Source organism: Pelophylax lessonae, assembly GCF_965119305.1.
Source record: "Pelophylax lessonae genome assembly, chromosome: 10".
In the NCBI taxonomy this organism is placed as follows: domain Eukaryota; kingdom Metazoa; phylum Chordata; class Amphibia; order Anura; family Ranidae; genus Pelophylax; species Pelophylax lessonae.
This window is the reverse complement of record NC_138777.1, coordinates 34,284,656-34,356,744: the sequence shown is the minus strand read 5'-3', so window position 1 is coordinate 34,356,744 and position 72,089 is coordinate 34,284,656. Positions and strand designations below refer to the sequence as shown.

At 46.3% G+C, this 72,089-nt stretch overlaps 1 protein-coding gene across 1 annotated transcript; it reads right to left on the bottom strand.

The window, feature by feature from the left end:
* Positions 1-15,864: 15,864 nt before the first annotated feature.
* Positions 15,865-63,261, bottom strand: LOC309565590 (embryonic protein UVS.2-like; the record flags this gene model as incomplete). Its single annotated transcript, XM_082270543.1, has 14 exons — positions 15,865-15,970; positions 31,965-32,025; positions 43,032-43,257; positions 45,885-46,009; positions 48,206-48,431; positions 49,181-49,296; positions 50,566-50,693; positions 52,030-52,111; positions 55,219-55,397; positions 56,377-56,494; positions 59,380-59,520; positions 61,460-61,525; positions 63,073-63,138; positions 63,249-63,261. 14 exons carry the CDS (start codon positions 63,259-63,261, stop codon positions 15,865-15,867), a joined length of 1,653 nt encoding a protein of 550 aa, XP_082126669.1.
* Between the last annotated feature and the right edge of the window lie 8,828 nt (positions 63,262-72,089).

Sequence of the window (72,089 nt, the reverse complement as noted above, 5' to 3'; positions counted from 1 at the left end):
TGGTAAGAAAAATTGCAATAAGCGTATGTTGATTGGTTTGCGCAAAAGTTATTGCGTTTATTAACTAAGGGAAAGATTTCTGTCATTTTTGGTGTTTTTTTTTAACGAGTAATGGTGGCGATCTGTGATTTTTTTGCAGGACTGGGGCATTGCGGTGGACAGATCGGACCCTTGACTGACATTTTTGACACTTTTACTACAGTAATCAGTGCTATACATATGCACTGTTACTGTAAAAATTACACTGGCAGGGAAGGGGTTAACTTTATTGAAGAGGCAGGGGTTAAATGTGTCCCTAGGGGCGTGTTTCTTACTGTAAAGGGGCGTGGCTTTTGATGTAACCACAGAGACATACAATCCTAAATAGCAGCATCATATGATCTCTGCAGTTACACCAGGGAGAATGACAGGCGGCTTAGTTTACATTAGCCGACTGCCTTTCTCCCTCTGTAACGGACGATCGCAAGTGACCGGCGGACATCTGAGCCGCCGGTCACTCGCGCTGGAGTGTCCGAGAACGAGCGGGGGCAGGAGCGCGCCTCCGGCGGCGCTTGCTTGCCCCCTATTGGCTCGCGGGCGAGTGACGTATATATATATGTCACTTTCCCCAGGAGGGGCTGACCGCCGCTGTATATAGTCGTGCAGCGGTCTGCAAGAGGTTAATTTCATTAACACCAAAGCAGCTGAAACTGATTAACAACCCCATCTGCCACTTAACTGACCAGATCAATATTCCAGGAGTTTAATTGACTTGATGCTATACTCTGATTAAATTACAACTACTGAGAGAACACCAAATACAGAATATTAGAAATATTTTCAAAATACAATAAGCAGAATGATGGAATTGATATAAGTGAAAATGGTGCAAAGAGGAGAATAGAATAATCAAAAGCAACTACTTGTCATAATGCAAATACGATAAAAAATAATAATTGGATTTGTAAAAATAACCTAAAAGCCCATAAGAGTCTGTAATAGTCCATATACTTTAGTGGCAGCTCCTCAGTGGGACTGAAGTCATCTCTGTAGGGAACATAAAGGAACAGCAGGGGTCTGCAAATGGGATTGCATTGAGAGGGAGGACAGTAAAGCCTGTTGGCCGGTTTTTATTGAAGCAGCCGATGTCTCCTATGTGTACTGGGCATAGGAATTTTTTCACACCATACATGCGCGGTGGTGTGCAGAAAAACACAGCTCAATGGATATGGTGTGAAGAAGCCCTAGAGTACAAGAGCTACTTAGCAGAAAGCACAGTATGTAATGAGCCCAGTATGGCTTCCTCTTTGTAGCTGATCTGTGGTCGTTGGCACTAAGATCTCAGTGTGGTCAGATATCACATTAGGATTCCTATGTTTTGAGGCCTGAAAATTTAGGTATGGTTACTCAGCATTTAATATCTGTTAGGGATATGGACTTATAAAAGCCATGTACCGAGACTAGATACCCAGGGCTGAAGAACTACCATATTGTTCAATTTTTCTTTTTTATTATATAGTAACAAAAAAAAAAAAAAAACAGTGGATAATAAACACCACCAAAATAAGATTCTATTCATCAAAAAAGGAAAAAGATAGGAAATCCATTAGTGTACAGTATTACATAACCGATTGGCATTCACACTATCACAGTGCTGAAATCTGAACAATGTCCTTATAATGAGGGAATATTACAGACTGGCACTCAAAGGGTTAAATACTATATGGCCAACATTTTGTATTTCCATCACCAGGCTAAGATCACATGACCAGTAATTTCAGTTGGGAGCCAGCAGATCTGAACATGACTGTTACAGGGATAAAAATACAACCTTGTCCTAATGTTATAGCTTTGTGAATTGTGTCCATAGACAGAAATAAAATGATTTTATTATGTGCCGGATACAGAAAAAAATATATAATTCAGATGTAAGCTGAGCAAGGATGTTCCATATTTCTTTTAGATAAAAAAAAATTTGCCAAAGAAATCTGACATATAAACACCAGATAGGATAAACAATGTTTTTCCCCTATATAGTCATGTCTCTGGTAAAAAAAAAAAAAAAGGTCATGTGACCTTGTTTTCTTAACTGTCATCACATGGCTCCGCCATGTGATCAGCTGCTGCCTATAAATAGAGCTCGCAGAGCATCCCTGAGCCATTCCATCGTTGTACTCTGCTAGAGGTGGTTGTGTTCTCTTTCTCTCTGAGGCTTTGCTTTGTGATTTGTAATCATGAACTGGCTGACTGTGAGAAAGAGAGGATATGATGCGATGGATCTCCTGAAAACCAACAAGGAGGAGTCTGTAATATTACTACGAGCGGGACTCTTAACAGAGGACCACAGACCAACCCCACAGCCCCATGAGTCTGCCCCTAAAAGGGATAGACTTAGGGCAAATGGGAAGAGAATTTGGAAATTTCTGGGTAGATTTTGCCCCTTTCTTCACACAAAGTTGGAAGACACAGATAGTAAGTATTAGAATAATGAGATATAATGCACAGCACACAATACAACATTTATCACCCAAATACATACATATATATTGGGGACACTATATATATATATATATATATATATATATATATATATATATATATACATAGGAGGTCACTAGACAGAGTAGGGAAGAGTTAGAACCTCTGTCTGGTTTTTAACACTTTCTATGTCCTGTTACAGAGATTCTCCCTCTATATTTGTTCTGATCACCAATGTCACCAGGATAGAAAGTGATGGAAAAGCCAACATTGTGGGCTGCCATCAGGACAGGAATAGAGGGGAAATCTTCCCATGGAGAATACGGATGGGGGATGAGTTTTTATGAATCTGTTGTAAAGTCTCCTCCCTGGAGGTCCAGCCAGTAATAGCACTTGTGATTACATTTGTCAGCCTGCCGTTATGTGAAGTCAGGTGACAGTTGGGCTGCAGGTGACAGTTGGGCTGCAGGGGACAGGTGTGCAGGAGACATACATGGACTATGAATGAATACAAAGTCAGTGTGAGAGCCTCCCCAGTGACAGGCTGTGTATACAATCAATAGGAATGAGGCCCGCTACAATGTATGCAAATATATATATACACACACATATTTATATATATATATTATGTATATATACTCTGATTAAATTACAACTATTGAGAGAACACCAAATACAGAATATTAGAAATATATTAAAAATACAATAAGCAGAATGATGGAATTGATATAAGTGAAAATGAAGCAAAGAGGAGTATAGAATAATCAAAAGCAACTACTTGTCATAATGCAAATACGATAAAAAATAATAATTGGATTTGTAAAAATAACCTAAAAGCCCATAAGAGTCTGTAATAGTCCATATACTTTAGTGGCAGCTCCTCAGTGGGACTGAATTAATCTCTGTAGGGAACATAAAGGAACAGCCGGGGTCTGCAAATGGGATTGCATTGAGAGGGAGGACAGTAAAGCCTGTTGGCCGGTTTTTATTGAAGCAGCCGATGTCTCCTATGTGTACTGGGCATAGGAATTTGTTCACACCATACATGCGCGGTGGTGTGCAGAAAAACAAAGCTCAATGGATATGGTGTGAAGAAGCCCTAGAGTACAAGAGCTACTTAGCAGAAAGCACAGTATGTAATGAGCCCAGTATGGCTTCCTCTTTGTAGCTGATCTGTGGTCGTTGGCACTAAGATCTCAGTGTGGTCAGATATCACATTAGGATTCCTATGTTTTGAGGCCTGAAAATTTAAGTATGGTTAAGCCCCGTACACACGTACCGATTGTCGGCCGTAAATATTCGGCCGACGACCGATCGGCCGATTGTAGGCTTGTTAGTATGATGCTTCCGACAGCGCACTTTCGGCCGAAAAGAATCTGTTGTGTAGGCATTAAAATTTTTGTTGGCCAACACCAGAACGGCCGATTGTTCGTCAGTCAGTACAGAATTCGGCCGACAATCAGCAGATTTGCAAGACTGGGCATGCTCAGAAAAGAAAAAACACACGGAAAGTTAACCATCACATGACATCACTTCTGCAGTCGGTTGCTGTTGGCCGACAAAATTTGTGTGCAGTCTTTTGCAGTTTTCAACAGACACGACAGCCCTGGACAAAAGACGGCCGATCGTTCGGCTGATGATCGGTACATGTGTACGGGGCTTTACTCAGCATTTAATATCTGTTAGGGATGTGGACTTATAAAAGCCATGTACCAAGACTAGATACCCAGGGCTGAAGAACTACCATATTGCTAAATTTTTCTTTTTTATTATATAGTAAAAAAAAAAAAAAAGTGGATAATAAATGCCACCAAAATAAGGTTCTATTTATCAAAAAAGAAAAAAGATATGAAATCCATTAGTGTACAGTATTACATAACTGATTGGCATTCACACTATCACAGTGCTGAAATCTGAATAATGTCCTTATAATGAGGGAATATTACAGACTGGCACTCAAAGGGTTAAATACTATATGGCCAACATTTTGTATTTCCATCACCAGGCTAAGATCACATGACCAGTAATTTCAGTTTGGAGCCAGCAGATCTGAACATGACTGTTACAGGGATAAAAATACAACCTTGTCCTAATGTTATAGCTTTGTGAATTGTTTCCATAGACAGAAATAAAATGATTTTATTATGTGCCGGATACAGAAAAAATATATAATTCAGATGTAAGCTGAGCAAAGATGTTCCATATTTCTTTTAGTTAAAAAAAATTGCCAAAAATTCTGACATATAAACACCAGATAGGATAAAAAAATGTTTTTCCCCTATATAGTCATGTCTCTGGTTAAAAAAAAAAAAAAGGTCATGTGACCTTGTTTTTTTAACTGTCATCACCTGGCTCCGCCCCCCTCAGCTGCTGCCTATAAATAGAGCTCGCAGAGCATCCTTGAGCCATTCCATCGTTGTACTCTGCTAGAGGTGGTTGTGTTCTCTTTCTCTCTGAGGCTTTGCTTTGTGATTTGTAATCATGAACTGGCTGACTGTGAGAAAGAGAGGATATGATGCGATGGATCTCCTGAAAACCAACAAGGAGGATTCTGTAATATTACTACGAGCGGGACTCTTAACAGAGGACCACAGACCAACCCCACAGCCCCATGAGTCTGCCCCTAAAAGGGATAGACTTAGGGCAAATGGGAAGAGAATTTGGAAATTTCTGGGTAGATTTTGCCCCTTTCTTCACACAAAGTTGGAAGACACAGATAGTAAGTAGAATAATGAGATATAATGCAAAGCACACAATACAACATTTATCACCCAAATACATACATATATATTGGATACACTAATATATATATATATATATATATATTCATAGGAGGTCACTAGACAGAGTAGGGAAGAGTTAGAACCTCTGTCCGGTTTTTAACACTTTCTATGTCCTGCTACAGAGATTCTCCCTCTATATTTCTTCTGATCACCAATGTCACCAGGATAGAAAGTGATGGAAAAGCCAACATTGTGGGCTGCCATCAGGACAGGAATAGAGGGGAAATCTTTCCATGGAGAATACGGATGGGGGATGAGTTTTTATGAATCTGTTGTAAAGTCTCCTCCCTGGAGGTCCAGCCAGTAATAGCACTTGTGATTACATTTGTCAGCCTGCCGTTATGTGAATTCAGGTGACAGTTGGGCTGCAGGTGACAGTTGGGCTGCAGGGGTCAGGTGTGCAGGAGACATACATTGTCAATGAATGAATACAAAGTCAGTGTGAGTGCCTCCCCAGTGACAGGCTGTGTATACAGGGACCATCAATAGGAATGAGGCCCGCCACTGTCCTCCCCCCTCAATGACATTCCCATTTACCAGGATTATTCATATGGACAGTTGTGTTCCAGCATATGTATGACCAGGCAGACGGGGGGCTGCAGGAGCAGAAGATTATTCATTCTGCTTTGTCATATAGTGCCTGGACCATACCTGCCTAAAGGACTCATCCCCCCTGCTCCTGCATTGTTCAATTAAGTCATTTTAGGGATTTGATTGGCAAGATTTACTAAAAGTATGTTTTGATGAAAGATATGATAGAGAACAGGTCAGCTGCCATTTTCTTCTGGGTGAAACCCTCTGGCAAAAAAAAACAAAAAACTGATGCTATACCAGTGGTTGGGGGGTGGTTGTAAAAACACGTCTCAACTAAAGGAGTTTTACAACCCCCCCCCCCCCCAAACTGCAAAGGTTAACAAGCCCTTACTGTCCTGAGCCCCTTATAAAGGTTGCTTTCACAATGATGCACTGCAGTTTACCAGTACCACAGGTGCAGTGCAGCGCTTTCACAAAGCGCAACAACCCTGCAGGATATAATAGAAGTTGATTGGCTCAGTGCAGCTAATCCTCTTAGTGCTTGCTTCATCCGATGCTGGCGCTATGCACTCTGATGCTCTGGGATGGTGGTTTGGCAACCTGTGATCTGGGCTTACTGACAGACCATTCCAGAGCATGAGGCCACGGGCCACATCAAATGTTGTGGGTGGGGAGTAGTGGGCGGCTGTTACCAAGGCGCCGGACTGCTTCAATCTGACAGCAGGAAGTCGGCTTGTCAAATATGCAAGTCCATGCGTTCTATGGATCTGACATTGAGGGGTTTACACCCACCCCCTCTTGTCAAGCCTGTATGATGTATGGACCTGGCAGTGAAAGGGTTAAGTATGGTTACTCAGTGTTTAATAGCTTTTAGTGATGTCATGGGGGCTTATAAATGCCATGTACTGAGAACAGATATCCAGGGCTGAGAATCACCATATTGTCCATGTATGTATAAAACTGCCATAAAAGAGAAATGTGTGACACAATATTAGTGTCACAACACAGAGTCACTTACATGACACAATTAAATGACTGTATATTATTTTTCATATAAATGATGTTCAAGTAGAAGTAATACTTTTTTTTCTCTCTCTCCAGGCAAAAATGTTATCTCATCCAACCGAGACACAAAGCCAATTCCACCGGCTACATCCATGGAGGACAAGAAACCTCCCATAACTTCAGTTTCCAGTGAGAGCGAGGAGGCTTTAATGGCCACATCCAATGAGGGCAAAAAATCAGCCAACAGTGAGGATGAGAAGACTTCACTGGCTACAACTAACAAGGACAACAAGCAAGTCACCAGTGAAAACGAGGAGACTTCACTGTCAAAATCCAAGGAGGACAACAAACCAGTCACCAGTGCGGGCGAGGAGGCTCCACTGGCCAAATCCAACAAAGACAAAAAATCAGCCAATAGTGAGGATGAGAAGACTTCACTGGCTGCAAGTAACAAGGACAACAAACAAGTCACCAGTGAGAACATAAAGGCTTCACTGACCAAATCCAATAAGGACAACAAAACGGACAACAGTGAAGGCGGCGATACTTCACCTACCTACGAGTCTGACAAACTTACCATGGAAAGTTTCACCTTTCATAGAATGCTTGGACAGGGGTCCTATGGAAAAGTGTTTTTGGCCTCTTATCCCTTCATTGACAAAAAGCTGGCAGTGAAAATTGTTAAAAAAAAAAAACTACTTGCTGAAGATCCTAGCTGTGCCCTTGAAGAGCGCTACATAATGGAAACATGCAGCAACTCCCCATTGATTGCGCATCTCTACTGCTCCTTTCAAACAAAGGCTCATCTGGTTTTTGCTATGGAGTTCCTGGGTGGAGGGGATCTCAGTGCATTCATAAAGTCTTCAGCTCCATTTGATGAAGAGACCTTAAAACATCTTACTGCCCAAATTCTGTGTGGACTGCAATACCTTCATTCTCTTCAGATTCTTCACAGGGATCTAAAACCAGAGAACATTCTTCTGGATAATGAAGGTTTTGCCAAAATTGCCGATTTTGGTTTGGCGGCAACTTGTGTCACGGAGTCCAACAGAGTCAGAGAGCGTGTGGGGACACCAAGTTACATGGCCCCTGAAGTCTATGCTTATAAGCCATACTATTACCCAGCAGACTATTTTTCATTTGGGATAATAGTATATGAGATGGCCGTAGGGTACCATCCTTTTTATACTGGAGTGGAGAATCGACAGCAGTTGGCTGACAACATTCACACCATGTCAACCAGTTTCCCATTCGACATGGACTTTTCCCTGTATGAACTCATACACAGACTTTTTTGGCATGACCAAGAGGAACGTGCATACCTAGTGCGCAATCTCAGATCACACCCTTTCTTCAAGGGGATTGACTGGGCAGAAATAGAAAGAGGACCATCTATTTCAGAGCCAATTTTTGAGGAACCACTGGAAGAAATCATTGAAGTGAATACATTTCTGTCCAAGGACCTGGAGATACCAATTTGCTCAATTGAGCAGGAGTTTTTCAAAGACTTTACATACATGAGTGAGGGAATGAAGGCGAAAACAGTCTGATCCCCACCAGCATCAGAGGGCCATCCTTGCATGGATGGTTAAAAAAAAAAAAAAAAAAAAAAAAAAAAACCCCAAACCCCCCCCCCCAAAAAAAAAAAACCAAAAAAACAAAAAAAACAAAAAAAAAACAAAAAAAAAACCAAAAAAAAAAAAAAAAAAATTAGTTAGGATAAGATAGGATATATAGATAAGATAGGATATATATAGATAAGTTAGGATATATACTGCTTTTACACGTTAACTGACCCTGGCCTGCTTACCGACGATGCCTTTGCCTGACGTTTTAAACCAGGTTTTTGACTTTCAAGTGTACCGACCTTGGCCTGCTAATCGACCATGTTTTTTGCCTGATCTATTGCCCTTCTATTTTAGTACACAGGGGTCTCACATATGTGAGGGGTTTCAGAATAGTCTTTGGAGTATAGAAAAACTGTTTTTGGTTTTCTGTGTTCCCAGTACAGGGTCTGGAATCCGGAGGCTTCAAAGAGATTTGGGTGGGAGAAGCCTCTACCCCTGTCCCCATTCCTTTCTGACAGAGGCCTTAATAATAATAATAGACTATACATTGTGGTGTATGCTTTTCAAAATGGGGTCATTTTATGGGCGTTTCCTTTGTACTGGTGCTCCAGTGCCTTCAAAGTATGATAGGTCGTCATGAAATTAGATGTGTGTGAAATTAGAGTGCGGTCTAAGGTGAATTTCCCTCACAAACTTGGTCCCTCGAGCCAGAACCCAAGATCCTGTGACGGGACCAGATCACGGGTGACCGTTACCGTACGGGGAGTCTCAACACATGGGATTCTTTTACTGCAGAAGTCCTCTGTCTGAATTGACGTCAACAGAGACCGGTCTACCAACTGGTCCCTATTAGGTGACGGGTTCCCAAGAATTGGCAGAATAAAAGATCCATTCTGGTTCCAGGTAAGAGTGACTTATAATTTGTTTTAATTTGGATAGAGAGTCTGTGTATGTGGAAGTGTCTGTGTGAGAAGATCTTTATAAGAATACCAATATTTTTTAGTAGAACACAGAAATCTTAGAGAATCTGTGTATGTCTGCGAGTTAACAAAAATATTGTGTATAAGTGTAAGAATATCAATATTTTTTAGTAGAACACAGAACTAGGAGGGTTGAAGAAGTGCAGTAAACCGCTCAGAGAGTCTGTGTATGTCTGCGAGTTAACAAAAGTATTGTGTATAAGTGTCTGTGTGAGAAGACCTTAACTAACTCCGTGCGCACGTTAATATGGGCCAGAGATGTGTGAAACAAGAAAAAAAAAATGAGAATACCAAATATATGTTATCTGAATTTAAATAGAATAGGTTTATTGTGGTGTCTGCATCTTTAAGCGATAAACTTCTGAACTAAAAAAAAAAAAAGTATCGGCAGTGTCTGCCAGTGCATGGCAGCCTTCTAGTAAAGAATAGACACTGAAACCATAATATTTAGTGCTTTGCTTAACTGTTGTTCCGTTTAAGATGGGTAAAGTCCCTGGTAAGGGACCTCTGCCCAATGTACCTAAGCCCACAGTAGTCAAGATAGCAGAAAGAGTACCCTGGATCCACCTCTCACATTGTAAAAAGGCAAAGAATCTAGGGCCAGACCAGGGAACGCCCACAGAGTCTTCAGTGAAAGTCCGGCTACAAAGGGGGGTGACTCCAATAGGGACCACCCGTCTCAAACCCGGTGAAGAAACATGGCACAATATAGGCTCATAGGGGCGGTAAAACAGCTTAGGGAAAGACAACTGTTAGAACCAGGGTGCTTTATCAAAACATGGCAGCCTTCTAGTAAAGAATAGACACTGAAACCATAATATTTAGTGCTTTGCTTAACTGTTGTTCCGTTTAAGATGGGTAAAGTCCCTGGTAAGGGACCTCTGCCCAATGTACCTAAGCCCACAGCAGTCAAGATAGCAGAAAGAGTACCCTGGATCCACCTCTCACATTGTAAAGAGGCAAAGAATCTAGGGCCAGACCAGGGAATGCCCACAGAGTCTTCAGGGAAAGTCCGGCTACAAAAGGGGGTGACTCCAACAGGGACCCGGTGAAGAAACATGGCACAATATAGGCTCATAGGGGCGGTAAAACAGCTTAGGGAAAGACAACTGTTAGAACCAGGGTGCTTTATCAAAACATGGATGGGCGGATTCCTAATAGGGATAATGATAGTGGGAAGTATTATAGCATTAGCACTAATATTTTTGGATCTAAACTCTAGGACCCAAAAACAGGATAAAGGGTTACACAAGAGAGAACTGCCATAAATGCCCAATGGTGATCTAACCATCACCAGAAGTAAAGGATCTATTATAGCAGTCAAATTTGTTGTCTGTCAGGTAATAGAATGCTCACGCAACTGGATATTTAGATATAGCAATTACGAAAAATATATGTGTGGAACTGCCACCTGTTTTTCATGGTCTGAAGTATGGTGGATTACAGATTTAGATGGTTACCTAACCTCTTCAGCCCAGACTCCCCAACAAAAAAGTTTAGTGCAGCGTTTAAGTTTGCATAAACTGCCACCACAGGGGAATAGCTATAACCAACTGTTATTGGTTTTGAAAAATGCAACAAAGGAGGATTCAGGAACCTATAAGTTAGGTATATATATATATATATATATATATATATATATATATACACCCCTTGGAAGAGATACAGTGGGAACAATACAAATTCAAGTACTTGGGAAAGGACAAGTTGCACTTTCAGTTTTTAGCATGCTATTAATAAGGTTTTGTCCAGACTTGTTTAAAACAAATTTTATTTACAAAGAACAGTTAAGTATAGAAACAGGGTTTGGGGATAAAAATGAGTGGGTAGAATGGGTCAGATGGACAACCAAAACCAAAGGGCTGGGAAATTGTATCTCATGTGCCAACTCAAGGCCCCAGCTAGTGACTGTTCCTTTCCTAACAGATGAAACAAACCTGATATGTATAATAATATGATATGATATGTATAATAATATGATATGATATGTATAATAATATGATATGATATGTATAATAAGAAAGTTCAAGGAAAAACTCACAAACACTGAGTGTAGAGAAGAGCAAAAATTGTATTCAGTCACCAAGATGCCCCCCTCTGTTAGGGCAGTCTTAGGAAATTTTATCTGATTTGTCAGCACCAAGAGTGAAATGTAGGAGACTTACACCCCGACTTACTGCTTATAAAATATATTAACCAGTAACCCACCTTACCAGCAGATTGGTTTCAGAACGAAAAGAAACAATTAGCTGATGTTTGGTGGCTGTGTGGGGATATGAAACTTAGAAACAAACTCCCTCCCAAATGGAAAGGGATACCTGTCGGTGATGAGATGAAGATGCCGCAGTTGAAGAAACAACACTTTCGAATAAAGAAAGACGCACTACAAGGATCATTTGACAATCGAATCGAGTCTACACTGATTTTATCGGAGTACCATGAGGAGTCCCTGATGAATTCAAAGCACAGGACAAGATATCAGCCGGATTCACCTCCATCTTTTTGGGGGTTCAACCTAACAAGAATGTCGATTGGATAAACGACATCTATTATAATCAGCAAATGTTTGTGAACTACACCAGAGATGCCATTCTAGGAGTGGCCAGCCAAATGGATGCAACCTTATTGACAGCCTGGCAGAATCGTATTGCTCTTGATATGCTGTTAGCAGAGAAGGAAGGTGTGTGCAAGATGTTCAAGGCCTTTTGTTGCACCTTCTTTCCTAACAATACAGCCCCCTATGGTAGCATAACGAAGGCCCTGCAAGGACTGCAGATGCTGTCTGAAGCACTGGCAGAAAAATTCTGGCGTGGAAAACCCCCTGACTGGACTCTTTGAGACATGGTTCGGTAAGTGGGGTGAGCTGATAAGGAATATATGTTGATTTTATCGGAGTACCATGAGGAGTCCCTGATGAATTCAAAGCACAGGACAAGATATCAGCCGGATTCACCTCCATCTTCTTGGAGGTTCAACCTAACAAGAATGTCGATTGGATAAACGACATCTATTATAATCAGCAAATGTTTGTGAACTACACCAGAGATGCCATTCTAGGAGTGGCCAGCCAAATAGATGCAACCTTATTGACAGCCTGGCAGAATCATATTGCTCTTGATATGCTGTTAGCAGAGAAGGAAGGTGTGTGCAAGATGTTCAAGGCCTTTTGTTGCACCTTCTTTCCTAACAATACAGCCCCCGATGGTAGCATAACGAAGGCCCTGCAAGGACTGCAGATGCTGTCTGAAGTACTGGCAGAAAAATTCTGGCGTGGAAAACCCCCTGACTGGACTCTTTGAGACATGGTTCGGTAAGTGGGGTGAGCTGATAAGGAATATATGTTGATTTTATCGGAGTACCATGAGGAGTCCCTGATGAATTCAAAGCACAGGACAAGATATCAGCCGGATTCACCTCCATCTTCTTGGGGGTTCAACCTAACAAGAATGTCGATTGGATAAACGACGTCTATTATAATCAGCAAATGTTTGTGAACTACACCAGAGATGCCATTCTAGGAGTGGCCAGCCAAATGGATGCAACCTTATTGACAGCCTGGCAGAATCGTATTGCTCTTGATATGCTGTTAGCAGAGAAGGAAGGTGTGTGCAAGATGTTCAAGGCCTTTTGTTGCACCTTCTTTCCTAACAATACAGCCCCCGATGGTAGCATAACGAAGGCCCTGCAAGGACTGCAGATGCTGTCTGAAGCACTGGCAGAAAAATTCTGGCATGGAAAACCCCCTGACTGGACTCTTTGAGACATGGTTCGGTAAGTGGGGTGAGCTGATAAGGAATATATGTTGATCTCGATAGTAATGGCCGCCACTGTGCTAACCCTGTGTGGTTGCTGTTGCATTCCCTGTGTCCGAGGACTCCTTCAGTGATTCATTGATTCATCTTTGACAAAAACTATGTTTCTCCAAAAGGATTTAAATGAACTTTATTTGGGACTTCACTCTGAACTAGATGAGGACGAGTACAAGAATCATACCCCAGACTCTCATGAATGAACTATATGATGGACCTTGGTGAACTCCTAAAAGCTGAGGTGCTGACAGAACTGTCATAAATGAGTATAAACAGGGGGGAAATGTTGTAGAAATTGGATGCTTAGTATATATGAGGAAGAGAGCGTGCCTCCCGAAACATATTATATATACGAATACTATAAGGTTTTTTTTTTAAAACACATCTCACAAAAAGGGGCGTGATTGGCTGGCTATAAGGGGAGGAGGAGGCCAGATTTAGTTTTTTTTTTAAACACATCTCGCAAAAAGGAGCGTGATTGGCCCGGCTATAAGGGGAGGAGGAGGCCGGATTTTTTTTTTTTTTTTTTTTAAACACAAATCTCAAAAAGATAAAGGAGCATGATTGTCCAAATATAAGGGGAGGCCGGATTTTTTTTTTTAAAACACATCTCACAAAAAGGGCATGATTGGCTGGCTATAAGGGGAGGGGGCCAGATTTTGTTTTTTTTAAACACATCTCGCAAAAAGGAGCGTGATTGGCCCGGCTATAAGGGGAGGAGGAGGCCGGATTTTTTTTTTTAAACACATCTCTCAAAAAGATAAAAGGAGCATGATTGTCCAAATATAAGGGGAGGAGGAGGCTGGATTTTTTTTAAAAACACATCTCACAAAAAGGGGCGTGATTGGCCAGCAATAAGGGGAGGAGGAGACCAGAATTTTTTTTTAAACACATCTCTCAAAAAGAAAATGGAGCATGATTGGCCGGCTACAAGGGCAGGAGGAGGCCGGATTTTTTTTCTTTTTTTTTAAACACATCTCTCAAAAAGAAAAAGAAGGTTGATTAGCCATTTTTATCATTTAGGCCTTGTTCATACAATGTCCTTTTAGCTGCACTTTGCTGCACAGCACTGCACATGTATGGTGTGAACAGGGCACATAGAAAACTGTTTCCCAGGGGTGTGGACATTTTTTTAAAAATTACTTGTGCATGGTACTAAACCGGGGTCCCAATCTACTTGTCATGATTAAAGAAAAAATACTAAAACTGTATTTGAATAAGGTTTTGAAGGCTTGATGATTTTTTTTTTTTTTAATAGACAGAGGTGCTTTTAGGACTATCTGGGGCTTTTAAAAATGAAAGGGGCTTTATGGCGACCCAAGCTTTTTGGGTGCTCTTCTAGAAAGGGGAGTGTTTGGCTATCTTAATGCTCGGCAAAAGCGCATCTGCTGAGCGAATAAATGAGGTGCTGACCCCAATGACAAAAAAAAAAAAAAAAAATGTATTCCTTCAGGTTACCTTCACACATGGAAACACTTGGGTGCATGCTGAGCAGCCAAATCAAGCTCCGGTGTCCGCTGTACTCGCTTACTGGCCCGGCAGCAGAGGAAGGAGGAGGAGGGGGCCAAACTTCTGATGTACCTCGCCGTGGCAAGCTCCGACGGAAGTGGGGACAGGTAAAAACAGGTACCCCCCCTCCCCCCCCAAAAGGTGCCAAACATGGCACCGGAGGGGGAGAGGAGACAGATAAGTGGAAGATCCACTTTTGGGTGGAGCTCTGCTTTAATGCCACAATCAGTGAGCAGGCAGGCTTTGAAGTTCCTCTTTAACCACTTCAGCCCCAGATGGTTTTACCCCCTTAATGACCAGGCCATTTTTTGCAATACGGCACGGCGTTACTTTAACTGACAATTGTGCGGTCGTGCAATGCTGTACCCAACTAAAATTTCTGTCTTTTTTTCCCCACAAACAGAGCTTTCTTTTGGTGGTATTTAATCACCTCTGTGTTTTTTTTGTGCTATAAACAAAAAATGAGTGACAATTCTGAAAAAAAAAAAAAAACAATATTTTTTAATTTCTGCTACAAAACATATCCAATAAAAAAATGGAAAAAAAAATCGAATTTCTTCATCAATTTAGGCCAACATGTATTCTGCTACATATTTTTGGTAAAACAAATAAAATCCCAATAAGCGTATATTGATTGGTTTGCGAAAAAGATATTGTGTTTACAAACTATAGGATATTTATATGGAGTTTTTATTTCGGATTAGCGATTTTTACCGGGACTGCGACATAGCGGCGGACAAATCGGATACCTGACACCTTTGACAATTTTTTAGGAACAAGTGACATTATTTCAGTGATCAGTGCTAAAAATATGCACTGGTACTGTACTAATGACACTGGCAGGGAAGGGTTAACATCAGGGGCAATCAAAGGGTTAAATGGGGTGCTTGCTGTGTGGGGGATGGTCTGACTGGGGGAAGAGAGAGATCCATGTTCCTGCTTAGCAGGAACACAAGATCTCCCTCTTCTCCCCTGTCAGAACAGTGATCTGCCTTGTTTAGCTCAGAGGGGTAGCAGACCACCCCTGGAGGTGGAAGAGAAAGTGAGTCACCATTATGAAGACATCAGGGACATTCAAGAAGACTCTCTCCTGTATTCTCGCCAGCTCATTGAACTACAGAGAAAGTTAGAGGACCTGGATAATAGAGGTCACCGGAAGAATACGAGGCCTCCCTGACAGTGGAAACTGACCAGCTACCCATGTCGTTACAAACTTTCTTTACCGAGCCAGCCCTGATCCATCCATGGTCTTGTGTTCGTAATAACTGGTCAGAATGGGCCTAAGCTTATCAGCAGTAATGGTTATTACGTTTACAGAAAGGTCACTAAAAAATACAATAAAAGTCACAAATTCCATGCTTTCCATCCATCCGCAGGGTGGCTCTCAGGCTGCTTTTTGGTAACGCACGTCTGAGGTTACAGTTAGAAACCAGGGCTTCTCAATAAAGGCAACAGCCAAATTCACAAATGTAGTCACATTCAGTATCATTAAAAGGTTTATAAAATCAGTTTTTTGTTTTAAATAACGTTATATATACCTGTTCTGTTTAATGGTCCCCTGCTGGCACTCTGGGCACCCCCATCACAAGCCGCTTGGTTTTGCACAAAACAGACCCGATCCTCCTCTTCTTGGGTCGCCCGCTGGCGCTCTGGCTCACTCTCTCCTGCTTCCACAATCATTTCATTATCAATTATTACTCACCTCTTAAAGTGGTTTTCAAGGCTGTAGGTTTTTTTATCTTCATGCATTCTATGTGCATTCAGTTCGCAGGTTCCCAGTCAGCCCCCCATTACTTACCTAAGCCTGATCTCAATTCAGTGATGTGCACAAAAGCCGAGGCTCACCCATGTCTCTCGTTTCTCATTGGCTTCGGCTGCTGCCAATCACAGCCAGTGAGGAGGGAACGGGGGCAGGGCTGAGGCACACTTACTGTGTCTTATGGACACAGAGAGCAGGGCTCAGAAACGAGCATGTTTGAGTGCCCCCATAGCAAGCAGCTTCAAGAAAAGCCTTTTGGGAGTAACATATGTGTTATGTAGATATCGTAACTGAATCAATTTATCTTTGGATGAAATTACTGGGTCTGGATATATATATATATATATTTTTATTTTTTCGTGGTCTTGATTGATTTTCGTTTGCATATCTATCATTTTCCTTCACAAGATCTATACACTGCAGGATGGCTTAAGCCGGTGATAAATGTAGCAATTCTCTTTCCCGCAATCACGTGTTGATGGGGGAATCCCTTCCACAAAGTAATTGTGTCCTCCCAGTAGGGGGAGCCATCCCCACACAGTGATTACTGCTAGTGGCTTAATAGCTCACAGACTGTTTGTACCAAAGTTGATCACTCAACTTAGGTACAATCAGCCTGCCCATACATGGTTCAAATTTCGGCTGGTCTCTGCTGAACCAGCCGAGATTCGAACCCTCTATGGCCGGCTTTACACACGCTCGCTTCTGAGCCCCGCTGTCTGTCTCACGCTGGATTGCTGCACAGATCTGGAAGAAATGCTGTTGTATTTTATAATCTCTTTCCTTTCTTTGTTTCTAAGGAAGGCATCGCTATAATTACTGTGTCCTTATCTGCCAGATCACACTCTGATCATCTCATATCCATGGGAACCATAAATGAAATGTAGTGTTTTTTTATGTATTCTTTGTTTATTATGTTCAGTACCAACAAATTAAAGATACATTTTTTTTTAAATATTAGCATTTCTTTAATTCTGGTAAATTAAATAATTAACTGAAACTTTCGTACAAAATGACACTAAGTAAAAAGAGTAAAATAGTCCCAATTATATTTCCGGCCTTCTGGGGACCCAGCAGTATACCCTTCCTTTACCACATTGTTTTGTCCCTTTCTTCTGCTCTATCCCCATCTTTACACTTGGGGGTCCATTTATGAAACAAAAAAAAAAAAAAATTGCTGTGCGAATGTGACAAACATTTGTACAACTGCCACAAAAGAAAAAAAAAAAAGTTGCATGATTATTAATGATGGTCGCAAGTGCCAGCTAGTGGCCATAATGCGTTATCTTCCTGAAATACCATAAATCAGGAACATATTACATTATGGGCACTAGGTGGTGGTGACAATCATAGAAGATACTCATATTAGACAAAATTTGATTTTTTTTTTTTTGTGGTGGCTGTGTGAATGTTTGACACATTCGTACGGTAAATGTTTTTATAAAAAGAGTGTTGGCTTTGGATACATACACCAACCAAACAGCTCACTCAACCTCAAGACCCTAGAGGACTACTGAGAGCCGGCTACTTAGTGAACTGACTACTAAGAGCCCACACTTACTTATTGCTCCCACTGGTCTAACCACTGTGTCCCACCCCCCCCCCTCCCCAAGAGCTGTAGGAAATCTATAGATACCGATGTGAATAACTGATTGAGTCTATGGTAAAATTAACGCTTTTATAGTCGATAGATCTGGATCCGCAGGTGATCCTAGCTTTGGTCATGTGAATTGTTGTCGATGTTCTTGAATTCATTATTATTCTATAGCAATCCTGAAGACCTTCAATAAAAAATTATTGAAACAAAATTAGTAAATAGATCTTCAGGACAGGAAGAATTACGCCAACAGCCGTATAATTCAGGGGAGGGAAATCTCCACCAACTCTGTACCGACAAAGGCGGTAGAGCCCGACCCCCTCACTCGGTACCGGGAGAGGCGGTAGATCCCCGACCCCTCACTCGGTACCGGCAGAGGCGGTAGAGCCCCGACCCCTCACTCGGTACCGGCAGAGGCGGTAGAGCCCCGACCCCCTCACTCGGTACCGGCAGAGGCGGTAGAGCCCCGACCCCCTCACTCGGTACCGGCAGAGGCGGTAGAGCCCGTCCCTTCACTCGGTACCGGCAGAGGCGGTAGAGCTCGACCCCCTCACTCTGTACCAGCAGAGGCGGGAGAGCCCGACCCCTCACTCTAGGGCTGAACGATAGTCGATATGATATCGACTATCGTTCCGCGGGCGTGGGCGATATTCATATCGCCGAAGACACGATATTTAGCATTAGGCAAGGGGCATGGCCGGAAGACGTGCGGGACGGACGCGGCTTGTGAGAGCTCCGATACCGCCGTACAGAATCCTTAGCAATCCTCCTAAATCTCCCCTATGCAGGGAGAAAAAACAGCTTGGGGAGACCCATCGAGGCACCAGAGACCAATACTGCCCGGTATTGCGGAGGAAAGACTCCGTTCTGAGGAGCGCAGAGTTGAGGCCTACACAGGCACAGAAGCCGCGGCCTTGCCTAGATCGGAGCGTGATCGCGCGCTCGTGGTTCCAGGTAAGGCCTACTTACTCCGCACTCATTCGGGACTTGCCTCCATCCCCCGGGTGCCCCCAAAGCCATACACAGACCTCCTAATCTTCACAGAAAGGACCCCAGTGTACTCATATCCCTCAGCAAGCTGTGCCGACCGCCATGTTGGCTGCACAGGGGGACACAGATCCACAGCAGACTGCAACCCTCTCACCTTGTTCAGCAATCCCCCCTTGCATAGAACTCTTAGCAGCCGCTCTACAGCATTAGGCAGGGAGAAGTCTGGATTCCGGGGGATTCTTCTACCACCACTGTCAGTATCTTCTGCATTCCACCTAGTTAAATATTGCGATATATATCGTTGAAAAACGAATATCGCAATGTACTTTTTTTCCCAATATCGTGCAGCCCTACCTCACTCGGAACCGGCAGAGGCGGTAGAGCCCGACCCCCTCACTCGGTAACGGCAGAGGCGGTAGAGCCCGACCCCCTCACTCGGTAACGGCAGAGGCGGTAGAGCCCGACCCCTCACTCGGTAACGGCAGAGGCGGTAGAGCCCGTCCCCTCACTCGGTAACGGCAGAGGCGGTAGAGCCCCGACCCCTCACTCGGTACCGGCAGAGGCGGTAGAGCCCCGACCCCTCACTCGGTACCGGCAGAGGCGGTAGAGCCCCGACCCCTCACTCGGTACCGGCAGAGGCGGTAGAGCCCCGACCCCTCACTCGGTACCGGCAGAGGCGGTAGAGCCCGACCCCCTCACTCTGTACCGGCAGAGGCGGTAGAGCCCGACCCCCTCACTCGGTACCGCAGAAGCGGTAGAACCCCCCGACCCCCTCACTCGGTACCGGCAGAGGGGGTAGAGTCCGACCACCTCACTCGGTAACAGCAGAGGCGGTAGAGCCCGACCCCTCACTCGGTAACGGCAGAGGCGGTAGAGCCCGACCCCTCACTCGGTAACGGCAGAGGCGGTAGAGCCCGACCCCTCACTCGGTACCGGCAGAGGCGGTAGAGCCCCGACCCCTCACTCGGTACCGGCAGAGGCGGTAGAGCCCGACCCCTCACTCGGTACCGGCAGAGGCGGTAGAGCCCGACCCCTCACTGGGTACCGGCAGAGGCGGGAGAGCTCGACCCCCTCACTCTGTACCGGCAGAGGCGGGAGAGCTCGACCCCCTTACTCTGTACCGGCAGAGGCGGGAGAGCTCGACCCCCTCACTCTGTACCAGCAGAGGCGGTAGAGCACGACCCCTCACTCTAGGGCTGAACGATAGTCGATATGATATCGACGATCGTTCTGCGGGCGTGAACGATTCATATCGCCGAAGACACGATATTTAGCATTAGGCAAGGGGCCTGGCCGGAAGACGTGCGGGACGGACGCGGCTTGTGAGAGCTCCGATACCGCCGTACAGAATCCTCAGCAATCCTCCTAAATCTCCCCTATTCAGAGAGAAAAAACAACTTGGGGAGACCCATCGAGGCACCAGAGACCAATACTGCCTGGTATTGTGGAGGAAAGACTCCGTTCTGAGGAGCGCAGAGTTGAGGCCTACACAGGCACAGAAGCCGCGGCCTTGCCTAGATCGGAGCGCGATCGCGCGCTCGTGGTTCCCGGTAAGGCCTACTTACTCCGCACTCATTCGGGACTTGCCTCCATCCCCCGGATGCCCCCAAAGCCATACACAGACCTCCTAATCTTCACAAAAAGGACCCCAGTGTACTCATATCCCTCAGCAAGCTTTGCCGACCGCCATCTTGGCTTGCACAGGGGGACACAGATCCACAGCAGACTGCAACACTCTCACCTTGTTCAGCAATCCCCCCTTGCATAGAACTCTTAGCAGCCGCTCTACAGCATTAGGCAGGGAGAAGTCGGGACTCCGGGGGATTCTTCTACCTCCTACCACCACTGTCAGTGTCTTCTGCATTCCACCCAGTTAAATATCGCGATATATATCGTTGAAAAACGAATATCGCAATGTACTTTTTTTCCCAATATCGTGCAGCCCTACCTCACTCAGTACCGGCAGAGGCGGTAGAGCCCGACCCCTCACTCGGTACCGGCAGAGGCGGTAGAGCCCCGATCCCCTCACTCGGTACCGGTAGAGGCGGTAGAGCCCCGATCCCCTCACTCGGTACCGGCAGAGACGGTAGAGCCCGACCCCCTCACTCGGTACCGGCAGAGGCGGTAGAGCCTGACCCCCCACTCGGTACCGGCAGAGGCAGTAGAGCCCGACCCCCTCACTCGGTACCGGCAGAGGCGGTAGAGCCCGACCCCTCACTCGGTACAGGCACAGGCGGTAGAGCCTGACCCCTCACTCGGTACCGGCAGAGGCGGTAGAGCCCGACCCCTCACTCGGTACCGGCAGAGGCGGTAGAGCCCCGACCCCTCACTCGGTACCGGCAGAGGCGGTAAAGCCCCTCACCCTCACTCGGTACCGGCAGAGGCGGTGGAGCCCCGACCCCTCACGCGGTACCGGCAGAGGCGGTAGAGCCCGTCCCTTCACTCGGTACCGGCAGAGGCGGTAGAGCTCGACCCCCTCACTCTGTACCAGCAGAGGCGGGAGAGCCCGACCCCTCACTATAGGGCTGAACGATAGTCGATATGATATCGACTATCGTTCTGCGGGCGTGGGCGATATTCATATCGCCGAAGACACGATATTTAGCATTAGGCAAGGGGCATGGCCGGAAGACGTGCGGGACGGACGCGGCTTGTGAGAGCTCCGATACCGCCGTACAGAATCCTTAGCAATCCTCCTAAATCTCCCCTATGCAGGGAGAAAAAACAGCTTGGGGAGACCCATCGAGGCACCAGAGACCAATACTGCCCGGTATTGCGGAGGAAAGACTCCGTTCTGAGGAGCGCAGAGTTGAGGCCTACACAGGCACAGAAGCCGCGGCCTTGCCTAGATCGGAGCGTGATCGCGCGCTCGTGGTTCCAGGTAAGGCCTACTTACTCCGCACTCATTCGGGACTTGCCTCCATCCCCCGGGTGCCCCCAAAGCCATACACAGACCTCCTAATCTTCACAGAAAGGACCCCAGTGTACTCATATCCCTCAGCAAGCTGTGCCGACCGCCATGTTGGCTGCACAGGGGGACACAGATCCACAGCAGACTGCAACCCTCTCACCTTGTTCAGCAATCCCCCCTTGCATAGAACTCTTAGCAGCCGCTCTACAGCATTAGGCAGGGAGAAGTCTGGATTCCGGGGGATTCTTCTACCACCACTGTCAGTATCTTCTGCATTCCACCCAGTTAAATATTGTGATATATATCGTTGAAAAACGAATATCGTAATGTACTTTTTTTCCCAATATCGGTCAGCCCTACCTCACTCGGAACCGGCAGAGGCGGTAGAGCCCGACCCCTCACTCGGTACTGGCAGAGGCGGTAGAGCCCCGACCCCTCACTCGGTACCGGCAGAGGCGGTAGAGGCCCGACCGCCTCACTCGGTACCCGCAGAGGCGGTAGAGCCCGACCCCTCACTCGGTACCGGCAGAGGCGGTAGAGCCCGACCCCTCACTCGGTACCGGCAGAGGCGGTAGAGCCCGACCCCTCACTCGGTACCGGCAGAGGCGGTAGAGCCCCGACCCCTCACTCGGTACCGGCAGAGGCGGTAGAGCCCCGACCCCTCACTCGATACCGGCAGAGGCGGTAGAGCCCCGACCCCTCACTCGGTACCGGCAGAGGCGGTAGAGCCCCGACCCCTCACTCGGTACCGGCAGAGGCGGTAGAGCCCGACCCCTCACTCGGTACCGGCAGAGGCGGTAGAGCCTGACCCCTCACTGGGTACCGGCAGAGGCGGGAGAGCTCGACCCCCTCACTCTGTACCGGCAGAGGTGGGAGAGCTCGACCCCCTCACTCTGTACCGGCAGAGGCGGGAGAGCTCGACCCCCTCACTCTGTACCGGCAGAGGCGGGAGAGCTCGACCCCCTCACTCTGTACCAGCAGAGGCGGTAGAGCCTGACCCCTCACTCTAGGGCTGAACGATAGTCGATATATCGACTATCGTTCTGCGGGCGTGAACGATTCATATCGCCGAAGACACGATATTTAGCATTAATCAAGGGGCATGGCCGGAAGACGTGCGGGACGGACGCGGCTTGTGAGAGCTCCAATACCGCTGTACAGAATCCTCACCAATCCTCCTAAATCTCCCCTATTCAGGGAGAAAAAAACAGCTTGGGGAGACCCATCGAGGCACCAGAGACCAATACTGCCCGGTATTGCGGAGGAAAGACTCCGTTCGGAGGAGCGCAGAGTTGAGGCCTACACAGGCACAGAAGCCGCGGCCTTGCCTAGATCGGAGCGCGATCGCGCGCTCGTGGTTCCTGGTAAGGCCTACTTACTCCGCACTCATTCGGGACTTGCCTCCATCCCCCGGGTGCCCCCAAAGCCATACACAGACCTCCTAATCTTCACAGAAAGGACCCCAGTGTACTCATATCCCTCAGCAAGCTGTGCCGACCGCCATCTTGGCTGAACAAGGGGACACAGATCCACAGCAGACTGCAACTCTCTCACCTTGTTCAGCAATCCCCCCTTGCATAGAACTCTTAGCAGCCGCTCTACAGCATTAGGCAGGGAGAAGTCGGGACTCCGGGGGATTCTTCTACCTCCTACCACCACTGTCAGTGTCTTCTGCATTCCACCCAGTTAAATATCGCGATATATATCGTTGAAAAACGAATATCGCAATGTACTTTTTTTCCCAATATCGTACAGCCCTACCTCACTCGGTACCGGCAGAGGCGGTAGAGCCCGACCCCTCACTCGGTACCGGCAGACGCGGTAGAACCTCTACCCCCTAACTCGGTACCGGCAGAGGCGGTAGAGGCCCAACCCCCTCACTCGGTACCGGCAGAGGCGGTAGAGCCCGACCCCCTCACTCGGTACCGGCAGAGGCGGTAGAGCCCGACCCCCTCACTCGGTACCGCAGAGGCGGTAGAACCCCGACACCCTCACTCGGTACCGGCAGAGGGGTAGAGTCCGACCACCTCACTCGCTAACGGCAGAGGCAGTAGAGCCCGACCCCCTCACTCGGTAACGGCAGAGGCGGTAGAGCCCGACCCCCTCACTCGGTAACGGCAGAGGCGGTAGAGCCTGACCCCCTCACTCGGTAACGGCAGAGGCGGTAGAGCCCGACCCCTCACTCGGTAACGGCAGAGGCGGTAGAGCCCGACCCCTCACTCGGTACCGGCAGAGGCGGTAGAGCCCCGACCCCTCACTCGGTACCGGCAGAGGCGGTAGAGCCCCGACCCCTCACTCGGTACCGGCAGAGGCGGTAGAGCCCCGACCCCTCACTCGGTTCCCGGCAGAGGCGGTAGAGCCCCGACCCCTCACTCGGTTCCGGCAGAGGGGGTAGAGTCCGACCACCTCACTCGGTAACGGCAGAGGGGGTAGAGTCCGACCACCTCACTCGGTAACGGCAGAGGCGGTAGAGCCCGACCCCCTCACTCGGTAACGGCAGAGGCGGTAGAGCCCGACCCCTCACTCCGTAACGGCAGAGGCGGTAGAGCCCGACCCCTCACTCGGTACCAGCAGAGGCGGTAGAGCCCCGACCCCTCACTCAGTACCGGCAGAGGTGGTAGAGCCCCGACCCCTCACTCGGTACCGGTAGAGGCGGTAGAGCCCCGACCCTCACTCGGTACCGGCAGAGGCGGTAGAGCCCGACCCCTCACTCGGTACCGGCAGAGGCGGTAGAGCCCGACCCGTCACTGGGTACCGGCAGAGACGGGAGAGCTCGACCCCCTCACTCTGTACCGGCAGAGGCGGGAGAGCTCGACCCCCTCACTCTGTACCGGCAGAGGCGGGAGAGCTCGACCCCCTCACTCTGTACCGGCAGAGGCGGTAGAGCACGACCCCTCACTCTAGGGCTGAACGATAGTCGATATATCGACTATCGTTCTGCGGGCGTGGGCGATATTCATATCGCCGAAGACACGATATTTAGCATTAGGCAAGGGGCATGGCCGGTAGACGTGCGGGACGGACGCGGCTTGTGAGTGCTCCAATACCGCTGTACAGAATCCTCACCAATCCTCCTGAATATCTCCCCTATTCAGGGAGAAAAAAACAGCTTGGGGAGACCCATCGAGGCACCAGAGACCAATACTGCCCGGTATTGCGGAGGAAAGACTCCGTTCTGAGGAGCGCAGAGTTGAGGCCCTTCACAGGCACAGAACCTGCGGCCTTGCCTAGATCGGAGCGCGATCGCATGCTCGTGGTTCCCGGTAAGGCCTACTTACTCCGCACTCATTCGGGACTTGACTCCATCCCCCGGGTGCCCCCAAAGCCATACACAGACCTCCTAATCTTAACAAAAAGGACCCCAGTGTACTCATATCCCTCAGCAAGCTGTGCCGACCACCATCTTGGCTGCACAGGGGGACACAGATCCACAGCAGACTGCAACTCTCTCCCCTTGTTCAGCAATCCCCCCTTGCATAGAACTCTTAGCAGCCGCTCTACAGCATTAGGCAGGGAGAAGTCAGGATTCCGGGGGATTCTTCTACCACCACTGTCAGTGTCTTCTGCATTCCACCCAGTTAAATATTGCGATATATATCGTTGAAAAACGAATATCGCAATGTACTTTTTCTCCCAAAATCGTGCAGCCCTACCTCACTCGGTACCGGCAGAGGCGGTAGAGCCCGACCCCTCACTCGGTAACGGCAGAGGCGGTAGAGTCCGACCCCTCACTCGGTACCGCAGAGGCGGTAGAACCCCGACCCCTCACTCGGTACCGGCAGAGGCGGTAGAGCCCGACCCCCTCACTCGGTACCGGCAGAGGCGGTAGAGCCCGACCCCCTCACTCAGTACCGGTAGAGCCCGACCCCTCACTCAGTACCGGCAGAGGCGGTAGAGCCCGACCACCTCACTCGGTACCGGCAGAGGCGGTAGAGCCCCGACCCCTCACTCGGTACCGGCAGAGGCGGTAGAGCCCCGACCCCTCACTCGGTACCGGCAGAGGCGGTAGAGCCCGACGCCTCACTGGGTACCGACAGAGGCGGGAGAGCTCGACCCCCTCACTCTGTAGCAGCAGAGGCGGGAGAGCCCCACCCCTCACTCTAGGGCTGAACGATAGTCGATATGATATCGACTATCGTTCTGCGGGTGTGAACGATTCATATCGCCGAACACACGATATTTAGCATTAGGCAAGGGGCATGGCCGGAAGACGTGCGGGACGGACGCGGCTTGTGAGAGCTCCGATACCGCCGTACAGAATCCTCAGCAATCCTCCTAAGTCTTCCCTATTCAGAGAGAAAAAACAACTTGGGGAGACCCATCGAGGAACCAGAGACCAATACTGCCTGGTATTGTGGAGGAAAGACTCCGTTCTGAGGAGCGCAGAGTTGAGGCCTACACAGGCACAGAAGCCGCGGCCTTGCCTAGATCGGAGCGCGATCGCGCGCTCGTGGTTCCCGGTAAGGCCTACTTACTCCGCACTCATTCGGGACTTGCCTCCATACCCCGGGTGCCCCCAAAGCCATACACAGACCTCCTAATCTTCACAAAAAGGACCCCAGTGTACTCATATCCCTCAGCAAGCTGTGCCGACCGCCATCTTGGCTTGCACAGGGGGACACAGATCCACAGCAGACTGCAACACTCTCACCTTGTTCAGCAATCCCCCCTTGCATAGAACTTTTAGCAGCTGCTCTACAGCATTAGGCAGGGAGAAGTCGGGACTCCGGGGGATTCTTCTACCTCCTACCACCACTGTCAGTGTCTTCTGCATTCCACCCAGTTAAATATCGCGATATATATCGTTGAAAAACGGATATCGCAATGTACTTTTTTTCCCAATATCGTGCAGCCCTACCTCACTCAGTACCGGCAGAGTCGGTAGAGCCCGACCCCTCACTCGGTACCGGCAGAGGCGGTAGAGCCCGACCCCCTCACTCGGTACCGGCAGAGCTCGACCCTCTCAATCGGTACCGGCAGAGGCAGTAGAGCCCGACCCCCTCACTCGGTACCGGCAGAGCCAGACCCCCTCACTCGGTACCGGCAGAAGCGATAGAGCCCCGACCCCCTCACTCGGTACCGGCAGAGGCGGTAGAGCCCGACCCCCTCACTCGGTACCGGCAGAGGCGGTAGAGCCCGACCCTTCACTCGGTACCGGCAGAGGCGGTAGAGCCCGACCCCCTCACTCGGTACCGGCAGAGGCGGTAGAGCCCCGACCCCCTCACGCGGTACCGGCAGAGGCGGTAGAGCCCCGACCCCTCACGCGGTACCGGCAGAGGCGGTAGAGCCCCGACCCCTCACGCGGTACCGGCAGAGGCGGTAGAGCCCCGACCCCTCACGCGGTACCGGCAGAGGCGGTGGAGCCCCGACCCCTCACTCGGTACCGGCAGAGGCGGTAGAGCCCCGACCCCTCACTCGGTACCGGCAGAGGCGGTAGAGCCCGACCCCTCACTCGGTACCGGCAGAGGCGGTAGAGCCCGACCCCTCACTCGGTACCGGCAGAGGCGGTAGAGCCCGACCCCCTCACTCGGTACCGGCAGAGGCGGTAGAGCCCGACCCCCTCACTCGGTACCGGCAGAGGCGGTAGAGCCCGACCCCCTCACTCGGTACCGGCAGAGGCGGTAGAGCCCCGACCCCCTCACGCGGTACCGGCAGAGGCGGTAGAGCCCCGACCCCTCACGCGGTACCGGCAGAGGCGGTAGAGCCCCGACCCCTCACGCGGTACCGGCAGAGGCGGCACAGCCCCGACCCCTCACGCGGTACCGGCAGAGGCGGTAGAGCCCCGACCCCTCACGCGGTACCGGCAGAGGCGGTGGAGCCCCGACCCCTCACTCGGTACCGGCAGAGGCGGTGGAGCCCCGACCCCTCACTCGGTACCGGCAGAGGCGGTGGAACCCCGACCCCTCACTCGGTACCGGCAGAGGCGGTGGAGCCCCGACCCCTCACTCGGTACCGGCAGAGGCGGTAGAGCCCCGACCCCTCACTCGGTACCGGCAGAGGCGGTAGAGCCCGACTCCTCACTCGGTACCGGCAGAGGCGGTAGAGCCCGACCCCTCACTCGGTACAGGCAGAGCCCGACCCCCTCACTCGGTACCGGCAGACGCGGTAGAGCCCGACCCCCTCACTCGGTCCCGGCAGACGCAGTAGAGCCCGACCCCCCTCACTTGGTACCGGCAGAGGCGGTAGAGCCCGACCCCCCTCACTCGGTTTTTTCAGAGGCGGTAGAGCCCGACCCCTCACTCTGTACCGGCAGAGGCGGTAGAGCCCGACCCCTCACTTGGTACCGGCAGAGGCGGTAGAGCCCGACCCCACACACGGTACCGGCAGAGGCGGTAGAGCCCGACCCCTCACTCGGTACTGGCAGAGCCCGAACCCCTCACACGGTACCGACAGAGCCCGACCCCCTCACTCGGTCCCGGCAGACGCGGTAGAGCCCGACCCCCTCACTCGGTACCGACAGAGGCGGTAGAGCCCGACCCTCACTCAGTACCGGCAGAGGCGGTAGAGCCTGACCCCTCACTCGGTACTGGCAGAGCCCGACCCCCTCACTCGGTACCGGCAGACGCGTTAGAGCCCGACCCCTCACTCTGTACCGGCAGAGGCGGTAGAGCCCGACCCCCTCACTCGGTACCGGCAGAGGCGGTAGTGCCCCGACCCCCTCACTAGGTACCGGCAGAGGCGGTAGAGCCCCGATCCCCTCACTCGGTACCGGTAGAGGCGGTAGAGCCCCGATCCCCTCACTCGGTACCGGTAGAGGCGGTAGAGCCCCGATCCCCTCACTCGGTATCGGCAGAGGCGGTAGAGCCCCGACCCCTCACTCGGTAGCGGCAGAGGCGGTAGAGCCCGACCCCTCACTTGGTTTTGGCAGAGGCGGTAGAGCCCGACCCCCCATTCGGTACAGGCACAGGCGGTAGAGCCCGACCCCTCACTCGGTACCGGCAGAGGCGGTAGAGCCCGACCCCTCACTCGGTACCGGCAGAGGCGGTAGAGCCCCGACCCCTCACTGGTACCGGCAGAGGCGGTAGAGCCCCAACCCCTCTGGCGGTACCGGCAGAGGCGGTGAAGCCCCTCACCCTCACTCGGTACCGGCAGAGGCGGTGGAGCCCCGACCCCTCACGCGGTACCGGCAGAGGCGGTGGAGCCCCGACCCCTCACGCGGTACCGGCAGAGGCGGTGGAGCCCCGACCCCTCACTCGCTACCGGCAGAGGCGGTGGAGCCCCGACCCCTCACTCGGTACTGGCAGAGGCGGTGGAGCCCCGACCCCTCACTCGGTACCGGCAGAGGCGGTAGAGCCCGACCCCTTACTCGGTACTGGCAGAGCCCGACCCCCTCACACGGTACCGACAGAGCCCCCCCCCTCACTCGGTACCGGCAGACGCGGTAGAGCCCGACCCCCCCTCACTCGGTACCGGCAGAGGCGGTAGAGCCCGACCCCCCCTCACTCTGTACCGGCAGAGCCCCGACCCCCTCACTCGGTACCGGCAGAGGCGGTAGAGCCCGACCCCCCTCACTCGGTACCGGCAGAGGCGGTAGAGCCCGACCCCCCCCTCACTCGGTACCGGCAGAGGCGGTAGAGCCCCGACCCCCTCACTCTGTACCGGCAGAGGCGGTAGAGCCCGACCTCCTCACTCGGTACCGGCAGAGGCGGTAGAGCCCGACCCCTCACACGGTACCGGCAGAGGCGGTAGAGCCCGACCCCTCACTCGGTACCGGCAGAGGCGGTGGAGCCCGACCCCTCACTCGGTACCGGCAGAGGCGGTGGAGCCCGACCCCTCACTCGGTACCGGCAGAGGCGGTAGAGCCCGACCCCTCACTCGGTACCGGTAGAGCCCGACCCCCCTCACTCGGTACCGGCAGAGGCGGTAGAGCCCCGACCCCCTCACTCGGTACCGGCAGAGGCGGTGGAGCCCCGACCCGTCACGCGGTACCGGCAGAGGCGGTGGAGCCCCGACCCCTCACGCGGTACCGGCAGAGGCGGTGGAGCCCCGACCCCTCACTCGGTACCGGCAGAGGCGGTAGAGCCCAACCCCTCACTCGGTACCGGCAGAGGCGGTGGAGCCCGACCCCTCACTCGGTACCGGCAGAGGCGGTGGAGCCCGACCCCTCACTCGGTAACGGCAGAGGCGGTAGAGCCTAACCCCCTCACTCGGTACCGGCAGAGGCGGTAGAGCCCGACCCCCTCACTCGGTACCGGCAGAGGCGGTAGAGCCCGACCCCTCACTAGGTACCGGCAGAGGCGGTAGAGCCCGACCCCTCACTCGGTACCGGCAGAGGCGGTAGAGCCCGACCCCTCACTCGGTACTGGCAGAGCCCGACCCCCTCACTCGGTACCGACAGAGCCCGACCCCCTTACTCGGTACCGGCAGACGCGGTAGAGCCCGACCCCCTCACTCGGTACCGGCAGACGCGGTAGAGCCCGACCCCCCTCACTCGGTACCGGCAGAGGCGGTAGAGCCCCGACCCCCTCACTCGGTACCGGCAGAGGCGGTAGAGCCCCGACCCCCTCACTCGGTACAGGCAGAGGCGGTAGAGCCCGACCCCTCACTCGGTACCGGCAGAGGCGGTAGAGCCCCGACCCCTCACTCAGTACCGGCAGAGGCGGTAGAGCCCCGACTCCTCACTCGGTACCGGCAGAGGCGGTAGAGCCCCGACCTCTCACTCGGTATCGGCAGAGGCGGTAGAGCCCCGACCCCTCACTCGGTACCGGCAGAGGCGGTAGAGCCCGACCCCTCACTCGGTACCGGTAGAGCCCGACCCCTCACTTATCAGTTATGCACAGGCAGAAGCAGGAAAGCAGTGCCTGTCTTTTTTATTGGAATGTTTGGGTTTGGTAGAATAAAAAAAATGTATCTTTAACCGGTTGCCGACCGCCGCACGACTATATACTGCGGCGGTCAGCCCCGGCCAGGCAGAGTGACGTATCGGTACGTCACTCGCCTGTCACTGACTTGCGAGCCTATCGCGGGCGGGCGCGCGCCCGCCGCGGCTCGTTCACAGGCAAGTCAGTGCGTGTGACCGGCGGACTCGATGTCCGCCAGTCACACTGCGATCGCTCCTGTGAAGGGAGAAAGACAGAGCAGCTTGTGTAAACAAGCTGCCTGTCAGTTCTCCCTGTGTAAAAGTGAAGATCTGTCCGTTCTACTATGTAGAACGGTGGATCTTTGCTTTTACACCAATAGGAATGTCCCTACACAGTTAGAAGCACGCCCCTAGGACACACTTAACCCCTCCCTGTCCAATAAAGTTAACCCCTTCCCTGCCAGTGTCATTTTTGCAGTAACAGTGCATATGTATAGCACTGATTACTGCAGTAATGTCACTGGTAACCCCAAAAGTGTCAAAAATGTCAGTCAAGGGTCCGATCTGTCCGCCGCAATGTCGCAGTACCGAAAAAAAAATCGCAGATCGCCGCCATTACGCGTTAAAAAAAAAAACACCAAAAATGACAAAAATCTTTCCCTTTGTTAGTAAACGCGATAACTTTTGCGCAAACCAATCAAAATACGCTTTTTGCGATTTTTTTTACCAAACATAGGTAGCATAAAACAAATTGGCCGAAAAATGTTAAAAAATTTTGATTTTTACTTTTTTTTTTGGGGAATTTCATATAAAAAAATATGAAAAATATTGTTATTTTTGCAAAATTTACGCTCTTTTTTTGTTTATAGCGCGTGATCAAAAAATCGCACAGGTGATCAAATACCACCAAAAGAAAGCTCTGTTTGTGGGAAAAAAAGGACGTCAAATTCGTTTAGGTACAGCGTCGCACGACTGCGCAATTGTCCGTTAAAGTCACGCAGTAAAAAATCGCAAAAAAACCCCTGGTCCTTTAGCAGCCAAATCCTCCGGGGCTTAAGTGGTTAAAAAAAAAGTTGACGAAAAAGCTGTAATTTTACTTCCTGAGTGAGACTTTGACCTATAGCCAGCTTTGTGCTGAGGAGCAGGGTTACATATGGGAGTGGGGGGGGGGGGGGGGGGTGTTAGGCATACAGGTGAAGGATTGGCCCAACAAAACAGATGACGCAGGTTTGGCATGACCTCTCAGTAAACAGACATCTTACCATATTTCCAGTTCTGGCCCGAGCCGATATCGAGCTCCTTGCTCTTTGGCAATCTTTATACCTGGAAAAATTCGACATTTAAGGCAGGTATGCAGGCAAAATATAAAAACATAAAAAACTAACGAGGATTCAAGGAACAGTCTACCTTCCATACCAGGTTTCATATTCTACCCATATTTGGTGTGTAACATGAAATGTGGTCAAATTATCCAAACAACCCCGCCCCCCCATGCACCTGAAATTGCAGGGTGTTCCTTCCTGTGCTGATGTTTTGTTATTTAAATTCTGTATGGTTACTCATGGCTCCACCTACACAGCCACTACCATCCATTCAATAGACTCTGTGACTGGAAAGACTACAAGTCCCATCTGCCCCAGAGACTTGTAGGTTGTGCCAAGGTAAAGCAGACACACAGGCTTCAATACTTCGGTGTGATACCATGTTGCATTTTTTGTTGCACGTTTTTGGAGTGGCATCATTAATTTCCAATGGGCCTCCTTCGGCTCCAAGAATGCGCCAAAGAAGTTCATGGACCAATTTTTGGCACTGAGCCTGGCACGTTTGGGGTCTTGAGACAAAAAAAGAATGCCACCGCAAGCGTGTCTCGCTGTGATTCTGGAATCGTGGGTAGAACCACGATTCCAATACTCTCAAGTGTGCCCTGGGTCTTACACACAGGTCTGGGTGACGCTATTGCACGGTGTTGTAGTAATGTATGTTATATGTGACAGTGCACTGGGGTGACACTTATATAAAAGTCTATAGGGACAAAAATGTATGATTGAGCTCATGTACTGCAAGTCAAGCTAAAAAAAAAAAATAATAAATCACCTGGCTACGCGCAAATGTGAATGGGGGCCACCGTATGCTGTGATCCCAAAAATAGGTAATGTGCAGTTTTGCTTGCACAATGGGGTGTGTTGGTTGCCCATTGAAAACAAAGGGCTGCCCTGATGTAACCCGCAATGTGGGTGCATCACCGCCCCGGGAACAGCGTGGACACACAGCCTTACAGAGTTCCAATACAAGTGTGCAAACTCACACCACAAGCATGGTAGCTTCTTGCCATGCAATAAAAAAAAAATAAAAAATTGCCCACATTTTTGTGTGATTGCCGCACAGGGCAGCCCATTGAAATGATTGGGCTGCCCTAAACACATGCGCTGGGTTGCACCTTCATAGAAAGTTGCCTTCATTTAGCTTCTAAACCTTTTACATAGTAAGGCCTCATTGCATACTGGACCTAGTGGTGCACCGAAATTTCGGCAACCGAAATTTTCGGCCGAAAATGGGCTTATTCCATTTCGGCCAAAAATGGGTTAAAGATGCTGATGCCGGCACAGCGCAGGTTTCAAAAGACCTGCCTCTGGCCGGCGGCCCGCCTCCCTGTCACTACTGCTGAAGATGCTTAGCCAATAACAACTTTTGGACACACTGGCGTCGATCTTCAAGGTACTCTTTTACTTTTCTACTATATATATCCATTATCCTACACATTGGTTTAGAGTCACCTGAGCTCAGAGATGGTTTATGGCAAAATGTCTGGCTGGCGGCCCGCCTCCCTGTCACTACTACTACGATGTGCATGAATGAACGAACACACCGGGTGGGCGGGCGAGCGGTCGCTAATAGCTGTAACTAAGTGAGCGCTTCACTTCCCTATTAGGCGGGTATCTCCGCTGACAGGGAAGTGAAGCGCTCACTTAGTTACAGCTATTAGCGGCCGCTCGCCCGCCTGCCGGGTGTGTTAGTTCATTCATGCACATCGTAGTAGTAGTGACATCACAGGGAAGCGGGCCGCCGGCCAGAGGCGGGACTTTTGAAAGGAAGGACACAGGAGGAGCAGAGAGTAAGGAGAATGCATCCTTGGGATGGGGAGGGACGCTGAGGCGGGGGGGGGGGGGGGGGGGTTGGGGGACGCTGAGGCGGGGGGGGGCTGCCTGTGGGTGCTGACACCCGTCCACTGACTATCCACTGGAGTGGTTCCCTTCCTGGTCAGACCCCTTGGCAGACTTCCCTGTACTCACGGACACTGTTTTTTCAGAGTTGTTCTGCCGTCTACTCCACCAGTCAGCTTTCCTGGACCTCTGGATTCAGCAACACACTCCCTGTCCACAAGGCCAACCACCTGTGACCACCATCCACAGCAAACAGGAGGAGAGACAGCCGTCACCCTCCTTCTGGGACTTGGCTTCCTGCCCAAAGACACCCTGCCACATGTGCCCCTGGCTTTTATATTGTATCCCAGGAGGCACCACTGTCTGTGCCAACCCACTGAGATATGAGACAAAGGGAATGAGCTAACCCTGGTGTGCCATAATCCTAAGTTTGCGAAGAAACTGGGAATAGTGTAGGATCTACAATATAGGTGGTTCCCCTCCCCCCATTGGCCGCTATATCGGTGTGGCTGACACAATATCTGTGCACCTTAGGAGGTTGGTTCACTTGCCAGTATTTACTATGTATTGTGATATTGAAAGATATACAAATGTAATTGGATCATTTTTTGTATTGTTGATATGTTGTTAATATTTTCTCTATTATGTTTGTTTTGTTAAGAGAGTGTACAACCGTCTGTGGTCCTGAAGAAGCGTAATGCGAAACGCGTTGACCATTCCAGACTAGTAACGCATTTACCTCTCCTAAACCATCATATATTGCACTATGTCTTTATATCCACTATGAATCTATATGGAGGCTTTGTTCCCCTATAGGTTGTTTTTAATGTGTTATTACATGTATGTACAGTTCCTGTCTTTTTAAATACATTAATAAAATGTTTATGTTTTAAACCATTTTCTGCCTATCCACTCATGTGCCTTTAAAGTCTGTATGTTTTATGGTGTCAACACAGTTGCACTATTCCCAGTTTCAACCCACTGAGATAGTTACCAAAGTCTGTGTGTCACTGGCTGGGTTTCCTCCACTGTCCAACATGCTCCCCTATTGGATGCAGTGGGGACACTCCCTCAGGCTAGATGAATCACACATGGACACATGCAACAGGCCTAACTAACAATCAGGCTCCCCTGATAAGCAGATGGAGACACTAGGCTTTACCTACCTAGCACCTACCTAGGAGGGTGCTACATATTTAAATTCCATATTTTTTTCCCATTATTATATATATATATATATATATATATATATATATATATTTATAGTTTATATATGTTAAACCTTTGGTGCCGCAGCAAAAACAAGCATGTAAAGCAACATCATATTACCAATTTTATTGCAATAAATCTAATGAAATAAATAGAAAAAAAATGAACATTGTGATTAAAAAATAATAAAAGGTTTGTCTCCAAGGTCTTCTACTGATTAAACAATGGTCTATAAAACTATAAAACAGACAAAAACAATTAAAGCCATCTCAAAACACGTGGATCAGCTTACAGTATACAGTTATAATTGTGTTAAATTTTTTTTTTTTTTTTTTTTAAGAGAAAATAAAAGTTTTTGTTCAGGAATAAAATACTTGCAAATAAAAGCTTCAGAGAGAATCTACCATTTTTCCACCACCCAACCACCATATTGTCACAGACTATGCTCTTTATCTACAGAACTGAAGGAGGAGATAGCGTACAGTACAGATGGGTGAAATCCTAGCAATGTTGACTTTGGGAATGGGGTTCATGGTAGAATAAACCAAGCCTATATTATAAACTTACAAATCTTTGTTGAAACATTGGGTCTAAATAAACTTCTAGAAAAATGGGCATGAAAATCCTTGTCCTTTACAGTGTGTGTAAAGCCTGCTTTCCAACATTTCAGTCCCTGTCTCGAAAACACAGTTAGCTCCAACTACAGTCCTCAGGTTAAGCTTGCCACCTGTCCCGGATTCACCAGGACAGTCCGGGTTTTGAATCAGGCAGCTTTGCATGAAAACCAGACACATTATTCAGACCAGACTGTGGCTCCCTAAAATAGTTGGAGAGAGGATTAGGCGTTCTCCTCCCTCCAGCCTGCAGGGGGCGATAGAAAGCCAGCCCTGAGACTGAGAGCTCACCTCAGTCTCAGCGAGAAACTGCTAAGAAATGAAGGCAAACTGTCTTTCTTCCTCTCTCTCCTTGTCATGTGACTTATCACATGACTGGGGAGAGGAAGGAGGAGCTGCCTTCTTTGCAGAGTGTGCTATCTGTGAGTACATGGGGGGCAAGTCTGATGTGTGGAGGGACACCTGATGTAAGGAGGCACTCTGATGGGGACACCAGATGTACGGAGGCACTCTGATGGGGACACCAGATGTACGGAGGCACTCTGATGGGGACACCAGATGTACGGAGGCACTCTGATGGGGACACCAGATGTACGGAGGCACTCTGATGGGGACACCAGATGTACGGAGGCACTCTGATGGGGACACCAGATGTACGGAGGCACTCTGATGGGGACACCAGATGTACGGAGGCACTCTACTGGAGGGTCCTGCATGTACTTCTGCCCACTTTAACCATTTAAGGACCAGAAGGTTTTACCCCCTTAATGACCAGGCCATTTCTTGCAATACGGCACTGCGTTAGTTTTAATTGACAATTGCTATTTTAATCGACAATTGCGTGGTCGTGCGACGCTGTACCCAAATAAAATTGATATCCTTTTTTCCCCCACAAACAGAGCTTTCTTTTGGTGGTATTTGATCACCGCTGCGATTTTTAGTTTTTGCGCTATAAACAAAAAAAAGGGTGACAATTCTGAAAAAAAAAACTATATTTTTTACTTTCTGCTATAAAACATTCCCAATAATAAAAAAAAAAAAAAAATTCAAATGTTTCCATCAGTTTAGGCCAATTTGTCTTCTGCTACATATTTTTGGTAAAAAAAAAAATCCCAATAAGTGTATATTGATTGGTTTGCGCAAAAGTTATCGTGTCTACAAACTAGGGTAAAGATTGATGTAATTTTAACTTATTTTATGTTATTTTTTTTTACTAGTAATGGCAACAATTAGCGATTTTTAGTAGGACTGCGACATTGCGTCGAACAGATCGAACTGACATTTTTTACCCTTTTGAGGGGACCAGTGACATTACTACAGTAATCAGTGCTAAAAATATGCACTGTTACTGTATCAATGACACTGGCAGGGAAGGGGTTAACACCAGGGGCGATCAAAGGGTAAAATGTGTGCCTATGGGGTGCTTTCTAACTGTGTGAGGGATGGGCTTACTGGATGAACACAGAGACCTGTGTTTCTAAATAGGAGGAACACAGGATCCCTGTGTTCATCACTGACAGAACAGCGGTTGGCTGTGTTTACGTCGGCAGACCGCCATTCTATCTCCGTGGGGAGTGATCGCGGGTGCCCGGCGGATATCGCAGCCGCCGGACCTGCTGATTGTCTCGCCCTCTAGCCAATCGGCGCGTGCGCGCACCTCCGGTGGCCCACACTAACTGCTACATGAAGCGACGTACATCATGTCGTGTAACAGAGCCGATCTACCGCAGTATAACTACGGCGGATGGTCGGCAAGTGGTTAAAGAAGTGTACCCCCCTCAAACCCTGCCTCTAACTATGTGGTGACTAATTGCGGCCGCCCCCCAATCTTTATAATGTCAATGGACAGTGACTTAAATAAAGGTGACACTGTGATCCCGAGACATGACCCAAGAGACACATTATCATGGGATGAGAGACATGGAAGACTGGCTGGGAAAAACATGAAGCTAAAGTTATTTTTTTGCATACCACATTAAAAAATATAAATATATAAAAAGTATTATAAATATATAAAAAGTATTAGCCATGCTATGATTAGGACCACATGGCTGAAACACATAAACTGTTTTTTCTGGTAATCACCCTGTAGCAAATAAAGCCTCGTACACACGCACCGATTGTTGGCCGACCGATCGGCCGTCTTTTGTCCAGTGCTGTTGTGTTGGTTGAAATGTGCTCTAGACTTTCCCTGTACTTTTGTTGGCCAGGGCCGTCTTTTCCACTGGGCATACCCGGCGGTTGCCCGGAGGCCCCACTTGCCAAGGGGCCCCACATGGATCGATGGATTGGTGGCATGTCCCACTCCCTGGTGGTCTAGGGCCCCCCGTTCCGTTGTCCCCCGGGCGTCCGGCGGCGGCCGTGGGTGGCTCGAGTCTGCACTGCACACACTGGTTACAAAGGCCAGCCCGATTGGCATCTAGCAACCAGTGACGTGAGCAGCAGAGCAGACCCAGGATGCACAGCGCCGCCGCCGCAGCGGAGGACTCGGAGGAGGATCCTCCTCCTCGTCGGCTCTCCTCCTCACTCCTCTCCTCCGGCTCCGTCCTTCTCGAGTCGACCCCTAGAAGAAGACTGGCTCCGCCTCCGCCTCCTCCCACCTCCTCCCATGCCATGTGCAGCCGTGTAAGGTAAGGTAAGTCTGCCAGACTGCCACAGCCTGCCAGTTTTTTTTAACTCATTCTCAATTCTCATGGCATGATGTGATAATGAATGTATGATGATGGGATCTAATCAATGGGACAGTGACACAAGAGACAGTCAGACAACTACTACCTGGCTGTCCTGGCTGGAGGATATACTACCTACTATATATTGGTCCCTGGCCTATATGTATATAGTAAGGTATATACTCCAGGTATTAGTTTTACTCTCTTGTAGTATATAGTGTTCCCTGTAATGTGTATATAGACTATATACACATTACAGGGAACACTATATACTACAGGAGAGTAAAACTACTACCTGGAGTATATACCTTACTATATACATATTACAGGGACCAATATATACTACAAGACAAGAGACACCTACCTGGAGTATATACCTTACTATATACATATTACAGGGAATCCTATATACTACAAGAGACTCTTGTAGTATATAGTGTTCCCTGTAATATGTATATAGTAAGGTATATACTCCAGGTAGTTGTACTCTCTTGTAGTATATATTGGTCCCTGTAATATGTATATAGTAAGGTATATACTCCAGGTATTAGTTTTACTCTCTTGTAGTATATAGTGTTCCCTGTAATGTGTATATAGACTATATACACATTACAGGGAACACTATATACTACAAGAGAGTACAACTACTACCTGGAGTATATACCTTACTATATACATATTACAGGAATAATTTGCATTTTTATTCTCGTGGGTGATTGTGTAGGCAGGGGGCCCCAGTGCACTGCATTGCCCAGAGGCCTATAAGGCTCTTAAGATGGCACTGTTGTTGGCCAACAACAACCAACTTCAGAAGTGATGTCATGTGCTGGTTTACTTTCCGTGTGTTTTTTCTTCTCTGAGCATGCCCAGTCTTGCTCATCTGATTTTTGTCTGCCGAAATCTGTACTGACTGAAGAACAATGGGCCGTTCTGTTGACGGCCAACAAAAATTTTATAGCATGCACACCAGATTTTGTTCGGCCGAAAAGTCGCAGTCGGTTGTCGGAAACATCATACTAACAAGCCGACAATCGGCCGATCGGACGTTGGCCGAAAATTTACAGCCAACAATCGGTGCGTGTGTACAGGGCTTAAATCTCTATGCATTTGGATGTTTCTGGGTTTCCGACCGCCTATCTTCACTGCTAGGTCACGGCCTCTGATTTGTTTGTATTGGTAACGATTTTACAGTCATTTGTTCATTTTGTGGCCGTTTTTTTTTTTTTTTTTTTCACTGAAAGTCACAAGATGATCGTGGTCTGGGTTTTATGCAGCTGGAACTGAAAAGAAAAGAAAGTTCACAATTAGGAGACATCTTGACATTTATCCAGTCTTCATTTCAAGACATTGCAAGAGGCAGCGGTGATGGGAAATCCTTTCCTATACCAGGTGTTTAGAAGGCATCTGACCAGGTTCTGGTGAAATGAACAGTCATCATTAAAGGTTAGGCTACCCAAAAATGAGTTACTGGTGAAGTGTGGCCAGCCCCTGGTATCATATATGTATTGGATATTCCATCAGCATTTCCCATGATTCCTGGTATTGTTCTTTTTCATCTCAGAGTTTTGGGTGTTTCTGCCCACCTTTGTCCCAGCTCCTCCTGTTACATTCTCTATAATATAAAGTACATAAAAATCTAGCGGGGGTGGTGGGAGCCCCTTATAATGAGCACATGCAGGTGTACAAACCCAAGTATTTAGCACAGAGGTCTCACCAATAGAGTCTGTGGTAGGCATTTCAGCATCTACCAAAGAATGAAATGTCATGTTTGGGTGCAGTAGGCATACAGACCTCAGATTAAACCATGGCCAGATTGAGCCTATTTGATCTGGGGGTGCAGTCAAAAAGCCAGGGTCAGAGTGATTATACAAAACTTGCACCCCCTTATATCAAATGTCCCCATAAGAGTGCCCCTTACATCAGATATGCCAAGCAGAGTGCCCCCTTACATCAAATGCCTCCTTACATCAGGTGTCCCAAACAGAGCGCCATCTTACATCAGTTTCCCCATCAGAGTCCCCCCTTACATCAAATGTCCCAATCAGAGTGTCCCTTACATCTGGTGTCCTAATTAGAGTGCCCTCCATCAGTTTCCCCATCAGAGTACCCCCTTACATCAAATGTCCCAATCAGAGTGCCCCTTACATCAGATGTCCCAATCAGAGTACCCCTTACATCAGATGTCTCAATCAGAGTGCCCCTTACATCAGGGTCCCCATCAGAGTGGCCCACTTACATCAGGATCCCCATTAGAGTCCCCCCCTTTAAATTAAATGTCCCAATCAGAGTACCCCCTTACATCAAATGTCCCAATCAGAGTGCCCCACTTACATCAGGGTCCCCATCACAGTGTCCATTAACATCAGATATCCCAATCAGAGTATTCCCTTACATCAGATATCTCAATCAGAGTGTCCCCTTACATTAGGTGTCCCAATCAAAGCACCCTCTTACATCAGTTTCCCCATTAGAGTCCCCCCCTTAAATCAAATGTCCCAATCAGAGTACCCCCTTACATCAAATGTCTCAATCAGAGTGCCCCCTTACATCAGGGTTCACTTCACAGTGTCTCCTTACATCAGGGTCCCCATCAGAGTATCCCCTTACATCAGATATCCCAAGCAGAGTGCCCCCTTACATCAAATGCCTCAGAGTGCCCCCTTACATCAGGTGTCCAAACCAGAGGGCCATCTTACATCAGTTTCCCCATCAGAGTCCCCTCTTACATCAAATGTCCCAATCAGAGTGCCCCCTTACATCTGGTGTCCTAATAAGAGCGCCCTCCATCAGTTTCCCCATCAGAGTACCCCCTTACATCAAATGTCCCAATCAGAGTGCCCCCTTACATCAGGTGACCCAATCAGAGCGCCCTCTTACATCAGTGTCCCCATCAGAGCACTCCCCTATTAGAGTGCTCCCCTTACATTAGTGTCCCCATCAGCATTTCCCCCTTACATCAGGTGTCTCCACCAGAGTTCCCTTTTACATGGATTGTCCCTATCAGTGTGCATCCTCCTTACATCAACTGTCTGCATCAGACTGGCTCATGGATCAGTGGATGCACTCTCAGAGACTTGGGGGGGGGGGGGGCACAGCTAAAATCTGTGGGGGCACAGCCTACCCCAGCACCCCCCTATTTCCGGCCCTGGATTTAACAATACAATAAATAGTTTGTCTCACCAGCATCCCTCAGAAACTGAAATATCAAATTAGGTAGAGTGAACTCAAGTGGCCTGCAGAGATCCCTAATCTCAACCCTACTGGACAAAAAGAAGAGAAGTTCCCAAGTGGAGACTCTCTGATCACATTGTCCAAATGCATAAGGTTACTGTAATTTTATTTTTTCAGCATGGAGTCAATTCTTCTTCTTTAGATTTGCGCAGTCTGTGGATCTGTGCATCTGGGTGTGACCTAATTCACGGTTTGGGAGCAGCGTACCCTGTACTTCCATAACTGCTTGCCGACCTGCTGCAGTACATATACATGTTAGGGCAGGCACAGCAACATACACTATAATGTCAAAAGTATTGGGACACCTGCTTTTACACGCACATGAACTTTAATGGCATCCCAGTCTTAGTCCGCAGGGTTCAATATTGAGTTGTAACTACAGAGGATAGCGCACACATGCAAAATAAATAACCATCAAACATAACAAGGCAACTAAGACCTGATCAAAATAAGTAAAAATGGAGATTTAGTCCCACCATATGGCCATATCTTGCTCAAGCCCACCACTACGTCAAAGTACCCCATTGTCAGTGGGTCCTACACTATCCAAAAAATGAAGGATAAATCCAACCTCTCTAAACCATTGGAGATACTTACTCCTTACATGGGAGAGATGTGCTTGAACTGCACTATTTCAATATTGAGTTGGCCCACCCTTTGCAGCTGTACCAGCTTCAACTGTCCTGGAAAGGCTGTCCACAAGATTTAGGAGTGTGTCTATGGGACCTTTTGACCATTCTTCCTGAAGCGCACTGATGTTAGACGAGAAGGCCTGTCTCGCAGTCTCCGCACTAATTCATCCCAAAGATGTTATATTTCATGGGTGTCCAACCTTTTGGCTTCTCCGGGCCACATTGAGTGTAGAGAAATTTTCTCGGGCCGCATATAAAATATATACTAAAGTTACGGTATACAAGGAACAAAACACTGTCACGCTCTTCCCGCGCTGCCGCCCCCCCTCCAGCACTAATTTAACACACCTAGAGGATGATCCCTTCCGAGGCAGCCTCTGCCTACAGTTAGATGGAAGCCGCTGTGGCTGTGGCCGTGCCCCCGACCCGACTTCCTTCCTCCCCAGCAAAGAAAAAAACTTCTCAGGGCAGTGGGCCGCATTGCCTGCGGTTCTGGGCCGCATGCGGCCCCCAGGCCGCAGGTTGGACATGCCTGTTCTATTTGGTTGACGTCAGGACTCTATGCAGGCCAGTCAAGTTCCTCCACCCCAAACTCGCTCATCCATGTCTTTATAGACCTTGCTTTGTTCAACAAACTCATACAGGGGTGATGGCTAGGTGTCCATGAACCTTTAGTTATATAGTATGCAGTTGATACAAAAGAACAACTAAAATGGAGTGATGATGAGGACGTTTCATCTTTTATTGGACCTAATAAGGGATTTATATGCTTTTATAGATAAAATAACATTTACAAAGGTTGAATCAACTTACTGATGGAGTAGTTTGCCATGAATCCGGTACTCTGTGTAGAATAGTCACTCAGGAAATGCAGCACCAGGCCATTTTCGGTGGAAGTGATTGGTTGGATTTTTTGATTGCCGCAGTACTTTGACCCTACCAGGGGGGATGTGGACAAAATCCCATCCCTGATCTCCAGCCAGTCATAAGAGCATGTCTTGCTGGGCTCTAGACTGAAACTGACAAAGGCCAGCTGGACCTGAAATTTACAACACATATTTATATAAAATAAGTAAAAAAAATTAAAAATTATATATATATATATATATCTAAAATATAAACTTGCTAATCAGTAGCTAATGTCATGTAACAAAAGCAAATACAGCTGCCAACATATTAAAGGCTCATTTTTTAATTTAAAAAAACAACATTATTTTGCACAGAGCAGCTCTGATTCTCCTCTTCTCGGGTCCTCCGCTGGTGCTCCTGGCCTATCCCCCTGCTGAGTTCCCCGGAAAGAAAGCCACTTGTTATGGAGGCACTCGTGTGTTCAGTCCATAGCCCCACTCTGGGTGTCTATTGACACACACAGTAGAGCTCAACCCGCCCCTGGTCCCTCCTCACTAGCTGTGATTGACAGCATGGAGAGCCAATGGCTCCTGCTCCTGTCTCTGAGCCAATGAGGAAGCACAGGAAGCTGGGAGAGTCACTGCTCTTGTGCACATTGCTGAATCGAGATTGAGCTCAGGCAAGTCTTGGGGGGGGGGGGGGGGGCTGCACACTGAAGATTTTTTACCTTGAGATTTTACAACTACTTTAAAGAGGTTGTAAACTCGCATTTTTTTTTTCACCCTGCAAGAGAAAGACATAATGAGCTAGTATGCATCGCATACTAGCTCATTATGCAATACTTACCTTAGAACGAGCCCCCGCCGTGCCGCTCACTCACCTCTATGACGGGCGACATGTCCAGTGGCCCGTCTTCCGGGATCGCGGCATCCGGCCATCTGATTGGCCGGAGCCGCGGTGACGTCACTCCTGCGCACGCGCGCGAGAGCCGACAGTCACGGCACAGGACTCTGAAGGAACTGGCTGCATGTAAGGTAAATATCTCCTAAACGGTACATGTTTAGAAGATATTTACAGTACCTATAGGTAAGCCTTATCATAGGCTTACCTATAGGTAAAAGTGTCAGAGGAGGGTTTACTTCCTCTTTAAATATACTTCAGGCATGAAATATTAATTGTATTATGTGGCTCCATGCGCGTTTCGTCTTCTGACTTCTACTGAGAGCCATCAGTAGAAACGAAACGCGTCAGAGCTGATGTGCGCGGTCGCCCAACTCATCTGTACCACGCCGGACATCATCCATGTTCCCTTGACCCTAAGGAATTGGAATTGGTGGCCATCCAGCGTGCATAAGATTTGACTCAATGCCTTCACTTATGTCCTTCCTGTAAGTAGACATCTGGAGGGGAGAGGGGCTGTTTTTGTGTTTTTTCCATTAATAAATCTGTTTGCGGAATTACACTATTGTCGCTCCCACTCTGTTCATTTTCATGTGGCGGTGGACTGAGTATCATTTGAAGGAATGAGTTAAGCGGTTCCAGTCTTGAGTCCTATACCCGGTTAATTGGTGGAGATTTAAAGGATCATTTTTCACCTGTATCTGGATACACGATTGAGTCAGCCTAAGAATCTTCTCCCGGCGACACCTACTCCAAGGACTGGCTTCTGGGGAGAGTGGCTTAACCCATTGTAGTCTGGGAGAACCTGTCTTACTTTGGAGGGACCGTTAGAGCTATTGGCTCCGGGGACTGGACGACAGACTGTGTGGCTCTCACTTATTTCAATCTGGTAAGAGGCAGTGGTGTCGGGAGAGGTCTTTGTGTGTCACTTCCATTCTCACTTATCACCTTAATTACTCACTATCTGGTAAGCATTTGGGACTTAAGGGTGCTGGTGCTTCCTACTATCAGCCATCTGGTGACGGTGTGCACTCCTCTGGGTGATGAAATAATATTCAACAGTATTATGCTATGGATTGTCAATTTTTCCTTTACATATGACCACTACCTGTGGATGTGAGGACTATCTGAACACATCGATTGAAGGCTGGGTGTACTGATCTGATTTGAGTTTTTGGGCGAACTCCATTCTGCTTTCTGGTAAGGAGATTTGAACGTTGGTCTAATCATCTGATACTGGAATCGTATATTTTGGACTGTGCCTGTCATTTGGATACGGACTTTGTCACCTCTGTGGACTATCAATATTGTGCTTTATCTGACATTTATCTGTAGATTTAGTACCCATTAGCGCAACTTAGCCCCTTTACATACCTGATCTAGCTTGTCTAATCTAGGGATGCAAAGTATCAACGAACTTTCATTTTATCCTTGTAGCTATGTGCACTGCAATGGTTGAGCTGGGCTTCAGTGCCTCATTATAGTGATCGCCATTGTTAATGCCACTGGTCCTGGGGGGGCAAGACCAAAATCTTGGGGGGGCTCACAGCCGATCCCAGCATTCTCCTAGATCTGGCGCTGCCTGCAAATTCAGAAAAATATCTGCCAAAAATGCACTCAGCACATAAGCCTAATTGACAACACACAGCATTTTCCTTGACTGAGTGGTGTCAGCCCTGCACAATATCTTTTGCTAAATTACTCAAAAATTCCAACTCTCAGATCTCTACAGCCTAAAGACTAATTGTTTTGTAGTCCAACGGAAGAACAAATAGGGCTCTTTAAGATAACATAGGAAGTGTGCAGGAGACACAGGACATATCTGAACTTCTGGCAAGATCAACAGTTTTTTTTTTCTTATCAAACAAATATAACAAGATTCTCCCAATAGTATATATAAAGTGAAGCTTTTCTTACTTTGTATCCCAGGGGGGCGATGATGGTCCAAATGCAGTCACTATAAGCAGGGTAATTTTGCTGCTTTTCATATCCAGGGCTAAATACGGTCCCAGTTGAGTTGACCAAAGTCCCGCCGCAGCTCACTGAAAGGAATAACAGTGTGACAATTGTGTAATTTCCAGAAAGTACTAAGAGCAGAGAATTCCAAGCAAGAAGGTCAATAATGGCCGCCCCTACACATCTCCTAAATTAGGTTTACTTTAAATTTAACATATCATTAAAGCAGTATGTAAGTTTCCAGTTCTGACCTTCTGATAATGCTAATTGCTGGGCTGTTATGCTTAACCTGCTTTCAGTAGGTTCTGAGCCACACTGGCGGGCAAGTATGCAGATAAGAAGAGTAAGGGGAATGTCAAATGTGCTTACATGCATATAAGAAGGGATTTTTTTCTCAAAGAAACCCCCCCCCCCACCTTCCGAGTCATCCCTTGTTTCTACCTCTAACCTTTAGTCCCTCCCCTACCCATCTCCCAATAATGTCCCTTTTAGAGAATGAAGAACAAATATAATTTTTTGGTGCTAAGTAATTTGCATGACATTAGTTAATAACAATAAAAGCAGTAAAATAGATCCCCTGCAGCCAGAAACAATAGTCCCCCAGCGATTCCTCCTAGCAACAATAGATCAACCCCAGCAACAAGAACCCCCCACCAGTAACAGTAGATCTCTCAGAAGCCATCATCAGTAGACCCCTTTCTTAACAGTAGATCCCCCAGCAGCAGATTGCTGGATGTTCTTCAGCACCCCTGTGAACTGAGTTCCTGACTGATCTCCTGTTGCTGACCCAGCTTGCTTCTGACATTGCTCTGTTGATTCTGGATACTGACCTCGGTTTGTCTCTATGTTCTGCCTGCTCCTTGGCACTGACCTTGGTCTGCTCCTCCACTACGCTTTGACTGTGTCCCTTGTACTGACCTCGGCCTTACATAGTTACATAGTAGGTGAGGTTGAATAAAGACAATAGTCCATCCAGTTCAACCTGTGTAGGTGTGTGTGGCCGTAATCATCTCACATACCCCTGAATGTTCTGATCCTTGAGATGTACGTCTAGGTCTTTTGAAAGCCACCATACTTCCCGCAGAAACCACCTCTTGTGGTAGAGAATTCCACAATCTTGTAGCCCTAACGGTAAAGAACCCCCCACGTTGCCTGAGGTTAAAACGCTTCTCCTCTAATCGCATTGTATGCCCTGGAGTCCTCATGCAATCCCTTCGAATCAACAGCTTTTTTTTTATGCCGAGATCACCATTGAGATTTTTTTAAATTTCTATTATGTCCCCTCTCAGGCGTCTCTTCTCCAGGGAGAATAAATCAAGCGATTGCAGACGCTCTTCATAATTAAGGTCTTCCAATCCCCTAATTAGTTTAATTGCCCTTCTCTGGACTCTCTCTAGCTCCTACACATCCCTCCTGAGGACTGGCGACCAGAACTGGACAGAATACTCCAGATCTGGTCGGACCAGAGTTTGATAAAGTGGAAGGATTATAGTCTTATCTCTGGAATACATCCCTTTCTTTATGCATGCCTTCTTCTGGACCTCACTCTGCCTACGTTCCTGGCACTGACCCCAGCCTACTACCAGACTACGTTTCCTTCTGCCTTACCATGTATGACTCTGGCCATCACCTGGCCATCACCTGCTACCAAGTTATTGGCACCCGTGCTTCTTTGAGCCTTGCACCTCTGTCATCACATTCAGGGGTGCTCTGACCAGAGCTGCAAGGTAAGCCCTCTTATCAACCAAGTCTCCAACTAAGGTACGTGCCCGTGCTCCTTACCACAAAAAACATTGTTCTCAGGGAATCCAGCAGCCTAGGACTCAATACAGTCCTCACACACAATCTAGGGCAAACTGATTTATCCCAAGCAAACAAAACAGCCTAAATCGAGCCACCCCTGACTGCCACTAGCCCAGTACTAACACATATCTACTGGAGAGTCTTGCAGAGGGAATTGGTCCAGCACCAATTATCTTTGTGGCTATGAGATGTCTTTTGACCATGAATGGATGCTAAAGCTCATACTGGAGGAGGTGAAAAGCCATGTCCCAATAAACCATGTCCTTTAGGAACACCCATCTTTCACCATGATCATTATTCAATGCATTACTATGACACATTTTGTGTGGTCCACTTTCTGTAGCCCACAGAAATATGTCCTTACAGTAAAAGGTACACATGGTTTTAATTTCCTCTTTAAGCCAAAGATACCCATTCCTGCCATGTTGACCCCCAATGGCACTGTTTTTAGAATTTTATTTATACATCTGTTCTGTTACCTGTGCTGTATGAGGCTCTGAATCCAGTGGCTGTAATTGAGTTATCTGTGACGAATTCCACCAGCATCACTGAGCCAGAGGACACCAGGGAGGGCATCTTTCCGGAGCCGCATGACCTGTCCAACAGCAAAGGGTATGTTCTGCTGGGGCCATCAAACACCCTGATGTAATCTGCTGTGCACCCAACAGTGTTCTGCACATCAAACGCCTTAAACTGCAAGAGTACCTAAAAGGAAATTTATAAGTATATTAATGGCTATAGATTAAATGCACAAATTTGCTAAATACAAAAATTATTCTAATACTATAAATGCTAGCAATAGATTTTAGAAGATTCAATAGGTGATAGTATTATGCCTAATGTTGAATTCCTGCCAGTGGCTGGGGCTTGCCCAGGGAAGTCCCAAGAATGCTGGAGCGCTACCAGAGGTGGTGAGATATTTGCTATTAAATCATCTGTTGAAGATACCAATCCAGGATATGTTTTCCAAATTGGTCAGATTGATATAGTCCGTGGTATTCCTCCTTTATTGGTCTTCCTGCTCGTTCAGATCATTCCCTTTTTCTGGTTTATTTCTGGAATTCTGGACCATACCAGATATCCCATATCCCTCTCTGCGGTTTTACTGATATCCCTCTTTGACTACCTTCCTGATATACAGCACGTCATTATTATCATTTGCATAGTTAGTTACTTTGTATGCGGTTCACAAAAGTCTCCTGAAGAAGTCATAGACTGGTGAAACATGTAGAGTTGGAATTACTGCATACATACAATAACTGTATGAATACTATGCTATGATTTTATTATATGTCAAATTTTTAAATATTTGCTTCAATAAAATTTGGTATTTTTATAATATAACTTTGGTCCTTTTTCGGCACCGTTAAAATCCCATTCATTCACCTCTAAAATATTTTATATATGAGTAGAATTTATCTTTAAGATAAAGTGCGTCAAGCAGGAAAGATTACCTGGCTGTTTGGCAGACGGATGAGCCATGTGCAGTTGTAGTTGTTTGGGTAATTTGAAGGGTTGGAGGCAGAGTAGAAAACACCTGTGTCATCGGACAATACGGAGGAGCAGGCATCTGTAGAAAAAAGGAGGAAGAACAAAGTTACAAAGGGTAGAGTCTCTTGGGTGTAGCCCTAATCTGTAGTCATCTCCCATACCAACAACCCTGTGTACACCTTCTGGTGTTGGAAAACCATGGATCCGGGGCTAGGGGCTTCCTCCCACCTAAGCCTCCAGGCTCCAATCCAGGATTTACAATTCCCAGAGGAAGCTAAAAATCCAGTTTCCTCCTTGTGGGACATACATTCTGGAACCCCTCACCTTGTATGAATTAGAACCCTCAGTGCCACTGATTTCTCTTCACTCCATAACATGGCTGTGCATTATCACACTTCATAATTTTGCCCCAGTTTCTGAGGGCTGAGGGTCTTCTAAAATACAAACAGCTGACTTCCCAGATCAAATACGCAGACTAATTTCCTGTCTGCTCGCCCCCTACCTTAATTTGGGAATCAGTAGGTGCCATACCATGCTTATGACCACCACCAACAGTGGCTTTCTAAGAAGAAATGGCTACTTTATTTTTTCATTTCCACTTGTAAATGTGGAGCCCTTTCCACGTGTTAGAGCCATGGAGACTCAATAAGTTTTAGTTTCACTGAGTTCTACCAACACCAGTTCTCACAAAACCAGGTATTCCTATTTACATTTGAAAGTCCCTCGGTTTATGTATGGGTTTTGTTTCTCCTGCCTATGTCTCAAAAAACATGCAGGCCTTTCAAGTAGAGGTACGCCTAATGGTGTTCAAACATAATGTCCCATCCGATGCATCCCTCCTCAGATCAGGAAATCTTCAAACAACTGGAAAGACACACAGGAGGGGGCACACGACTAGTGCATTACCACCATATAACTTTATTAAATACCGAAAAACAATTGCATGCTCACAAACATATATAACAAAAGGCATATCACATAACAACTCCAACCGTAGGCAATGTCATCTCGCCATGTACCACACGGTTAGAAGGATGACGTGTTTCAGGGGACATGCCCCCTTTCTCAGAGCTGAAACAGAGTTAAAGCTCTGAGGAAGGGGACATGTCCCCCGAGACATTTCAGCCATTCAACTGTTGTATGGTGGTAATGCACTAGGAGTTTGCACCCTCCTGTGTATGTTTTTGCAGTTTTATCTCCTGCTTGTTCTATCTCCTTCACAAGTGTCCCAAAGCCATATGCTGGCTATAAGTAGTTTTGCAGACCACTTTAAACCAGATTTTTCTAAAATAACCAAACAAATGAATCCCATTGCTTCCTTTTACATAGACATTTCCGTTAAGCTTACTGCAGCTGTAGAGTTTATTGATTTTGGCCACATCCAGGTTGCTCAGTCCCATTCTCTGTCCAATGCTGATACCATTGTTAGGGATGGGCTGAATGGTCTGTAGGCGGTAGTTAGTAGAGAATGCAAATCTGTAAACAGAAAAATACCAATACAGTGAGGGTTAATTTCAGAAACATGCTTCAAATTTTAATGGGAGGTTACAAAACGCATTACATTTGCATGTTCCTCATGACCTTAAAGAATATGTAAACCCAACATTTCATATTCCTGATATGTGCCTGCTGTACCATGTACTTGTATGAAAAAGTATCCTATTCGCTTTGTATTTCTTCCTTTGTGTGAAATCCCTGGTGTTCCTGCCAGTCCCTCTGCTTTCCTATTAAAAACTGACCACACTAAGCAGGAGAGCATAGTGTGGTCTCTCTCCTCATTGGCTCACTGACTGTGACTGACAGCTGCTGTATTTAGGCAAATGAGAGAGAATTGGGCTCAGTTGAGTATTGGGGGCGGGAGGGGGGTAAATAACCTTGAGACTCTAGAACCACTTCAGCTCCGGGAGGTTTACCCCCTTCATGACCAGCCCATTTTTTGCGATACTGCACTGTGTTACTTTAACTGAAAATTGCGTGGTCATGCGACACAATACCCAAAAAATCGATGTCCTTTTTTTCACACAAATAGAGCTTTCTTTTGGAGTTATTTAATCACTTCTGTGTTATTTTAATTTTTTGCGCTATATACAAAAAAAGGCTGACAATTTAAATAAAAAAAATGACAATATTTTTTACTTTCTGCTATAAAACATTCCCAATAAAAAAATGTAAAAAAATCTAATTTCTTCATCAATTTAGGGCAATATGTATTTTTTCTTTATTTTTAAAGAGGAAGTAAACCCTCCTCAGGAAGTTGTACCTATAGGTAAGCCTATGATAAGGCTTACCTATAGGTACTGTAAATATCTCCTAAACTTACACCGTTTAGGAGATATTTACCTTTAATGCAGCCAGTGACGTCACTGGCGCATGCGCTCTGAAGGAACGGCTGACCGTGCCGTTCCTTCAGAGCCCCGTGCCGTGACCGTCGGCTCCCGTGCGCGTGCGCGGGAGTGACGTCACCGCGGCTCCGGCCAATCAGATGACCGGATGCCGCGATCCCGGAAGACGGGCGACATGTCATGTCGCCCGTCATACAGGTAAGAGAGCGGCACGGCGGGGGCTCGTTCTAAGGTAAGTATTTCATAATGAGCTAGTATGCGAAGCATACTAGCTCATTATGTCTTTCTCTTGCAGGTTGTAAAAAAAAAAAAATTTTTTTAAATGAGTTTACAACCTCTTTAACTAGTAATGATGCCTTCACTGCAAGCGACGGGGAGATCTTTTTCTCATCTTAGAGCGGCACTGCAAGTTTCATTTGAATCTGTGTTTTTAGCAATGGAATAAAGTCAACTAAGAATGGAATACTTACTTTCCATAATGCATTACAGAGGTGTAATCATATTGCAAGTTTAGGTTGTTGGTATCATGTTTATCAAAGCTGGCGTTGTAGCCTGCAAGAAAAAAAAAGTTACTTATGCCTGTTAAGATTATGTTCAATGTCTTAAAGTTCATTTTCATATCAAAGCAGCCATCGCTTGAGTGAAAAAGCCTGTTCCTGCCAGCATGTTGCAGAGTGGAACCCACTCTCTGTGTGCAAGCAGTGGTCTCACTGCAAAGATCCGACACGCCCCTCCCCCTTACAAATCTTATGCTCCTTTGCGGATTGGAGAGCTCTGCAAATGACTTAGCAGAGGGCATATCAGACCTTTGCAAATAGATTGCGGCTTCTCCACGAAGCAAGGATCCATCCCAGTCATCAGTATAATGACAGGGCCCAGGGAAAGTCTTTTCTTTTCAGCCTGTGGCTGCTTTGTAAAGAAAACAAAGAGGGGTTATTTTCTAAAACAGGAGAGTACAAAATCTGTGGCAGCTTTGCATAGAAACCAATCAGCTTCCAGGTTTTATTACCAAAGTTTAACTGAATGAGCTGAAGTTGGAAGTTGATTGGCTACCACGCACAGCTGCACCAGAGTCTGAGGGCACAAATTTTACTAAATCAACTTCAAAAATGGAAGATTTGCACATCTTTTTGATGCACCTAAAATGCATTTAGTCAATTTAAACAGAAAAATTGAGGGCTTTAAGGGCAAGGGGTATAAGGGGAATGAGCTGATCAGCCTGTGGCACTGCTGAGGTGGAATGGAAGCCCAGGTTGCTTTGATAGGGGCCTTCAGCTCGTCTGCATTGTTTGGTCTGGTGTCTCTCATCTTCCTCTTGACAATAACCCACAGATTCTCTATGGGGTTTAGGTCAGGCGAGTTTGCTGGCCAATCAAGCACAGTGATACCATGATCATTAAACCAGGTATTATTGGTAGTTTTGGCAGTGTGGGCAGGTAACAAGTCCTGCTGGAAAATGAAATCAGCATCTCTATAAAGCTGGTCAGCTGAGGGAAGCATGATGTGCTCTAGTATTTCCTGCTAGAGGGCTGTTCTGACTTTGGATTTGATAAAACACAGTGGACCAACACCAGCAGATGACATGGCTCCCGAATTCATCATGAACTGTGGAAATGTTTGCATTTCTTTTAGAAATCAAGGTCCCAGGGTCTTAAAGTTCATTTTCACTCTAAAGCAGCCACAGCTTGAGTGAAAAAGCCTGTCCCTGCCAGCATGCTGGAGAGTGGAACCCTTACTCTCTGTGTAGAAGCAGTGGTCTCACTGCAAAGATCCAGCATGCCCTTATAAAGCTTATGGTTAGCAGGGGGCGTGTCAGACCTTTTCAAATAGATTGCGGCTTCTCCATGGAGCAAGGATTTATCCCTGTCATCAATATAGTGACAGGGCTGTTAGAGATTTAGAGTTTAATATTATTTTAAATGATAAACGTCTGTGAAATATATAAATATCATAATGTAATGATGTTAGTTTTTGAAGGTTGTCAAGATCAGAGAAGCCATTTTGCTATGTATGTATTTATTTTCTGAGTTTCTATGTCAGTGCGTTGGGTGGAGTTAGGTGTCTTAACTATAGACTCAATCCATAAATGCAAGAGTGGGTGTTACTTTTATATTTAGAATTACTACCTTCTTGGGACACACTTTTTTGCTGACATCATCTTTACATATAGTATAAAAGACAACTATATCTACAGATCAAGCAGAGATGAGAAAAGAACATCCTACACTGAAGACACATAACATCTCTCTCTCTCCTTTTGATGCGTGAAACCTTTCTGTTTTGTTCTTTTTTTCGTATGTTTTGCTTTACTTTAAGAAAATAAAGAACTTTCCTGGAGTATCGTGACAGCTGAGAAGTCTTATTTCAAACAAGGGGAAAAGCTTTTCTAAAACAAGGGGAAAAGCTTTTCTATTCAATCTGTGGCTGCTTTATATAGAAAACAAAGAGGGGTTATTTTCTAAAATTGGAGAGTACAAAATCTGGTGCAACTTTGCATACAGTAGAAACCAATCAGCTTCCAGGTTTTATTACCAAAGTTGAATTGAACGAGCTGAAGTTGGAAGCTGATTGGCTAAAATGCACAGCTGCACCAGAGTCTGAGTGCACTCGTTTTAGTAAATCAACCACAAAATGAAAGATATGCACATCTTTTTGATGCACCTTTAGTCAATTTAAACTGAAAGTTCAAGAACTTTAAGAGCTAGGGGGTATAAGAATGGATCCTCCTGGTAAAATGTATGAAAATTTGGTGATCTGTGAATTTGAAGATCAAGGCTGAGTCTTGACCACCCCCCTCCCCTTTTGTAACTCAGTCCTCAATGGGCATGACTTCTGGATCAACAATTTAAAAATGGTCTTAGAAATAAAATTGGCTGCACTATGGGCATAGGTCCTTTTTTGCCCAATTTACTATGGTTCTATGTCAGAGCACATTGGAAGAATGTAAGGAAAAAAATCTATTGCTTGTGTCAACCAATCATGTGCTCTTGATAACACAGACCAATTTCAGACATTTTTCTCTAGGAGGCCCACGACTGTTTAATGCAGCAATGTTAGGAAGGTTGGCTAAAATGTACCTTATTCATTATTATTGCAACCTCAAAACCCATTTATGTCGGACTTTACTGGTAATAGAGAGGACAGACACATACAGTAGATATATAAAAATATATAGAAATTTGTATTCCAAAGCTTAAAAACACAATTAAAGTAACACGGGATTATGATCCCTTGAAGACAATGTAGACCATATAAATTGTATGTATTCACAAATATCTGTGATGAATTGTCTTTGCTGAAATATTCCAAGAGGTTGACGTGTTTCACATCAATAAGCTTCTTCAGGACCTTTACATCTTTGCCTAACACCGTAACACCTAAAGGTGCTGAAGAAGCTAATTAATGTAAAAGCCGCCAACCTCTTGGGATATTTTAGCAAAGACAATTTAGCAAAGATATTTGTGAATAGATACAATATATTATGGTCTACATTGTCTTGAAGGGATCATAATCCAATGTTACTTTAATTGTGATTTTAAGCTTTATAAAAAACATTTCTATATCTTTTATATATCTATGCGTCTGTCCTCTCTAGTACTAGTGAGGTCAGAAATAAATGGATTTTGACTTTTAAATGCAGCTGCCATTTTGAATCTTACCAGGTTGAATGTTTTGCCATAGGATTTTGACGTACAAGTCGCGGTCACTTCGGCTGTGCTCATGATCAATGCCCAAGGCGTGGTTTAGCTCATGTTGGACGACCCCATGTAAAACACAACCGCTTCTATCCAGAGATAAGTCCTGGGCTCCTGCGGAATAGCCCAGTAATGACCAGCAGCTGCAACCAACAAAACAAAATTACAATCAAGTTACACGGATGCTGTACAGATTATTAATGCTACTTCAATAAAGTAATAAGCAAGTTGCATTAACCTATAGCAACCAACGAGAATCCTGTTTCCAGATCTGCTTAGGTACTGCCCATTACTGCTCTGCCCAGCTCTGTTTAGCCATTGTTCATTCCCAGACTCATTCCAGCTCTCCCCACACTTTACAGATCTGGATTTCCTTCTAAGGGCTCATTTACACTTGCTTCGACTTCAACAAACATTAAAGTGCCTACCGCTTCAACATGTTTTTTTAATGTGTTTTTGATGCTTCAGTGACGCTTTTTTAAACTTTAATGAAGCTTGGCAAATGCCATGTGTGATTTTCTATTTTTTTTTTTAAAGGGGCACAGTAGAACCCCAGCTCAGTTGTACCCCCCACTCCCACATAAATGGTATTAGGGGAGTAATAGTGCCTCATTGTTGGTATTAGTGGGAGAAATAGTGTCCCATTGTTGGAGTGAGAGGGAGAAATAGAGCCCAATCATTGGTATCAATGGGAGGAATAGTGTGCCATAGTTGGTGTCAGTGAGAGGACTAGTGGCCTATTGTTGGTGTCAGTAGCAGGAACTATGCCCCACTTCTGATGACAGTGGGAGGAATAATGCCTATAGGTCATTTCTGACATCTCCCACCATCTTTGTTTGACCATTCTAGGGGGGATGAAGCATTGGGTCAGGATATACCTGATAGGTAGCCCACTGAATTATGTCAATGTGATTGACAAGGGGCTGGAATTCTCTTTCTCATTTATTTACATAGGGAACCCCCCTTTATTTTTAGAAGTCAAAGGAGGAGGCCACGAACCAATAGATAAGGACATATTGAACAAGAACGATGAATAAGAGGAGCTCCAACTTTTTTTTTTCTTGTATGGGTGACATCTGCCATCATTGTCCACTACTGTCTGTTCACCAACAACATGCTCACCCAACATCGTTTATGATGTTCACGTAATCTGCCTCTGAGGTGCGTGGGACAAAACGGATGCAGGTCAGCGTAGCGAACTCCAACATTGCTCTCATAATGGTAGCTTTTTCATCCATGGCTGGTTTAAAAATAAGAATTTGCATTTTTAACAATGTATGCAGGCTGAATGAATAACAGTTACCTATTAAAATGAATGGTCTTTTCCATTTTTTTTTAGATGAAAACATATGAGATTAGCTTGGCATAAATAATTTTATGATTATGTGGTAACATTTCTAAACCTTATTCCTATTGTGGAGGGTCTTTAGCTTCCTTGAGTGAGTCTGGGCTTCTAGTGTGTTGCTTTATCTTTTAGATATATCTGTATATACAGCTGCTCAAAAAAATTAAAGGAACACTTTAAAAACAAATCAGATCTCAATGGGGAAAAATATCATGCTGGATAACTATACTGATATGGACTGGGTAATGTGTTAGGAATGAAAGGATGCCACATCGTTTAATGGAAATGAAAATTATCAACCTACAGAGGATTGAATTTAAAGACACCCCAAAAACCAAAGTGAAAAAATGATGCAGCAGGATAGTCCATTTTGCTAAAATTTCATTGCAGCAATTTAAAATGGTACTCCTGGGGTTTTTCCTCCCAGATCTGGACCGGGGCATCACTGAGCTCCTAATCAGACTGAGGTGCAACCTGGTGGCGTCAGATAGACCAAAACACAATGTCACAAATGTGTTTTATTGGATTTAGGTCAGGCAAGGGTGGGGGCCATCCAACGTTATCAATTCCTTCATTCTCCAGGAACTGGCTGCATACTCTCACCACAAGAGGCCGGGCATTGTCGTGCACCAGGAGGAACCCAGGACCCACTGCACTAGAGTAGGGTCTGACAATGGGTCCAAGGATTTCATCCCAATACCTAATGGAAGCCAGGGTGCCATCGTCTAGCCTGTAGAGGTCTGTGCGTCCCTCCATGAATATGCCTCCCCAGACCATCACTTACCCACCACCAAACCGGTCATGCTGAAAAATATTACAGGTAGCATAATGTTCTCCACGGTTTCTCCAGACCCTTTCACGTTTGTCACATGTGCTCTGGGTGAACCTGCTCTCATCTGTGAAAAGCACAGGGTGCCAGTGTTGGACCTGCCAATTCTGGTGTTTAATGGCAAATTGCAATCAAGCTCCATGGTGCCGGGCAGTGAGCACAGGGCCCACTAGAAGATGTTGGGCCCTCAGGCCACCCTCAGGAAAACTGTTTCTGTTTGTTTGGTCAGAGACATTCACACCAGTGGCTGGAGGTCATTTTGTAGGGCTCTGGCAGTGCTCATCATGTTCCTCCTTGCTCAAAGGAGCAGATACCGGTCCTGCTGACCTTTTGTGGCCCTGTCCAGCTCTCCTAGAGTAACTGCCTGTCTCCTGGAATCTCTTCCATGCTCTTGAGACTGTGCTGGGAGACACAGCAAACCTTCTGGCAATGGCACGTAATGATGTGCCATCCTGGAGAAGTTGGAATGCCTGTGCAACCTCTATAGGATCCAGGTATCACCTCATGCTATCAGTAGTGACACTGACCCTAGCCAAATGTAAAACTAGTGAAAAATAGTCAGAAAGATGAGTAGGTACCTTTACCGGTAAAACCATTCTGTTTTGGAGGTTGTCTGATAGTTGCCCATCTAGTGCCCCTGTTGTTAATTTCATTAACACCAAAGCAGCTGAAACTGATTAACGACCCCCTCTGCTACTTAACTGACCAGATTAGCATTCCACAAGTTTATTTGACTTGATGCTATACTCTGATTAAAAAGTGTTCCTTTAATTTTTTTGAGCAGTGTAATTTGTCCCAGGTTGGAAGCTCAGATAGTTTAGAGTTCAGGCATGTGGCTTCACCTAAACTTTTTAACAGTTTAGTTAGAATTTTAGGTGCTGGCTCTCTGGTGAAGGGTTAGAGTGTAGACATTCCCACTCTCAGCCAGATTTCTGAAGAGCAGAAAATGATGAGAACCTAATAAAAAACAGATTTTGGTTAATCATGTTAAAATTTTGAAATACCTTAAGTTATTTTTAAAAAGCTACATAGATGGTCAGTGGAGTAGATTTGTGTATTTATGGAACTCCATATTAAAGGCAAACTATAGTTGAACAATTTTATTTTAGTTATGTAGCACCCTCCTGGATAAGCTGCTAGTTAGGTTAGGTAAATTTAGTTCTTTAACTCCCCTGTAATCAGTGGAGCAGCTTATGATTACCTTTAGCTGCTCTGGGTTTCACTGGTTGTGGGTTTGACTGCTTCCCCCTGCCTCTTCGAGGATTTAGAATGTAGGGGACTGGGGGAGTCAAATCCACAGCCTAAATATGTATGTGGTCCCAGCGAATCCCTAGGGAAGGGTGCCTAGTAGGTGGTTGGGGAATGCATAAATAGTCTGAGGCCTGGAGCAGTGGGGTTCTTGCAGTGGGGAGAAATTCCTAGCCTGAAGGGCTGCTGCCCTTTGGGACAGTCCAGCTGTGCTTTTTTCACTTGTTCATCGAGGTCCTAGATGTTTTAGAGCTGGGGGGCCTATTCTACTAAACCTTGCTGGAAATGACTGAGGGATTTACCTGAGCATCTGGTCTGGAGAGTTCACAGAAGAAATGTCTGGCTGATATTGGAAGGAGGCATCCGAATATCCAGGGACATTTGTGATTACAGACAGATGCGGGAGATCCTAGTGACAGTACGCTTATTATTCCTTGTGCATCAGCTCCAGCTTGTGCTCAAACGAGAACATTTTTATGTTAATAATAAGTTATGTGAAAATTTCTTGAGTTATGGAACTCTGTAATCACCAGGCTATTAATAATAACAACTGGAGAAAGAAAATCAAGAATGCATATTGGGTCTGTTGCACATGGTGACTAATTAAACAACTTGTTTCATTCTCACATTGAATAACATAAGTAGCCTGATTGGTGGCTGACTTTTTTTTGTGCCATATTAAGAAAAGAAAGGGGTCACTCACTGAATTGAGGATCCACTGTGTATGGAACGTTAACAAGACCATTGGCAGATTTAGACCAAAAACACTTCTTAGAGGGACATTCCATAGCGCTGCGTCCTTCCTTTGTAATAATATCGCCGTGATGCAAGAGTTTTTCATTTCCTGGACAAAAAACAGTCACGTTGGAGAGGGTTATGTTCACACAATGCACAATAGTCTAGCTTTCACATTTACATCTCAAGATTAAAAAGATTAGATAGACAATATGTCCCATCATATTAAACATATGTTAAAGCTGGGCCACAGCTAAATACCCATAAAGAATACAGGAGCTGTTTTTTACCCACCAAGGCATTTGAATTTTTGTCCTTTCCTAATATTTATACAGCTCTGCCACACAGCACAGTCTTGTCTGGAAGGGCAGGTGAGTCCCTGCTGCAGTTACTCCTACAGATCTTCTCCAAGAACCCACCCTGGGACTAGACAGTGAAATGAGTAGCAGCACAGTGATGGGCTCATCTCTGCTCCTATCAACTTGTTCCTTGCACTGCATCACATCTGATTGGCTGCTTGTGCTGGTTCTCCTCCCACTCTCTGAGCCCTGCTGTATAAACTGCACAGTGGACTGCTAAGGTCAAGTCAAATTTAGGTAATTACACTGCTTGCATTAAAAATACATTTAATTATTTATTAATGATTACAGAACTGTGCTGATTTATATATGTGTCTGGAGATCAGCTTTAATTTGTAATGATATATGCTCTGAATGAACTGTAGCATAGAATCTCCATCCTCCTGTATTCTCCATAATATTAAATAAGTGAAAATTTTAAAAAAAGGAAAATTATATTTAAAGTGAGGTGCTTGGCTAAGAATGGAGAGTGAAAGAAACACTGTCTGCAGCTGCTCTTTGTAGCTGCTACCCTATGGTGCTAAACTGGTCAACAGCTATATAAGCAAAAGCTGCTGAACAGAAAACATTTAATAGACTGAGTAAGGCAGCACTGCACTGTTGGAATTATAATCCAGAGGAGAGACTACTACTGTAATTTAGAGCTTTTGAACTGCATTTCTCATTTCTCAGAGGGATATTGCCAGGAGGAGGGAGAGTAGATGCATTTTCTCCAGTAAAGGACATAGCTTCCTCTTGCTGTGCGGGAGACTGGAAAGTGCACATCGCTGCCCAGTGTGCACCATCTGCTGCATATTGGCGGCCTGAGCAGGATCCAAAACGCTAAATCCAGGTGTGCCTACAACTAGAGTCACCTGGGTGCAGAGAAGAGTGGACTAATCGCTATTTGTGCCAAGATGGTGAGTTGCAATATTGCTGGGACTGGTAAGCTGCAGCTGTGGGGATTTACTATCTGCTGCTAGAGAGACCGAGTCCTTTAGGAACTGCCCATACATCCTGTAGCCTTTTTGATGCCTAATGGCTTGACTGGGACTATTCTCATGTGTACCAACAGTACAACTGGACCCCAAAGCTAGCCGGCTAAAGAGTTAGGACTAAAGACTGCCCCTTTACAGCTGCTATACAATTATCTTTGCTTATTGTCTATGCTAAGAGGTGCATCTCTGGGGACTTTTCTAGCCATCCTTCTAGTGGGCACTCCAGACTGATTATAGTATTATTATTCACATTGTAATTAATGCTTATATGTACTGTTTATTGCTGACTTTTCTGACTCATGGGTTCATTCCAGTCTAGTGGTACAGAACTCTATTCTAAGCTACTTTAGCATAATTAATATACTGTCTAGCGGACTGTGCCTGAATCTACTTTCTGTGTGTTCATTTATACTCAAACCACCATTTACTCTAACCCTCACCAATGCCTTGAGTTATTTTCCACTAAATGGTCTTGAGTCTATTTCCTGATACTAATTCACAGTCAATTTAAAGATATCCACACTTGTGTTCCTATATGTGCATGCAGTAACTTTCCCTCAACCAGGTGTACCAGAGGGTCTGAAGTTGTTCTTGGAGTTAAGGCGCAGAACAGAGAACCCAAATTACCAAGCGGCTCCTTCAGGGGTAGCACTACATATTATTTCAAATATATTAATTTCTAGAAGCCCAAAACCCATTTTTCAGTAATTACCTTTGTTCATCCTTTCTATGGTGCTCATAACATCTTCAGAATGGAGTTCTGATGTTGGTTGTTGAACTGGATGGCAGAAAAGCCAGACAAAAAGAATAAATAATATTATTGAGTTCCGTAATTTAAAATTCATCTGTTACTTTGCCCTTTTCCACCACCCCCAACTCATTCGTTGATACCATCTTCATGCTCCTCCATCACTCCATGGATCTGTTGGTATTCTCAGAATGATTTAATCATTCCAGGTATGGGGGAGCATATGACCTGCTTCACTTGCTCCTAGGATGTAGGGCTCCTGGAATAGGTGGCCAATGGCCAAGTCTAAATTCTCTTTAATGTGGGGTAGCACAGAATGTCATTAGACCCAAGTGACCTCTGACACAGACCAACATTAAGCTTATACTAGGAATTACATTCAACACTCCCACAGGTAAATCTGATGTTAAGGAAAGCTAGCAGAAGGCAAGTATGAGTGGATGGGTCTGCCTTATCAAGAGAACCTGTCACTTTGCCCAAATCTTCATACTCTCTCACTGCTCTTTGCATCTGTTGGAACCCTCAGAATTACCCAATACTTTCACGTATGAGGGAGCATGCGACCTGCTTCACCTACTCCCAGGATGTAGGGATCGAAAAGAAGGCCATTAAGCCCATGTAAGCTCTGACACAGACCAACATGAAGCTCACACTGGCATTAGACCCCGCACTCCCACAGGTAAATTAATAACGAGAGCTTTCATAAGGCAAATACAGTATGGGTGGATGGGAATACCTTATCAACCTGTCAACTTTGCCCACGTCTTCATGCTCGCCCGCCAGTTTTTGCATCTGTCTGAACCACTTGATTTACTCAATACTTCTAGGTATGGGGAAGCATATGACCTGCTTCGCTTATTCCCTGGATGTGGTGCTCCAGGACTTGGTGGCCAATGGTCAAACCCAAATACTTTTATGTAGGGAAGGAGAAAACGTCATTAAACCCATGTGAGCTCTGACAAAGACCAACATGAAACTCATACTCGCATAAAACTCCACACTCCCACAGGTAAACAGGATTTTAAGAAAAGCCTGCAGAAGGTAAGTATCAGTGGATTGGGGTGTTTTTTTAACAGAACCTATCAACTTTTCCTATTTATTGCAGAAATTGATAAATCAAGTTTATAAAGAATACCAGGATCTGCTGCTTCACCTGTATAGCAGCTGGGAAACCTACTGAGAAACCCACAGCAAAAACAGTATTGTAGGTATGCAGGCAAGTACTATTTTCTACTTGTAGTTTTGGAATATTTGCATTTAAAAAAAAAAAATAGAAAAAAACATTTAATGATGTATTCATGATTACAGAGCTGCATTATAATGCATATCTTCCTGGAGTTTATCTTTAATTTTTAATTTGTATTACCTATTCTTTATTCTTTTACACCAAATACATTCCTAAGGAATTGCCTCTGTGCTCTGCCATCCACGTACCATGGAATCTCCCTTCTCCTGCATTCTCAATATCATTAAATAAGTAAAAACATTGAACAGGAAAGTGAGATGCTAAAGAACGAGCTAAATTATTGAAAAGCTTTTCAATTTTTGAAACCCAAATACCATTGTTCAGTTGTTACCTTCTCTCATCTTCTCTATGGCTGCCAGTACATCTTCAGACGGAGGTTTTGCTAGTGGTTGTGGAACTGAATTGCAAGAAATTATATAATATATCAGTGAATAATATTTTAATATTATTTGGTTTAATAATTTTAAATAAATCTGTAAGTTTGCCCATTTTCTACCTCCAACTCACCCACTGATACCATCTATAATTCTATATGCTCCACTGTGACTGTTGGAACCCTAAGAATTAGTCAATACTTCCAGGTATGAGGGATCATGTGACCTTCTTCTATTACTCCCAAGATGAAGTGCTTGGGGCCTAGGTGGCCAATGGCTAAGCCCAAACACTCTCACATGGGGAAGGGGAGAAGGGTATGAACCCTGTATAATCTCTGACAAAGCCCAACATGGAGCTACACAAGAATTAAACTTGGCACTCTTGCAGTTAAATATAATAATGAGAACTTGTAGAAGTAAGTATTAGTGGATGGGGGTGTCTTATCAAGTAACCTTGGGGGTGCCCATTCTTTATGAAAATTAAGCCAATGGGTCATAAAGAATCCTAGGTCTTGCTGTTATGGTTGCAGATCAGCTGGAAAACCAACCAAGAAAGCCTACCAAGTTTGCATGTGCTATGCTGTTTAATTTGTAGTTTTGGAGTATTTTCAGGTAGTGCACTTGCACCTACACGCAACGTGGATACACAGTTCAAACTGTTCACTCATAAAATAATCCCTTGGGACCATTCGTTCTATGTCAGTAATACTGCCGGGTAAATTGAATAGCAGGATTTGGGATTGACTTTTTATCAGTGCAGTGGCCAAAGGTAGAGGGTAACTGTGCTCACTGAGTGATCAAAAACATTGTCCCCAAAAATTATTCAAAGTTGCAATGCCAATTTACTAAAAGTTTATTTTTCACTATGATTTGTAAACCATTCACTAGTCAGGTTAAGCAAAATGTAAAAAATCATAACCTTTTATGTTAATGTACATATTGTACATAGAAGTAACAATTACTTTTTCAAAATAATTCAACAGCAAGCATTGCAAGTGTCTGCTACAATTCACTATCATAGTCTTTTTAACATAGAGGATCCCTTAAAATTAATTTTTAGCAAAAGTACGGAACTCCTATATCAATAATAATAATTATTATATGTATATACCATAGATTAATGCAAACAGTAAGTTAAGATATATAAATAAATAAAAGTATGGAATGTGTTATACTTAGTTTACTTTTTCTTACATTGGTGATCAATAGGAGAGCCAGTAACAGAAGGCCCCCATTATACTGGTGGTCATTGGGAGAGTCTGTGAGAGAAAAGCCCCATTCCACTGGTGCTTATTGGGAGTGTCTGTGAAAGAAGGGTCCTTATACACTGGTTCTCATTGGAAGAGTCAGTGGAGATAGGTCCCATTACACTGGTGGTTATTGGGAGAGTCAATGAGAGAAAGGTTGATTACCTTGGGGGTCTTAAGGGAGAGTAAGTGGAGAAGGGGCCCATTACACTGGTGCATTCTGGGAGAGTCCGTGAAAAAAGAGCTCCATTACACTGGTGGTCAATGGATGAGTCAGTGAGAAAAGAGCCCCATTACACTGGCTGTCATTGGGAGAGACAGACAGAGAAAAGCACCATTATACTGGTGGTCAATGAATGAGTCGGTGAGAGAAGAGCCCCATTACACTGGCTGTCATTGGGAGAGACAGCCAGAGAAAAGCACCATTATACTGGTGGTCAATGAATGAGTCAGTGAGAGAAGAGCCCCATTACACTGGCTGTCATTGGGAGAGACAGCCAGAGAAAAGCACCATTATACTGGTGGTCAATGAATGAGTCAGTGAGAGAAAAGCCCCATTACACTGGCTCTCATTGGGAGAGACAACCAGAGAAAAGCACCATTATACTGGTGGTCAATGAATGAGTCAGTGAGAGCCATTACATTAGTCGTCATTAAGAGAGTCAGACAGAGAAAAGCATCATTACACTGGTGCTCTCAATGGGAGAGTCAGTGGTGAAGGGCCCTATTACACTGGTTGCCATTGGGAGAGTTGGCGGTGAAGGGCCCCATTACACTGGTTGCCATTGGGAGAGTCATTGAGAGAAAGGTTGATTTTTACCTTGGGGATCTTAGGGAGAGAAAGTGGAGAAGGGGCCCCATTACACCAGGGGTCAATGGATGAGTCAATGGTGCCTTGTTTGAGAGTCAGTGGAGAAAGGCCCCAATACACTAATGGTTAGTGGGTAGAATGCCCCCTGACAGATAGATAAAGGATCACTGGTGTCAGTGGTACCTTATCTAAGAGACAGATATTGCTCTGTTCTCAAGGAACCCCTAACACCCTCTGGAGAAACCTTGGGGCTCCACAGAACCCTGGTTGACAAAGGCTGTACTATCAATTTGAGATTTTTCAATAATTTATTAAGAAATTCTAATTGCGAGGAATTTAGAGGGTCATTTTGTTCAATTTCTTACCTTGGAACTGATACTGTAGGGGGCCTGGTCCCTGAAAAAAAAGTAAGCAATTTTGAAATGCAATTAGAAACGGGTCTTTTTATAAGGAAAAGCTATAACATGTTTTCAGTGAGTACACATCTTTAAGCTGAAATCTAGGCAAAAAAACATTCAAATATATTCCACTATGCAACAAAGACCTCTGTTTTTAAATCAAATTATTATACAGTGTTAGATTAGAGATTACATATTATAAAGATATATATATATGTATATATATATATATATATATATATATATAGATATAGATATATAGATATACTGTATATATTATAAAGATAAATTAGAGAGGACTCATTGGAAAAGACCCTGATGCTGGAAAACATGGAAGGAAAAGGAGAAGAGGAAGACAGAAAACAAGATGGACAGATAGTACCATTGAAACAATGAACATGAAGTTATACAAGCTCTGGTAGGCAGTGGAGGACAAAAAAGCCTGGCGCGCTATGGTTCATGAGGTCACGAAGAGTTGGACACGACTAAACCACTGAACAACAACAATTGGACTGTGTAGGTGTATTTTATGCTGGCTGGCTCGGTAAGAGTGCGGGGAAGTATATCTTTTTTGTCTGCTGTGTGCAAATCCATTCCATGTGCACCAAGTTCTAAAATCTAGTCTTAAATTGGGATGATTGCCATTTTTGTTTAGCTTGCTAGATGTGGGGTGGATACACATTAGATGCCCCCAGCTGCCATTGTGCTTTGTGTCCCTGCGCCTTAAAAGAGGAATAGGCTCCCTCCAAGTATACCTGCCCTTAAAGTGGTTGTAGAGACAGAAGGATTTTTTACCCAAATGCACACGTGTCAAAGACAAGGCCCGTGGGCTGAATTCGGCCCTCCAGGCCATTTCATGTGGCTCTCGCACACAGGGGGAGGGGTGAAAGTGAGATGTGAACAGCCTGTGAAAGAGAACTGATTTGTGAAGCAAACCTTTAAACCCTTCACTCTGTATGTAGTGCACTCCTCAACACTGCACTCTGTGCACAGTGCACCCCTGAACCCTGCACATAACGTACTCCTGGTGTTTAGTGCCCTTTTAAGGTCCTCCCACTGTTAGTTCAATTTTGCCACACCCATCGTTCAGTGGTTAAGTTCCTATTCTCTCTATTTTTACCCATTCCGCATAAAATTTATATAGTCTCACAGATACAATTGAGGACAACCATAATGCTGATGCTGCCCACAATGAAATTGAGTTTGACGCCTCTGCCCCAATGCATTCTCTGCATTTAGCCTTTTGCACACTGCAGCTTGGCTCAGTACAGCTTTTTTTTTTTTTTTACTGAGCTAAAATACAGCCCAATAATTGTAATGTGCCTATGTACACAGGCGCGTGAACAAGTGCCATGCATTCTTCAGTAAAAATAAAAAAAGTAAATAGAAAAATCTGCTTTTTTGGTCAGTAATTTAGGCCTTGTGCGCGCAAATGCGCACAAATACGCACAGTGCGCACACATGTACGCAATTGCCCCATCGCATATTGTGCAGAACAAGAACGTGAGAATACGTTTTCATGCATTTCCGTGAAAATGCGTGCGTGCGCAAGAAATTGCGTGAACGAAAATACACGAAAATGCGCATCAATACGCATAAATACATAAAACAAAAGGTTGAAAAAGTAGATGCTCAAACAGGAGTATCATGTGCAAAAAAAAACCTTCTGTGTTTAGCTACCCCCTCAGCCTCTGAGCCTGATCTCGATCCAGCGCTGTGCACAAAAGCAGTGGCTCTCTCTGCTCTCTCTCTCCTCACTGGGCATGGAGACAGCAGCAAGAGCCATTTGCTGCTGTCAATCACAGCCTGTGAGGAGAGGAGAGAGTGGGGTGTGGGCCGAGCCACACTGTGTGTGTCAATAGACACAGGAGCCCAGCTCAAGAGCGAGCCCACACGAGTGCCCCCCCCCCATAGCAAGTGGCTTTCTATGGGGTACTTGGACTGGGGGGGGAGGAGCCACGAGTGCCGGCCGTGGACCTGATAAATAAAGGATTGAGGCTGCTCTGTGCAAAACCATTAGACAGAGCAAGTATGACATGTTTGTTATTTTTTTTAAAAATCCCTTTACAATCACTTTCATTTATCCATTGCAATATATGCTCCATCATGGAGTCTCTTAAAGACTAGAGTTAGGAACGCACTATACAAAGGGGCCTTGATTAGGCGGTGTGGCTTCCACATAGAAATAAAAATGTTGTGCAACTATTAGAAAGGGGCAGATACAATACCTGTTACCCATACCCCCATCCAGGGGATGACTGGCAACTTTAGGCCCAGGGGGCAAGTACAAACCAGAGGCCTGTGGTGCAGCGACTCGGCCCCTCTCCCACTCTCCCTCTTCCTTGCCTCCTCCTGACCCCAATTCCTGGCTGAAGCTCTGCTCCAGGTACTCTCTACTCACTGGCCGATTAAGGGTTCCCGACCCGGCCAGCAAGGGGCGTTGGGGGGAGCTGGGAAAGCTTGGTTGGAGCTGCCTGGCAAAGGAGGGTCCCCAGAGGGGCAAGGAACTGACCTCTGCTCAGACACAGTTTACACCATCCATACTGGGGGGGGGGGGGGGGGAGGTCTGAGCTTTGTCCTTGTCTTCATCTCACACTCAGTAAGTCAGCAGAGGGGACATTTTACTTCTCTTCACCAAGAATCCTTTAGGAATGTATGTGGCAGAAGAGGTGCAGCCTTTTTACGGGGCATCATAGTGGCCTGGGGGGCAATTGCCCCCCCTGCCCCCTGGCCCATTCCTCCCCTGCCCCCCATCCCCCTCCTTTTCTATGCCCCTGTTACACAGCTAACATATTCTATTCATTTACCCCTCATGCACTGGGCACATGTTCTCATTAATTATTTTTTTCTTGCAGAGTTTGTAAAGTGTAAAAAAACCAACTGAATCAAGATGCATCAAAACCTAAAGTCCATATTATACTTTGCAAAGTGAACAGTCCTGACTGAATTTGTAAATCAGTATCGTCACAGCAATACTGCACCCATTAAAGGACAGTTCAATGTGTTGGCAGGTGCAGTTAGCCGTTTTGCCACTAGGTGGCTTTATACCAGAATAGTGTCAGGTTACAGAAGACAGTGTCATCAGGCGTTAGGACCCTTAGGTAAAGCTCTCGCCCAAATATGTCAGGGGTGAGTCAGTACCCATATATAAGTCAGGTAGGGAGTAGCATAGACACACTTGGGGCGTGGGAGCTAACACCCCACACCTATGAGAATGTATATAGCACACGTAGGCCCTAGACAGGGCAGGGAGCTGGGAGGAGCAGGTCTGTACTCGGGAGGAGCAAGCTGTAGTTTCTCTGTCCCTTATGGAGGTGGGGGCTAGGGAAGATTGCAAAAGGCCTTGTAGGCCATGTGGGAGATCCCTGTGTGAGGCTGCTTACTTTGAGGGTCCCCAGGAGAGATGTACCTAGCAAGGAGGTGACTACAGAGAGCACAGTCCTTTGAGTACTAATGACCCTGAGCAGAAGAGAAACTGTAAGGGAGATGGCTGCTGAGGTGCATATGCTTTCTTTTGTGACTACTGCAGACTGTCCACTAAATGTGATTGACTGTGTAATGTCAAGTGACTCCAGAATGTATGTCCTTGAGATGTGATGCCATCTCTGGAATACCACTGGTAAAGTACAGCAAAACGACTTCTTGTGTGGACATTCCTTCATTGGGGATACAAAGGTCTATGGGCGGGAATGTCGTGTCAACAGGGGAGGACTAGGCCAGGGGGCAGGGGGCCAATTGCCCCCTGGGCCACTCTGATGCCCTGTAAAAAGGCTGCACCACTTCTGCTTCAGATATGCCTAAAGGACCCCTTGGTGAAGAGAAGTAAAAAGTCCCTGCCACTGAACTACTGAGTGCAGGTTGAAGACGAGGACAGAGCGCAAACCCCCCCCCCCCCCAGCATGGATGGTGTAAACTGTGTCTGAGCAGAGGTCGGTTTAATGCCCCACTGGAGACTCTCCTCCCCCGGCCAGCCTCAACCAAGCTGTCCCTGCTCCCCCCAACTGCCCCCTGCTGGGCAGGTTGGGAACCGGTATTCAGCCTGTGAGTAGAGAGTACCGGGAGCGGAGCTTGAGCCTGGAATGAGGGTCAGGAGGAGGACAAGAAGAGGGAGAGTGGAAGCAGGGCCGAGCCGTTGCACCATGGGCCTCTGGTTTGTACCTGCCCCCTGGGCTGAAAGTTGCCAGTCTGCCCCTGCTTGTGAAGGCCTATGGCAAGGAGCAGGGCACAGAATAGCTGAGGGTTCAGCCTCAAAAAAAGCACAGTGTTCTAGCAGGGGTCTTGTTCTAATTAAACAAATGGAGCTTAAAATCAAGCTATATCTGCTGAGTTTGTCTTTTTAGCTAGCCCATACTGCTTTAGGAATCCTCTGGCATGTATTAAAGCATGACAAAGGATTCTTACCTATTTATTTAGAGCTGGAAAATGTTATATCACTCATTTTTTATACAGCGAGAATGAGTGAGAATTTCTGGCAGCATTTTTTTTGCTGTCTGTACCTTCCTGTGCCGATGACAACTGCCTAACTAATTTCTTTTAAGGGCATCACAGGGACAGAAAGTAGGAGAAAATGCTCCTAATGGGGTAACAGACAGATAAAAATTTTTTAACTCTACTCCACTCTATCCCATTCTTCCTCACAAAAAAAATAGAAACGACATTTAAAAAAACGTATAAAATTACATTAAAAGCATTAAAATAAAATTGACTAAAAACTATTGTAGATTCCATACAGGAGAATGAAGCAGATACTTACCTCTAGCGGGACGCTGTGTACATGAACATTGATACAAAGAAGTAGCGGTATCAGCCAATTCCTCTCCATTCTCTTTTCTGGATTGCTATCTTCTCAATTCTGACGCTGATGCTCCTGTGTCCCACACTTACCCCTTATATACTACATGATGGGCGGCTATTTGTCACACTTCCATCCCTGGAACTAATGCTCTTCTCAACACCTTTAAGCTAATTACACACTACCAAAGACATCTACATGTATAAGCCTTTGGGCAGTGTAATGAAAATATAGTTGATGGCACTATATTAATACTTGCAATAAATAAAAAATAAATAAGAGCGCTTTGTTTATAAGAGCTTACAATCTAATAGAGTGGAGTAAAGTGTTCAACACTGTGTTTTGCAATATTAACCACTTTACCACCGGAGGATTTTGCTGTCTTACGTCCAGGCCACTTTTTGCGATTCGGCACTGTGCGACTTTAACTGACAATTGCGTGGTCGTGCGACGCCGTACCCAAACTAAATTTACGTCCTTTTTTTCCCACAAACAGAGCTTTCTTTTGGTGGTATTTGATCACCTGTGCGATTTTTACTTTTTGCGCTATAAACAAAAAAATAGCGTACATTTTGAAAAATAACAATATTTTTCACATTTTTTTATATGAAATTTCCCCCAAAAAAATGTAAAAATCAAAATTTTTTTACATTTTTGGCCAATTTGTTTTCTGCTACCTATGTTTGGTAAAATAAAATCACAATAAGCGAAAGATTTCTTTTGGTGTTTTTTTTTAACGAGTAATGGCGGCGATCTGCGATTTTTTTTTGCGGGACTGCGACATTGCGGCGGACAGATCGGACCCTTGACTGACATTTTTGACACTTTTGGGGGTACCAGTGACATTACTACAGTAATCAGTGCTATACATATGCACTGTTACTGTAAAAATGACACTGGCAGGGAAGGGGTTCATTTTATTGGAGAGGGAGGGGTTAATGTATGCCTGGTGCTTACTAACGTGTGTGTGGGGGAGGTGACTGAGTGACACAGGGACAGATCGCAGGTTCAGCTATGCTGAACCCTGCAATCTGACCCTGTCTGTCACTTAGGCGATCCGCCCGCTTTGTTTACACAAGTGGGCGGATCTCCAGACTCGATTCCCCAACGATCGGGGAAGAGCAGCGGCGATCGCCGCCGCTCCTCCCCTGGCCCGACTCCCGCTGTGACTGCATACATAGGGAGCACCGCGCCGCCCACAAGGGGAGGAGTCCAGCGACGTAGGTCTACGTCGCTGGACGGGAACGAGCCACTTTGCCGCAGTACGGTCAACGTGACCGGTCGGCAAGTGGTTAACTAAGCTAACACTTTAGTATTATAGTCATATATACAAAAAAGGTGAGGATACCTCACACACAAAAAAAAAAAAAATGTGTGTTGTCCCTCAGGAAATCCATACCAGACCCTTAATCTGGGCATACACATACAGTTTGGCTGGGAAGGAAAGAGGGAATGAGTGTGCACCCCCACCTCCTAAATCATACTAAGCCATATGCCCTTAACATGGGGGGAATATCTTGCTAGAGCACCTCTTGTTAATGAGGACAAGGGCCTCTTCCCCACAACCCTGGCCAGTGGTTGTGGGGGTCTGTGGGCGGGGGGGCTTATCGGAATCTGAAAGCCCCATTTATTAATGAGGGGGTCCCCAGATACCACCCTCTACCTACATTAATAAGTATGGGGTACATAGTACTCATTCACAAAAAAAAAAAGGAATTGTAACCTA